A 71,864-nucleotide genomic window follows, 5' to 3' on the forward strand; every position below is an offset into this window, starting at 1 on the left:
GAAAAAGGCAAGGCAGAAAAAATAAGCATATGGCCCAGCTCAACAATGTCTAGAAATTTGTTTCAGCCAAAGGCAAAGGGCCTAAATATTGATCTTCTCTCTCTCTCTCTCTCTCTCTCTCTCTCTCTCTCTCTCTCTTTCTCTTATGTATGCTCATTATTAATAATTTGGGTGTCAGTCTCTCAATTTCTAAGATCCATTAGAGAGGAAATGGGAAAAATAGGTACCAAATTGCCAAGTTTCTGTCTTAACAGGATTAGACCTCATGTTCGAGTTCGTTCTCCACCAATACAAGCCAAATTTGATCCAAATTCCTCTCAAACTGACCAAAAAACCCAGATTTCTAACGTTGTGAAGGAAGAGAAAGCTGGTGGTGGTGATCATGGAGAAACTAAACCTTTTGCAATTGGAAGGAAAATCATGATCGTTGTTGATTCAAGCTTTGAAGCTAAAGGAGCTATTCAATGGGCACTCTCTCATACTGTTCAGAGCCAAGACAAACTTATTCTTCTACATGTAACTAGAACTACTTCTAAACAAGGTTAGAATAGTTTTTTCATAGTTCTTATTTTTTACATTTTTTCTAAACCAGACCTTCAAAACAGAGAAAAACAGAGCTTATGTATAGCTTAAACCATTCGTAAAAAAAACACAGGTGAAGAAGAGCTTAGCAAAGAAACGGCTCCAAGAGCTTATGAAATTGTTCACTCTCTGCGGAATATGTGTCAGACAAAGAGACCAGAGGTGGGTAATAATTCTCCATTAAATCCAATCAAAGTTTCAATCTTTAAATTACCAGTACTGCCATTCTTTTTTCCTTTTTGGCATTCTAACAAATCCAATTATCCAAATCCAAAGCTTTTTCTCTTTGATCATGTAATTTTTTTCTTTTCTATTCGTTACAATTGTGGTCTTGCTTTGTGGTATAGGTAGAGACTGAGGTTTCAGTGGTGGATGGGAAAGAAAAAGGACCAAGAATAGTAGAAGAAGCAAGAAAGCAAGGGGTTTCATTGCTGGTTTTGGGTCAGAAAAAACGATCCACAACTTGGCGGCTTCTGATGATTTGGGCAGGAAATAGGGCTGCTGCTGGTGGAATGGTGGAGTATTGTATACAGAATGCAAGCTGCATGGCAATTGCAGTGAGGAGGAAAAGCAAGAAACTAGGAGGATATTTGATCACCACAAAACGACAGAAAGATTTCTGGCTCTTGGCCTAAAAATAAAAATAATAATAGGGTAATTTTGATTTTTATATATTTATATAAATTTAATTTTATGGGATGGGGCTTTGTGAAAATGGGAGAGAAAGGGAGTCTAACCAGCTTACTATGTTTAAAAAAACAAATTAAAAAAAAAAAGTGTAATGTGGTGTTCTTTATTTTTTCTTTTTTTGTGTATTGTCCTGTAAATTAATAAAGCATATTGAAGAATGAGTAGGGGTTTTTATGAATGATAAAAAGTGCTTTAATGTCATTATTTGGGCCGTAGGGTATTTGTTTGCTAGGGGAGACAATGGAGGGGTCAGTCAAGAGGAGGACCCCTAATTGAAGGGTATTTTTTTTCCTTTGTGGACAATGGCTCAAGGAGGGCACATGGTCCTTGAAAACTTTTCTATTTTTTGTGGGAATACAACCTAGTTTAGGACATGGTGAGGGACACATAATAAATAAAAGCCTACCTGAAACAGTCACACTATGGAAATGTCTCTTTAGAGACACCCCAAACATACTTTCAGATGACTCTAACTTCTAGTTTTTGGGTTTTCACCCCCAATTATACGATTAAAAAAATGGATACAACACATATACAATATATATATTGTTAATAAATATAAATATTTGATATGTTAATTTTGTTTGTAAAAGCAAAAAAAAAAAAAAAGAAAAACCCCGAAATCTAAAGTGCAGGTAAAAGCCAAGGGTTAAAGTCTAGTTAAAGAAAGTATATCTATCTTTATTTTTGTCTTGTTGGTTATCCAAATGGTAAAAATTAGTTGGTATCATGGCCTGGTCTACCCATCTTATCTTTTTGCCCCTTCTTTATCTTTGTATCTTTATCAAAAGCAAAGAAGGGAAAAAAAAATATTATCACAGAACCTTCATATACATCATATATTTCTCTTCATTTAATTATTAGTTTCCAAAATAAACAGGTTGGTACTGATTTAAATAGGGAATCAACTTTTTCAAGCCAATAATGACACTAAAAAGAAATAAACAATAAACAACAATAATAATAAGAATTATAAAAACTCTCACAAGGAGTAAGCATTTCAGCAAAAGGAGGGAAATAAGAATATAAAGCCATCCAAAAACATTACAAGAGAAGGTAGCAGGTTGTTTGAATTCTGACTTGCGAGATTGTTTGATTGAGATTCTTCGGTTAGATTAGACAGATTATGCTAGTTAGGTTTTTGTGGGGCTGTTTTGGATAGAAAGTGGAAAACACATAGTGTTTGGTTGTTAGGACATTATTTAGAGCAAGAGAGGTTATTATCTTTCAAGGACAATCCAATAGTAAAGTGGTGAAATTCATTATTTTTTTTAAATAGAAGTTTAAAGATTTGTTTAGAATGTTGGACTGTATTAGATTGTATCCGACTATTTTAAATTTAATTTAACAAAAAATAATTCAGTCTAATAAGATATAATTTGAATCTCTGTATAAGATTTGAAATACAAAACAAAATGTAACTATCTTTTCTTTGTTGATTGATGGGGCAAAAAAAAAAAAAAAAAAGTCCAAAATGAAGGAAGAAGCTGCACAAAACAGAGTGTTTGGATTCGTGTTTAAAAGAGATCATTTTTACAAGTGCATGCGGCACACCCAAGATTAATTTTGTGCATAATCTTTTCATACTACTTCCCCTTATGGAATTCTGATGATGTGACTATAAAATGAAAAAACAAAGCCATCAAATCTTCATTCAGTGTTTAATATACACTTATCAAGGTGCTAACAAATAGATGGGATTGTAGCGTCTTTGAAATTCTAATCAAGAAGGCAGAAATTCAAATATCATCGTTATCTGAGTTGGAAACTTGGCCATATATATATATATATGGAATTATAAACATAAATCTGCTTAGGTTATCTGGTAGATCACCTTGGAGTGGGGCATAGGAGAGACTCACTGAATCCCAAGCAAATTTTAAAGTTTGATCATGCTTTATGCAAAGAAAGTATTTTAGGTAGCAGCTTTTTGGCAGAGTAAGGGGGTGATGTTGGAGTGGTCTGGTATGCTAGCGGATGTTCTGTCAACTTCTTTGGGTCCAATACTTGTCGTTGTGTTGCTGAAACTGAAAAAGGAAAAGAAGTACTTGTCTTAGACTTATATATATAGTTCATCTATTCATCCAAATATACATTTATATATATATATATTTATATATTTTACCATTTACTATTATTTAGTTCACAAACATTGCAGTAGGCAATAAATAATAGTGGTGCAACAAGTCAAAGTTCACAAATATAAACAGCCATATCTCCATGGCAAAGTTATTATTTTTAGGAGCAACAATTTCGAGTTTGAATTTCCAATTGATACAATAATAAAGATTTATAAAGATTTTTTCCCCCCCTAAAGATTAGATAGAAGAATCAATATGTATAGGTGAGAGCAGAACAGGATGAACTATTATTTTACCATTTATTATTATTTAGTTCCCAAATATTGTAGTAGGCAATAAATAATAGTGTTGCAACAAGTCAAAGTTCACAAATACAAACAGCCATATCTCCATGGCAAAGTTATTATTTTTTGGAGCAACAATTTCGAGTTTGAATTTCCACTTGATACAATAATAAAGATTTATAAAGATTTTTTTTCCCCTTAAAGATTAGAGAGGAATCAATATTTATAGGTGAGAGCAGAACAAGATAAACTATTATATATATATATATATATATACATATATAAAAAAATTATTGTTATCTGAGATAATGATTTTGAATTCGAATCTTTTCACATTCAATATTGATAAAAGAAAAAAACGGCTCATATAGAAGGTAAACTTCATTAATTGTGATTGAATATATTTTTAAGGATACACGTTTGGTTTATTTCAATACAAATAAAAAATGATTTATTTATTTATTTTCTGCTCAGTAGTTTAAACATCAACCTGTAACAAAGGAAATAAGCAGGTTGACAGTTTGCTACCATATAGTTAGGTTTTTAACAATGAGATTAACAATGTTGAGTTACAAATTGAAAGAAATTTGGGTTGTGCCATTAAAGGCTCTCAAATATTTGAAATAAATTGATTCATAATGGGATTAAAAAAACCGTAACAAAATTTTGTATGTAACCTAAATTTCTCTACATTACAAGAAGAATGAAAAACATTTTTGTTGGTTTATTGTTTATTCGTAATTTTTTCTTTCCTCTTTTTTTTTTTTTTTTTTTTTTTTTTTAATAAAAAAAACAAGGGTTTTAACGCCAATATTCTCTAGAAGTTTCATTATTTTTTGCACTTTTATGTTTGTAATATCAAATTAGCATTAACTCTTTTAAAAATTTATATAATGATGCAACATTAGTCCAAACTTTTCAATTATGACTACTTAACTGTTATTAACTTAGAATAAAATTTTCAATTCGTTTATACTTTTGCTCACTTAACCTAAGGTCCCATGTGAATTTAACTTTTTTTTTTTTAAAAACTGATGATTTTTTTCTATTTAAATATTTATTTTTAAATTGAAAAATATGTGTTGACAAATTAAATTTTTATTTATATAAAAAAATATATAGAAAAGTGTTCGTAAAGTATCATTTTAAGAATTTCAAATGATTTAATTTTATAATTTTTTATTTTAAATTAAAATTTATTTTTACTTTATTATAAATATTAAATTTAAATTCTAATTTCTTTTTTTTTTTTTTTTCTTATCAAACATAACATTAAAAAATTTAATTTTTTAAACGGACCTGAAGAATCTCCTTAAACGTGTGAAAATAATGGATTGGAACAGCACCGTTTATAAACTCCTGGGTCATTAGTGGTAATTTTGATACTATAGGGGGTTAAATGCAAAAATATCATAAGTAAAGAGACACTGGTGCCCCAAAAAAAAAAAAAAAAAAGGAAAAAAAAAAAAAAAAAAAAACCACTGGTGAAAAAATGATCATAATAACGGTTAGGCAACCAAACGAATCGCGGTTCGGATCCAACTCGGGTCTCTACTCTTAAGTGTTTGCAGCAAGTTGCAAACGAACCGGGCTGGAAGAACCTCAGTAAAACCCTAACTCCGTCTTCTTCTCCACGCTGATACACACAGACAAAACCCCAGCTCTTCTTCTCTGTTTTTCTCTTGCTCTGCGAAAACCATGGCCAAGACATCAAAGTCCTCCGAAGCCGGCGACAAGAACAGGAACAAGAACAAGAAGAATAAGAATGTCGGTCCGAACGCCAAAGCCATGAAACAGCAAGCCCCTAAACCAAATCCTTTCGAGAACATTTGGTCGCGTAGAAAATTCGATATTCTCGGAAAGAAACGCAAAGGCGAAGAGCGACGCTTGGGCGTAGCTCGCTCTCGTGCCATTGACAAGGTACTATTTATTCAATACCTCTTGCAATCGTCCTTCAAATTCCATCAAAATTTTCTTCTTCTTTTTTCTTTTTTTTCAATCTTCGTTATTTTTGGTGGATTTTTATTTTTTTTAATTTTTTAATTTTTTTGGTTTTTGTGTGGGACAACAGAGGAAGAAGACGCTGCTTAAGGAATACGAGCAGAGCGGGAAGGCTTCTGTGTTCGTGGATAAACGTATAGGAGAGCAAAACGATGGCCTCGGCGAGTTCGATAAAGCCATTCTTCGTTCCCAACGTCAACATCGGGTACAGCTTGTATTTTTTATTTTTATTTTTTTTTTTTGGTTTATGATTTTTTCTTCCTGATCATATTGAAACCCATTTTTAGCTATGTTTCTGATTTTTTTTTTTTTAATTCCAATAGGTGAAACTAAGCAAGAAGAGCAAGTATAATTTATCGGATGGAGAAGAAGATGATGATTATGAATTCGAAGGTTTCGGTGCATTGTCAGAGAGAGATGATTTCGAAGATGAAATGCCGCCTGATGAAGATGATGATGGTTTTGAAGCGAGTATGTATCAATTTGAAATAAATTTTTTTAATATTAAATCACAGTGCTAGGTGCCAAAGAAATTGCTTTCCCTTTTAGCTTCTTGTTATTAAGTGTTAGGAAGGTAACTATAACGGTTGGTGCATCATTTTAGATCCTGTTTTTGATGTCGTAAACCGCCATTACAAATTGAACTTTTGTTGTCTCAGTGGTGCTGTGGTCTTTGGTGTAGTCTTTCGCTCATAGATATATATATATATACATCTATATATATATATATATATAAACAACTACAACAACAACAAGATGATAATTAGCAGATTAATCTTTAATTTATGAAGTAAATGATTATGCTTTGCTCGTTCAATTGTTATCGGCCAAAGAAATTGTCTTCTGGTGTAATTTGGGTCGATGGATGGATGTTAGGCTGCTGCGGTATCTTTGAATCCCTATGCATGAAAACCCACTAAACATTTGAACTAAATTCCTTATTTATCATTTGTCTTCCATGAATTATACTTTTTTATTTTGTTTTATTTTATTTTATTTTATTTTATTTTTTTAATGAATTGGCTTGTTTTAGAGGATGTTGCCACTTGCCTTGATTTCATCATAGGTTCTTTCTTACAAGCTTCTATGCAATTCTTGTCTCTTTGGCACTGTGCTATTGAGATTGACTGATGCATTCCTTTCTCTCTGCAGAAAAGACAGCCACATTACAGCAGAAATTTCTGGACAGGGGTGAAAGTGAAATAGAGGAAAATGTGAGGTCTTCTTTGCCATCTCGGTTTTGGTCCCTTTTTTAAATCCCATTTCTGGGATGGTGTATTTGTATCTCATAGGAACTTGTTTGTGAATCGTATTACTCTGTTTTGCATGCTACCGCCATAGATTTTTTGCTGTTTAATTACTTGTCCTTTCTGATAGATTCTTACTCCTATTTCTTTGTGAGCAATAGCAGTTTAATCCTTTGCATCTCCTAAAATTACTTTGTTCAATTCATATACTTCTTAAAAGCTGTCCTGTTAGTGTTTGTCCTATTTTAATGAAAATATATTGTGGCTATGCTAGTTAATCATTCATGAAGTGAACTGTTATGTAGTCATAGTTGATTGTCTTCACCCACTTTCTCCCTCTCTCATTGTTCTTCCTCTTTGTGTTTTGGGGGATGGGCTGATTCTTTGAACCTGATTGACACAATGTCTTCTATGCTGCAGAAGCACAAAACAAAGAAGGAAGTGATGGAGGAGATAATATCAAAAAGCAAGTATTTCAAGGTTGGATATATCATATGTGTTATTTAAATGGCTTTGTAAATGCAGCTACATTTACTTCCTGACTTCAATTAATAATTTGGTAACTTGGTTTTCCACTTACTTTTAACAGGCTCAAAAAGCCAAAGATAAGGAAGAAAACGAACAGTTGATGGAGGAGTTGGACAATAATTTTTCATCCTTAGTGCAGTCCAAGGCAGTGATATCTTTGACCGAACCAGGGAAGATGAATGCTTTAAAGGCTCTTCTGAACAAGAACATTCCAAAAGAGAATATTAAGAAGGATGAGTTTTCTGATGTTCAAAATTTACAAACTTCAAATCAGGTATGCTTTTGTTTCTTGTTGGTCCTGTCAATGTTAGTTCTAACTTATTACGTTTGGTGCTAATGGTTTTCAAGGGACCATTGACTTCCCAGTTTACACTGTATGTTGAAGTATTTAATTTTTATTTCGTTTCTTATGAACTTCATCTTTTCAACTCATGTTTGATAAGCAAACTTACCCAAGGACTTTTATATACCTCTTTTTATGTTTTTGTTCATTTTTTTATAGTCTAGAATCTGTTGCTTTAGCTGTAACTGCCTAGTGGTTGATGTAAATATTTTGGAGACTTGAAGAGTGATATATTTTCTGTATTTTTAAGGATAAACCTGATTCATATGACAAACTGGTTAAAGCGATGTCACTGGAAATGCGTGCTCGTCCTTCAGATAGGACAAAGACACCTGAAGAGATAGCCCAAGAGGAGAGAGAACGACTGGAGCATTTGGAGGTATTTCACTAATCTTTTAGCGTGCATTAGTTCATCCTTGTGCATGTAATGCTATTATGATGTGAAGTTTCTATCATTTTTTTATGATTATATTTAATGTACATATTCGCCCATTGAAGCATTTTAACTTATACCTGCAAGACCTACCAAATATTGTTTAAAGTTAAGAAGCATCAAGGCTCGTTTTGGCAAAGAACCAGTCTATTGACTGTACCAATTCTGAATTATCTATCAGATAGTTGTAATTTTGTCTATCCATTAAAGATATAGTCCATGAAAGTATTGCTCAATTCTGCTATGCTGCAGATTACCATGATGTTCTTCTTTGAAAGGGAAAAACAGAGGAAATAATAATGTTTTCCAGCTATTTATTGCAGTAAGAGAGAGAATTATAATTCTGAGAAATTGATTTTTTGTTTGAATTGTACTACATTTCAGGAAGAGAGACAGAAGAGGATGCTTGCCACAGATGACCTCAGTGATGAAGAGAACGAGGATACTGAGAGATCATCTTCCCAGAGGCCAAGATCAATATCTGGTGATGATCTTGGCGATTCCTTTATGCTTGATGAAGAGCCCAGGACTAAAAGGGGTTGGGTTGATGAGATCCTTGAAAGAAGAGATGCAGAGGACAATGAGAGTGGAGAGGATGATTTTTCCGAGGATGAAAGTGCTGAAGATGGAAGTGATGAAGAAGAATCTGATGAAGATAGCGATGAGAAGGATCTATCTGTGAAGGACTGGGAACAGAGTGATGATGACAACGTTGAAACAGATTTGGGTGCAGAAGAAGAAGATATTGAGGAGAATGATGATGCTGATGAGAACAAGATGGGGCAAAGAGAGCCAAAAAAGTCTCAGAATATTGATGCTGTTGAAAGTAGTAAAAGTCTTAAAAATTCTTCTGGTTCCAAGAAAATAAATGCAGATGGAAAACTGACTTCAGCTAGATTAGAGCTCCCCTACCTTATTGAAGCTCCAAAAAACTTGGAAGAGTTGTGTGTATTGTTGGATAATTGTTCTAATACGGACATTGTCTTGATAATCAATCGAATCAGGGCAAGCAATGCAATCAAGCTTGCAGCAGAAAATAGGAAGAAAATGCAAGTATGAGATGTTAACCGCTTTTTTGAATATAAGATTGCATACTTTACTGCATTATGAAAACTGGTCTTGATTAAGTTTCTGTACTTTCCAAGCTGTGAGAGATTTCAGTTTGAATTAAAATATATTGGGAGAAGAGTCAGCTGACAAGTGAATTTTTGTTTTTTGTTTTTTTATTTTAGGTAACAAGTGAACTTTTGTTATCATTGTATTTGATTAGCACTTATATAGGTTTTCTGCTTTCTTTAGGTATTTTATGGAGTCCTTCTGCAGTACTTTGCTGTCTTAGCAAATAAAAAGCCATTGAACATTGGGTTATTAGATTTGCTGGTGAAGCCATTGATGGAAATGAGCACTGAGATTCCTTACTTTGCTGCAATTTGTGCTCGTCAGAGAATATTACGAACTCGAACACAGTTGTGTGAGATCATCAAGAATCCAGGTTAGCAATGGTGAAACTAGCAATTTTTTGTTTAATCCAAATTTACTTTCTTACTCTTTTCTTTGAAATTTTTCTTGCAGAAACTAGTTGCTGGCCTTCTGCGAAGACATTATTTCTCTTGAGGCTTTGGTCCCTTATATTTCCATGCTCTGATTTTCGTCATGCAGTCATGACTCCGGCAATACTGTTGATGTGTGAATATCTGATGCGTTGTCCCATTGTGTCGGGTCGTGATATCGCCGTTGGCTCTTTCTTATGCGCAATGATTCTCTCTGTATGTATATTTGGGAATGTCTACAATGTTCTTTCCAGATAGTTTATGCAATTTTCAAATGAGACGTTCATTGACTAGGTTCTAATGAAGCATTTATTAGGCTCACTTTAGATTCTATTATATTATTACAACATTCCAGTTGAGTTCTTTGCTTATCCTAGTTGGTATTCTTTATATATTCCTATTGCACAGATTGCAGTGATGTTGGAGGTATATAAGCCTTTTTCATTTAAGAGTTCCATTTCTAGGTTTTTCAATTGATTGATTTACAATGCAGGTTGCTAAACAATCTCAGAAATTCTGTCCTGAAGCAATTATTTTTCTCCGAATGATGCTGATGGCCGCTAAAGAAGGAAATAATATATCAAATCATGATTCTCAGGTATGACTGTTATTTTACACAATTCAAAATAATATAATGCACAAAACCATGTATTTTTTTACAGCAAGTAATCAGTCAATATATGCTTATGAATTGTAGCTCGTGAGTGGAACACTTTAGTTCGTAGTTTTAAGAAAATATAATTGAGAAAAGCACCAAGAGGGATGCAATAATGTAGCACTCTAGTTAATAATAGCTTCTTATTCTTTTGGCAGTTTTATCATCTTATGGAACTGAAGGTACTAAGACCCCTGCTATGTATACGTGAATGTGTGAATGAAATTGCTCCGTTGAATTTCCTGAAGATAATGGACCTGCCAGAGGATTCATCATTTTTCTGCTCTGACAATTTCAGGTTTGTAGTTGATGGTTTTTGTCCCAACTACTAATAGTATATTGCGTTATTGTTTTTTCTCTTTGGACTTCTGCCTACCGTGCGCTTTTTGATAGAAATTCAAGGGGTCATTAGGTTTAGTACTCTTTTTTTCGGGTAATAATCATTAGGCTTAGTTTTCTTGACCATTGAAAGTGTCCTCTTTTCACCTGTAAGCCTCTTTCTTTTTCTCCATGGCCCGAGCAAGAGTCGCACAAGGTTCATGGCTGGTTTCCATTACCCAACATCCCCCTTACCTCTTACTCAATGGTAATCACAGCCACATTAACCAAAACCCTAGCATTTCTTCCTGTGAAAACCTCCCTGAACTGAAGAGCTGAAAATTCCAACATCTGCACATCCAAATTCATTTTTGCCTTTGTTAGAATTTGATTAAACTCTTACCTTTTTTTTATTGGCAGGGCTAGTATATTGATGACTTTGGTTGAAACTCTGAAGGGATATGCGGATGTTTATGGACGATTGAGTTCATTTCCTGAAATATTCTTACCAATTTCAACATTGTTACTTGAAGTTGCAGAACAAGAAAACTTTCCAGGTGCCTTACAAGAAAAATTTAAAGATGTAGCTCAGCTCATTGAGACAAAAATAGATAATCATCACACGTTGCGACAACCTCTTCAAATGCGGAAACAAAAACCAGTACCCATCAAAATGCTTACTCCAAAGTTTGAGGAGAAGTAATACTTAATTACCCTCGTCATTGCCTTCTGTTATGATTAAAGCTTCTTATAATAGGTGGTTTGGAATTCAGCATTTAACAATAAATTGTTGTTTCTGCAGCTTTGTTAAGGGTAGAGACTATGATCCAGATCGTGAACGAGCAGAGATGAGAAAGTTGAAGAAACGTTTGAAAGAAGAAAGAAAAGGGGCTGTTCGTGAGTTGCGTAAAGATAATCATTTCTTGTATGAGGTGAAGGCAATGGACAAAGCGCAGATGGAAGCAGAACGAGCAGAGAATTTTGGAAAAGTGACACAGTTCCTCCAAGAACAAGAACATGCATTCAGGTCTGGGCAATTAGGAAAAGGCAGGAAAAGAAGAAGGTAAAACTGACTTTTGTTCTGTCACTTGCATGTTCTCTTTGAGCACTATCCAGCCAGAATCAGGTAATGCTAGTGTAGTCTGCCATTTTTATGTTACTTTGCTAATTTGAGCAGTTCTTAATCGGGCTCATTTTCCGTCTCGCAAATGACTAGCTGTTGATTCTGTGTTGTACCTACCATTCATAACTGCAGAGGAGATCGTTCATAGAAAGACAACAATGTAAGAGTCATAGAGTTGAAACCCTATTCCTCAAATGGAAATTTTGCGTGATTTTCATATATACTTTGTATATTTTATATGGTACATATATTATCCAGCTCGGATGGAAAAAGAGCTGATGTTTGTTGCATTATCTCCCATTTTGCTGTTAATTACAGTAGTATTAATTTCATCTATTTTTCTCCCAACTGCAGACATTTTTTAAATTGTTTTTTATTTATTTTATTTTATCCAACTTATGAACTAAAGATCTAAATGCTAGCATTTTATTGGGTTAATTGGTCTTTAATATATTATAGATTTGGATTTTTGCAATTTAAACTTTCAATTTGAGCCTGTATTTGATCCAATCTACATTATATTAAATATGAGATTAACATGATATTAATGGTTTAATATTTTATATTACATTTTGTATTTTAGAACCTGTAAATTATGTTCATTGTTATTAATATATATATATATATATATAAAAAAAAAAAAAAACTAAAGGTAATAACTAAAGTGGTGGGTTATGATTAGATACAATTAGATCAATATGCACGAAGTTGAAAGTAGAGGATGAATATTAAAATCTCGAAGTTTCCTTGGATGTAAATCCAGAGTTTGACTCGGCACTACATGTACCTTTTGCAAGTATTAAATTAATTCATTAATATCCTACTTTATAACTGAAAATGTTTTTGACTTGTATGATTCTTACAAATTTTAAATATTCAAAGAAGATTATAAATAAATGAAAATGTAATTGTGGAAGAAATAGTTTACCATTTTATGTGTCATAGCTATCAGATTGCGTAGATTGTAAAAATCTAATGGGTGTTGTCAGATTGCATAGATTGTATAAATTTAAGGGATGTAGATTTTATTGGGCATAACCATCAGATTGCATAGATTGTATAAATTTGACAGATGTAAATGGTTATCGATCTTCATTTCATCCATAATAGCATTCCTATATAAATAAAATATGACAAATGGTAATACCTTTCATCACCTAAATACTAAAAATTAAGATAGCAAGCCATTAACTTCGGACTGCATATGTATAGTTGACTTCCAATGCACAGGGTGCAAGTATCCTCACTCACATAGGATGTGAAATCCATATATGGACCCTACATTCTATGCGAGTGTGGACCCTACACCCTTTGTAAGTGATGGAATATGTGCATTCATATATTAAAGTTTTTTTGCCCAAAAGAGTGATGTACTGTCATAAACGATGGGAATGATTAAAAAGATTTACTTTCAAGTAGCAAATAATATAATAGTATTACCAAAGTTCAAGTAAAAATAAATAAATAAATAAATAAATAATAGTATTACCAAAAAATGAAAAATAGCGCAAATAACATAAGAGGTATTATATAATTCAAGATATCAATAAAGTACATATTAATTAACAAATTAATATAATTTATAGTGAATTTTTTGAAAAAATAAGTATAATTAAATATAAAGCAATCATATAATAACACGTATATATTTAGTTAATATTCTGCTAAACTGGATGAAACCTAGCCAAAATACAATTCAAAAAATTTATGGGTTAAATGATGTGAGAGATGATATATCAATATTTAATTGATTTTTTTTTTTTTTTTCAATTCGCTTACCCATTCGAAGGCCTATTTGGTAGCCGTGTATTAGGGGCTGCATTCGCTTATATTGTATTATTATTAGCTTATATTGTGTTATAATTATACAATATTTCGTACATGATAGTACTATATTGTAAATTTTTGTAAAAAAATTAATTTTATCAAGACAAAATTGGTTATGATTATTATTATTATTATTATTATTATTCATCTATTTTTAAAATAATGTCATTACAAATTTATACAATATTAATTATTTAAAAAATTAAACATTAAAAAAAATTAAATAAATGTCTTAATTATTGAATGGATTTTTATTATACTAAGCAAGAAAAGTTAGACAAAATTGATTTTGTATTATCGTTTACCATCATTTAAATAATTATATTATTCATAATATTTTCAATTTGATTATTATTACTATTATTATTATTATTATTATTATGAATAATAAAAACGTTACCTAAAAATATATAATATCAATTTTTTAAAAAAATTAACTTTTTAACAAAATTATCATACACATTATAGTTATCTCATACATATAACCAAAAAAAAAAAAAAAAAAAGGAACAAGAGAAAAAAAAAAAAAAAAAAACCAAAAAGCTTTCCCAGTATAAAATGTATATAATATTAAAGTTAAAACAAAATGTATATACATATAACAATAAACAAAAGCAACCCAAAAAAAAAAAAAAAAAGGTTGCATTAGTTAAAACAACACTAGCTAAAGAGTATGCCTGGTTAATGCCGAACATTTATCGTATTAGTTGGGGGTTCGAGCATTAAAGAGTATGCCTGGTTAATGTGCTTCCATCTACCAAACTTGTATAGTATCAAAATAATATTATATAGATACCAAATGAACTTTGAAGATGGTCTGTTTAGCATATTGTATTATATTAGCTTGTATTGTATTAATTAAAATGTATTAACCTGTACTGTATCATTATTATAATATGGTATTTAGATTATAGAATAAAACTGCATAATGTGTTTGATAAAGGATCGTATTATATTGTATTAATTTTTTATTTTTTAAATAAAATTGAATAAATTGATAATATTTTATTTATATAGTATTTTATCCATTAATTTTTATAACCAAGAGTAAGATGATAATATTTGAATTTTTTTTAATAGTTATTAAATTAATCTAATTATTCTAAGGAACCGACAAAAAAAACCGCTTTCTAAAATGTTCATGATTTTTACTCATGTAATTTTCAAAAAAAATTATATTACACATGACATATTTTTATGGCTTTTTCATTAATTTTTTATTTATTATTATTTGTGATAATTTTTATATTTTTGAAAAATGTTATATATATACAGTAGATAAGACAGCCAATGATATTTTCTAGCTTTTTCTTAATGTTTCTAAAAGGGCTTCAAACCTGGTAAAATAATAAAATAAGAGGGAAAAAAAAAAACATAAAAAGATAAGGGAAAAAAATAAAAATAAAAATAAAAAGAGTCATAAAATTAGAAAGGATACAAAAAAACTGAAAAGTTGCACAATAAAAGTAAAACCCGTATCTCCCCTCTGAACAAATCATGCAGCATTTGCCGTATTACAAGTGGACCTGCATAGTTTGATACATTTTGTTTTCGTTGCTTTTTAACCAAACATGGAAGAGTATTAAATTAATACTGTCCATTATTTAATGCGTGGAACCAAAGAAACCAGAATGTTTAGTGAATGTGATTGGCTGTGAACGATAATAATAAAGAATCATATATGATGAAATAATCAAAATTTCTTAATTAAAACAGAGATAGTTGTCTAGCATCCACTATTTAAGATTAAAATAAGTTGCTTGATTATCCACGATGCATGTCATTTCAATTATTAAATAAAAATAAATAAACACGTCGATTCGAGTGACGTGGGAAATATTTGTAACGAACTCTATCTGACATAAAAGAACATTGTTTATCATAAAATTTAATAACAAAAGTCAAACGTTTTAGGCTGTAATTTAATATTATCTTTAATATATTTCTCTATAAATCAAAACAGGCTCATTGATTGAAGTGTCATAAACAAGAAAATGTATTCTTTAAACAGACAAAATCATTAATTAAATTCAACCGAAAAGCTTATTTTATGAATTTCTTTGTAAATTATGCTCAAGTGGGGTTGTACTGGCAGAAATTTCTTATCTATTTAAAAACATAGACCAAGAAAACTGAAATCATTAAATATTATATGAATCCAATGTTCTTCTGCAAAGAGAAAAAGTAACAGAAAGATTAAGTAGAGAGAGAGAGAGAGAGACATTGCAATGCTTCTCTTAAGCTTTCTTTGTTTGTGCCTTTGTTTAGCTCTCATAAAGATCTTTCACAAACTATGGTGGACCCCGATTCGCATACAGCATATGATGGCCTTGCAAGGAATCAAAGGTCCTTCTTACAGATTCATTCATGGAAACAACAAAGAAATCTTGAGCATGAAAAAGGAGGCCATTGCTAAAGCAATTCGTCTATCACATGATATATTATATAAGCTTCAGCCTCATTGTCACTTATGGACTAATTTGTATGGTAATGATAACTTTTTATCCTACTTTGCCTTTCTAAATTTAATTTTCATTTCAAATGATTTTTTTTTTTTTTTTTTGTAGATATATATTAAAATGGGGGTGAGGGGTTTTATTTTTAGTTTTAAGATTGATCGAACCAAACATCTGCAGAATTATTAATGATTATTATCATCTTGACCGTTTCAAAAGGATTTCAAAAGACAAAATTTGATTAGACTGAGTTTTTTATATATGTTTGCCAGGAAAAAATTTTATTCAGTGGTATGGTTGTGAAGCTGAATTTGTCATTACAGAACCAGAGTTGATCAAGGAGATTTTGAATGATAGAGATGGTGCTTATCCAAAACAAGATATCAACGTCTACAATAAGAAGATATTTGGAGATGGTCTTGGGGCATCTAAAGGTGAAAAATGGGCAAAAATGAGGAAACTGGCTAATTATGCTTTTCATGCTGAAAGCTTGCGAGTAAGGCTCTTGATATTAATTTCTATTGAAAAGATTACGACATTCTTGGTAATGAGATGATGAATTTGTATGATTGTACTAGGATATGGTTCCAGCGATGGTAGCTAGCACAGAGACGATGTTAGAACGATGGAAATACCAAGAAGGGAAAGAGATTGATGTTTTCGAAGAATTTAGATTGTTGACTTCAGAAATTATTTCCAAGACAGCCTTTGGAAGCAGTTATCAAGAAGGGAAACATATTTTTGAGATGATATCGAAGTTGTCAATTTTTATACCTAGAAATTTGCACAAATTGAGGGTTCCTGGAATCAGGTAATTCTCTTTGATCTAAAATCACTAAGTTGTAGAATAAAAGTTAATGGTTTATCAAAGTTTGTCCCCTTTTTTTTTTTTTTTTTGGGACCATAAGTGCTCAAGTTAGTTCGATATATATATATGTATATATTATAGAAAAAAATATCATATATTATCAGTAGTGATGAACACAAATAAATCCAATATACTCATATGATGACAATTTAATTAGTTAAATACTATGAGTCTACTTCTTTTACTAGGTTTTTAATTTTAAAAAAGTCAAAAAAAAATTTAATTAATTAATTAATAATTATCATGTCAGTAATAAATCATAATTGTTAACTAGTATATCATAATTGTTAACGGTAACATATTTCACTATTTTATCACTTATTCATAAATTTTTGCAGTAAATTTATTAAAACAACCGACCAAATAGAATCAGAGAAGCTCGAGAAGGAAATACACCATTCCATAAAACAAATAATTAAAAAGAGGGAAGACAAAGTAATGAAAGGAGAGGAACAAAGCTTTGGGAATGATTTTCTTGGAATACTACTTCAGGCTCACCATGATGCAAATGAAGACCAGAGAATTTCAGTTGAAAATGTGATTGATGAATGCAAAACATTTTACTTTACAGGCCAAGAAACCACCAATACTTTGCTTGCGTGGACAGTGTTGCTTCTTGCAATCCATTCTGATTGGCAAGAAGAAGCAAGAAAAGAGGTACTCAATTTATTTGGCCAACAAATTCCGAACCAAGACGACATAACAAAGCTCAAAACGGTAAATCAGCAACGTCAATTAATAAAACAAAAACATGATTTTGTTTAGAAATTTTGTATTAAGCTTGTTCGTTTCTAACTCAATTATCTTGCCCATTTTAATGCAGATGAACATGATCATCAATGAGACTCTAAGATTATACCCTCCTGTGACTGCCATTTCGAGAAAAGTCAAAAATAAGGAAGTTAGATTGGGGAAGCTCATTCTTCCACCTAATATGCTCTTGTACATGTCAACTCTTGCAATCCACCATGACACACAAATATGGGGAGAAGATGTTCATCTTTTTAAACCTGAGAGATTCTCTGAAGGAGTTGCTAAGGCTACCAAGAACAATATTGGTGCATTTTTTCCTTTTGGAATTGGACCAAGAACTTGTGTGGGATTTAACTTTGCATTCACCGAAGCAAAGATTGCTCTCTCAATGATTCTACAGCGCTATTCGTTCTCCCTTTCGCCTGCCTATGTCCACTCGCCGTTTCAGCTTATCACACTTCGTCCACAACATGGAGTTCAAGTAATATTGCACTCCATTTGAACCAACTGTATGTATATAGGATTGTTAAATTCCTATAAATTATGCTTGAAGGTTGCTAAAGTACTCAAGAAAATTGTTATGGGATTCGTGTGTATATATATATATAGATTGGTGATTGGCCTAAAATTCCAAAGGTTAAGTTTGTGTTGAAGATGTGCAAATAATGAAAAAAGGTTAAGTTGGATGAATGCCTTCTATTTGCGTGTTGAATTTGTGTCTTTCGCTTTTAGAATGCTGTAACTTTGAATAGAATTATTAATTATCAAAATGCTATAGATTTATGTTTCTCTATTTAATAGAATTTAGTTTTAAAATTCCATTTGCACATTAAAAAAAAAAAAAAAAAAAAAAAAGAAGATAGTTTTAAACATTTCAATTTTGTATGCACTAGACTGACAACTAATATATATATATTAAAGATATAACAATTCATATTTGAATCATCACATGAGAAAACGATAGTTTTACTATTAGACTATTATCATTAGAATTTAAATACTAATATGGTCGGTTACAAATAATTTTAAGTTAATTTCATAAATAATGATTAATTGCTAGGACAAAGAGCTACATAACAAACAAATATAATTAATTGTTGATAACCAATTTATAATAATTATTATCATTAGAATTTAAAAATTAAAATTGTAGGTTACAAATAATTCAAAGTTAATTTCATGAAAACTTAATAGCAATGTCCATATTTTTCCATATACAGTAAAACCTCTATAAATGAATATCTATGGCACTATGAAAATTTATTTATTTAAAGAAGTTATTAATTTATTGATAAATAAATAATTTATTATTTTATCAATAAATAAATATTTATTTGTAGCTAGTGGCCATTGACACCGGTAAAACCTGTACTGAAATATATATATATATATATATATATATATATATAACAAATTATTAGTTATCAAAATGCTATAAATTTACGTTTCTCTATTTAATATAATTTAATTTTAAGAATCCATTTGAAAAAAAAAAAAAGAAAAAGGAAAAAAAAAGGAGAAGATAGTTTTAAACATTCCAATCTTGTATGCACAAGACCGACAAAGAATATATATATATATATATATTATATTAAAGATATAGGGAATCAGACTTGAATATTTATTTGAAAAAACAATAGTTTTTATCATTAGATTATTATCATTAAAATTTGAAAACTAGTAGGGGTTACAAATAATTCTAAGTTAATTTCATAAATAATGATTAATTGCTAGAACAAGAGCTACATAACAAATAAATATACTTAATTGTTGAAGACCAATATAATAATTATTATCATTAGAATTTAAAAATTAATATTGTTGATTACAAATAATTCAGAGTTAATTTTATGACAATGAGTAGCAATGTCCACAAATATCTCCATATATGTGGTTCTAGGTTTGAGTAGCCATAATAATTAAAAAAAAAAAAATTCTAGTACCAAAGCAAGATGCTATACCAAAAAATTAATGTGATATGAAAAAAATGAATGTGATTGGCTGTTAATGAAAATGTTATCATTTTGTTAATTCTACCATTCTTTCTATTCTGTTTCATTCCATTTCATTGCTTCCTTCATTCTACCAACCAAAGACCAACTTAAAGTTAAAAAATAATGTATACAGGAAGACAAAAATACCCTTACTGAAAATCTATAAAGTTTAAAAATTTTAAATTACTTAATATTTTCCATCATGGACAGACCTATACTTAGGCCCCATGGCCCCCATCCTCTCCCATTTCCTTTTAATTTTCCTTTTACTGTTTTTTATAGCCTATTTAAAATGAGTGGAAAAAAGAGATTTGGCCCCCCATTAATAATATACCAAATAGATTTTCCTACAATCAATTGCTACTTTAAAAGTTTCTAATTTAAATATTGTTTATATTAAAAATGGAAGGAATTTAGTTTACATCTAAATATATGATCAATTCTATTAATAATTTTATGTATTTTTTTTTTTAATAGTATAGAATGATAAACCAACGTAAAATATATTTTATATATCCTTTAAGTTTTAGTATTAGTTTTTTAGTTAATGTTTTGTTTTTTATTTTTACTTAATATGCCTTTTCTTTTATGTGCTTTTACATACATTTAGAAATGCTTTTTTTATTTTTTGGAAAAATACCTTTATATATGCTTCTAGTTAAATATGTTAATCTAATAGTTAGTCTGAATATTAAATTTACTCAAAAAAATAATTCCCTAAAAATTTTGTTTAAAAATATTAAAATAGAACAAACTTGTCTAGAATTTAGTGTTTTTTTTTTCTTTTTTTACCTATTTTCTATATATCATTTTTTTTCTTCATATTTATATGGTTTCTTTTAGCTTTTTTGTCCTTTATTAAAATATATTATTATTTATTTTGTATGTTGAATTATTGTATATTATAAATGAAAACAAGTACATCTATACATTTTTTTTTATTTGCATTGTGGGCCCCCAAGCCGATTATCCTACTGTTTTCCATGGTGAAAGTTTTTGATTAATTAATACTAATATTATTTTTAATATTTTTTGAAGAAAATATTATTTTTCATATTTTATTTTTTGAAGAAAATATAATGTTTATTATGTTATTTTTTAGAAAAAATATTATTTTTAACTTTTTTTGAAGAAATTATCATTTTTAATACTTTTTTTTTTTTAGAAAACATTACTTTTAATATTTTTTGAAGGAATTATCATTTTTAGATTTTTGAAGAAAATATCATTTTTTTTCATAATTTTTGGAAGATTATATTATTTTTGATAATTTTTTTAAAAAACACTGATTTTAATAATTTTTGAAGAAAATATTATTTTTCTTGTTGGCAGAAGTTTTCATCTTCTCCATATCCAAGAGGTGAGCTCCTCATAGCCTCCTAAATCTTTAGGTTAATAATTAAAAAAGAAAGAAAAACAGGGTCAGAAGGACGTCAGTGTGCATCCTCTAATGCCAAATCGGCCTCCATCCTTAAGAGCTTTCCCTCCTTCATCCAGTGGTTTTTAAATGATGATTTTTCGATAAAAAAAAAAGTTATGTGGCTGCTGTAATTTTTGTGGGAAGAAGAAAAAGAACCAAAGGGAGAGAGAAGTAAGATGGCGTAGGATTTGTGTGATGTAATTTACCTTGATGAGAAAAGATGATATATATTTATGTATTGATGGGAGAGTTTAGATTTAATTGATTTAACTCTACTTCATGGATTTATGACATATGTCATAGGGTCCAAAACTATGGGAATAAAGATAAAAGTAGATATTACAATGAGTCATATTCAATCGTATTTGTGTCGTATAGTATTGTATTTGTATTAAATTTAGTAAATTTGAAAATGAGTAGTTAAACTTTTATGTGGAAATAAATAATTTAAAATTTATTTATTAAATTATCATATAATTTGTTATTGATTTCGTTAGTCCGTTGAGAATATATACAACTTTAAAAATTTATATTTAATTTAGATTTCAATTGATAAAATAATTTTTACTTTTAAAATTTTACAAATATATTGGTTTGTTTTTAGATTTTTAAAAAATTAAATCAAAAAGTAACAAATCAATATATGTTTAAATAATAAATTAAATATTTTTAATATTATAAAATTTACAAAATTATAAAATTATACCTTTTTAATGGGTTTAATAAATCTATCATATATTATCTTATTTTATCTACTAAAATTTATTAAATACGATATTATCAACCAAAATTAATAAAAATAAGAGAGGTAAAACCCATATGCGATATTTCTCCTCCCACCTCAAGTGACCAATGAGTAAAACATGGAATGGTTCTTCATAGATGACAATTGGGCTTGGATTAGTGTCATACTTGGGTCATTACTGATTTGAGCTCTTGGTCGTCCCTACATGATGGGCTTAATTAAGTAAAAAATATATTCTCATAACAATTTTTAATATTTTTTGAAAAATTTTTATTTTTTATATTTTGAAGAAAATATTATTTTTAATAATTTTTTGAGCAAAATATTATTTTCAATATTTGTTTTGAATAAATATTATATCTAATATTTAGAAAATAAAAAATAAAATAAAAAACCTTTGGATTACCTTATTTGGAAAATAGAATAATGGATTATCAAATTAAAATAATTTTTGCATTTAATTGGTTCAAAGGGATAATGCATAATATATGACTGTAATTCAAAATGCTGGATTTATACCATGGAGCAAACTTCTAGTACTCTTGGAATTTTGGCACTCCCTATTGACATTCAAAATGAGACTCGCATGTTAGGTCGGCTTCAAGTCTTTTAGATATTTTATATGCATTTGCATACAAAATTATAGTCTTTGCATCTAGATCTGTGACATGTGTAATGACTGGTAAATACACTAATCTTGACTTCCAGGGGTTTCAAAAATCAGCTTTCTATAAAGATTTGTAATTTTCCAGAGAAAATTATAATAGAAAAACGAGTGAGAAAATTATAATAAAGAAAACGATCAAGTGGGGTCAGAGAAAGAAGAACGAATTCTTTTTATTTATTTATTTTAATGAAACCTTGTCATTCCAGAAAATCTCAGGTTTTCCACCACATTCAACGCAGGAAAATATGAAATATCATCGTGTCAGCAGAGACCAAAACCAGCGTAAAAACTTGGACTTTATTCGAAATCATGCAAAATGTTTTTCTTTCTTTTTTTTTTAAAAAATTTTTCAAAGCTCTGTGTTCTTTTTTTCCAAAGCTCTGTGTTTTTTAATCATGTAAAATCTTTTTTTAAAAAAAAAAGAAAATCTTGTAAGTGTGAAAAATCTTATTTAATTTTTCAAAGCTCTGGGTTTAATATTCTATGTTGTTGTTCTTTCAACATGAAACTTAAAACCCACATCAATTTTCTTTTAAAAATGTATTCTTTCTGTTTGAATCAAATACCATGAAGAACTTCTTATTTCTCGAAATTACAACAACAAAAGGTGGTTGAAAAATCCACATAGTTTGAAATATAAAATACCCACATCGGTCACTTTCTTCCTACTCTGCCTCCAATAATTCATATGCTCTGTGTCTAATATCTATTAGTTTTTAATAATATAAATTTTAGAAAATCTCGAATCTTTTTTTTTTTAAAAAAAGATTTGGTTGGCTTGCAAATTTTGAAATGTAAAAGGTAGCCTGGTCATGTTTTCCAATGCAGAAGAAACCAAATACACTGTTTTCTCTTTTCCATGTGTTTGCTGACGTGGCTTGAAATGATACGAGGTATAAGCAAAGAATTAGAAGAGAAGGGAAAAAAATAAATAAATAAAAAATAACCCAGTAAAAGATTTTTCTATATATATGCCAAAAAACACAAGTTCGTTATGTGAATAGAAAAAAAGTTTACAGAAAGATGAATACAATGAGAGACATTGTCATTCTTTTCTCAAGCTTTCTTTGTCTGTGTTTCTCTTTAGCTCTCATCAAGATCTTTCATAGACTGTGGTGGAGCCCAGTTCGTTTACAGTATTTGATGGGTTTGCAAGGAATCAAAGGACCTTCTTACAGATTCATCCATGGAAACAACCAAGAAATGTTGAGCATAAAAAAGGAAGCCATGGCTAAACCTATGCTGGGTTTATCACATGATATATATCATAAGGTTCAGCCTCATATTCACTTATGGACCAATTTGTATGGTAATGATCAACTCTTTCTACTCTCTGGTTCCTTAGTTTTGATTTTACTTATAGTGTATATAAATCATTTTAGGTGTACCTAGTATAAGTTTAAGCCTTTAGGAAAAGCAGTCCTTTAATGTCAAAATACATGTTTGCTATGGGTCTACCTTCTATAAAATCTGAAACTTTTAAGAAAAGTAATAGTTCAATATATTATCATAATTGTAGGTCCTGATGTCATTTAAAAATGGTTGCTTTACCACAGTTTTTCCAAAAATTATTCACTTTCATGAGTTCCATATTGGGCCCTGTTTCTTGTTCAAATTTTGGATTTAAAAGTAAGCAACCTAAAAACATAGCAGGCAATTTTACATTTTGGTTCCAATATGCGGACTGTATGGTATGCCCTACATGTTGAGGTCTTCACATGCAGAGAAAGTGGATGGCCCATAATTTTATGTTTGGGATTCCAAATCCAATATGCAGCCTACAAATATAAAAAGTAGTACTTTAACATATTTTGATGTTCTACATTACAGGAAAGAACTTCATTCAATGGTATGGTCCCCAAGCTCAATTCATCATTACAGAACCAGAGTTGATCAAGGAGATATTGAATGACAGAGATGGTGTTTATCCAAAAACAGAGATCAATGCTCACTATAAGAAGAAGATATTTGGAGATGGACTTGGTACATCTAAAGGTGAAAAATGGGTCAAAATGAGAAAACTGGCCAATCATGCCTTTCATGCAGAAAGCTTGAAAGTAAGCGCTCTCTGTTTTTACTACATAATATTGCTAAAAGACTAGCAGATTCTTGGTAAGTAAATGATTTTTCAAACATGTATAGGGTATGATTCCGGCGATGGTAGCTAGCATGGAGCCGATGCTAGAGAAATGGAAAAATCATGAAGGCAAAGAGATTGAGGTTTTTGAAGAATTCAGGTTGTTGACTTCAGAAATTATTTCCAGGACTGCATTTGGTAGCAGTTACTTAGAAGGAAAGAACATTTTTGAGATGTTGAAGAAGTTGACATTTTTAGTATCCAAAAATGTATACAAACTAAGTTTTCCGGGAATCGAGTAAGCTTCTCTAAGAATTTTGTTTATTTAAGTTTCTTTCTCTTAGTCTTGATATGCACAATAAGCTGGTTTTCTATAAAAAAAAAAAATCTATCTATATTTTATTTGCAGTAAACTGATTAAATCTGAAGACCAGATAGAATTAGAGAAGCTCGAGAAGGATATACGTCATTCCATTATACAAATAATAAAGAAAAGAGAAGAGAAAGCAATGGAAGAAGATCAAAAAGACAGTTTTGGAAATGATTTTCTCGGAATATTGCTTAAGGCTCACCATGATGCTAATGAAAAGCAGCGGATTTCAGTGGACAATGTGGTAGACGAGTGCAAGACATTTTATTTTGCTGGCCAAGAAACCTCCAATACTTTGCTCACTTGGGCTGTGTTTCTTCTAGCAGTCCACACTGATTGGCAAGAAGAAGCAAGAAAGGAGGTAGTCAGTTTGTTTGGCCAACAAATTCCAACCCCGGATGGAATCACAAAGCTCAAAATTGTAAGAATTTCACACATGAATTATTCTAACATGGCATAAATTAGTACTCATTTCAATTCAGTACAAGATTAAATAAGCAAAACAAAAAACATCAACACCAAATTAAAAACCATTTCAAATTGTTTATAAAATGAGGTTCATTTTGATTAATATTTTTCTTTTTGTCATGCATGTTACTTAATCCATTTGTTGTTCTAACTTTTGTTTATGTTATGTTCTCAACCTTCCATTTCATATTCCATTAATATATATATATATATATATATATATATATGTATGTGTGTTTCATTTGTTGCAGATGAGCATGATCATCAATGAGACACTAAGATTATACCCTCCTGTGATTGGAATTTTAAGAAAAGTTGAAAAGGGAGTTAAATTGGGGAAGCTCATTCTTCCACCTAACATGCTCTTGTACATGTCAAATCTTGCAATCCACCATGACCCAAAGATATGGGGAGAAGATGTTCATCTTTTTAAACCAGAGAGATTCTCTGAAGGAATTGCTAAGGCTACTAAGAACAACATTGCTGCATACTTTCCTTTCGGAATTGGACCAAGAACTTGTGTGGGATTTAACTTTTCATTCACCGAAGCAAAGATTGCACTCGCGATGATTCTACAGCGATATTCCTTCACCCTTTCCCCTACCTATATTCACTCGCCGTCTCAGCTTATTACACTTCGTCCACAGCATGGACTTCAAGTAATGCTACACTCGGTTTGAAGACTATTGAGAATTGAATACCTGTAAATTAGACTAATAAACAAAGTTTCTAGCTACAAGCCAATAGAATTATTGCTCATCAATGGGATTTGTACTTATTAATTGGTTTAAATAATTTATCTCCATTTTTTGTATGGTATTTATACAATATTTGTCCGGCTGAATGCTTTCCATTTTCATGTTTACGTGTGTTTTTCTTGTCTTGTCCCTTTTTGAATGTCTTGGCCAACATTTATAGCACTACAGTAATTTAGGTGGGGGAATATAACAACTCTTTGGAATATAACATCTTAGTTTCTGTTTAATCTTTTATCTTTCATATCCTGATCCTATCAGTCAATCAAAGTAATTTATATTAGTATTGGAAGGACAAGTTTATATAAATAAATTACTTATACAGTTTTATTACAATTTCAACTTTAAAGAAAGAAAAAAAAAATTAAGATGATTTTGTAATATTGAATCGACAGGAACACGAAAACATGCAATGGCTAAAAGAAGGGAAAAAAAAAATAATAATAATAATCTCTGCTCTCTATAACATAATGATTATTCGTAGAAGCCTTGAGACACTTAGGTTCTGTTTGGTAGGATTTTTTTTTTTTTTTTTTTTTGTTTAAAAGCTTTACTAGAAGGTTAAAAAAATTTTTATCAAAAAATTAAAATATTTGGCAACTATCAATAAGTACTTATTGACCAAAAAATAAAATTTTTTAAATTATTTTAAAAAAGTCTAAATTTTAAGCTTTTCTAGAAAAGTTCTTTTTTTTTTTATCTTATATGGAAATTTAATAAACATTTAATATAATTTAATGAGCATTTAATACAGTTTTTTTTATTTACAACCAAACAATTATTAGTTTTTTAATAAAAATTTTTTTTCAAAAAGATCTATTATACAAAACTCTATAGACTAAAACTCTATTTTCATCAGCTATACCAAACGGATCTTTAATCAGCCAAAAAAAAAAATGCAAAAGAATATTTTAATGCAGCGAAAAGCCAATTTATGCCCAATATGATTGGCATGGTTTGCCTATTTTATTGTTTTTCATACCCGCCTGGAGTCACATGGTTCAGAAGGTAGAAAATGTTGTCAAACTCTGGTTTCTTTGAAGCTTCTAGTAATTGACCATTGGATAGGAAAATTTAATACATAGGATGATTTGTCAAAAATGCTCGTCTCCTTGGTATATGGAATACTCTCCATATATATATATATATATATATACATAGATATACATATATATATATATATATATAAAAACCAATAACATTGGTGTGACGTGTTCCCAGAAGCTTGGGGAGAGATGAGTACAAAAAAGAGAGATGAGTGCCTGGGTAGACCTCGTAAAAGTTCTTTTAATCTTTCTTAACCTGTTTTCCTGTTAGCTTTCACTAATATATTTCACAAAGTTTGGTGGATTCCTACTATATACAGAATTTGATGGGTTCCCAGTGAATCAAAGGCCCTTCGTGCAGATTCATTCATGGAAGCACAAAAGAAATCTTGAAAATGAAAAGAAAGCCATGGACAGACCTATCAGCATGTCACATGCTACATTTTCTGAAGTCCAACCTCATATTGACTCCTGGATCAAACTTTATGGTGAAAAACTCTTCTTACTATATAAATTTTACATCCTTACAAGATGAAATTTAGACCGAATCACTAGTACTACTTTCATGATCTTTTCGTTTTAATGCAGGGAAGAATTTTCTTCAATGGTATGGTGCACAAGCTTAGCTGGTCATATCTGAACAAAAATTGATATAGGAAATACTTAAATGACAAAGATAAGAGTTTATTCCAAAGCCAACCCACAAGCCTTTGTCAAGAAAGATAGTAGGCATAGCATTGTGAATTCCAAAGGTGAAAAATGGGTAAAATTGCACAAACTCTCCAATTATGCCTTCCATGCAGAGATCTTGTAAGTAAGCTACCTCCCTAGCTTTAATTTGAACAAAATTCAAGTGAATAAGAAAAGGAAATGAAAGAATAATCAGAGACATTGTTGTTGAGAACAAAATTTGGCTATATATTTTTGAATCTTCACAACTTACCAATCACTAAAAAATCGTGGTAAATTCAATGTTGAGATGATGCTGGGAAGATGGAAATTATATGATGAAGAGAAACAGATAGAAGTGTTTGAATAATTTAGGTTGTTAAACTTCAGAAGTGATTCCGAAGCAGCATTCAGGAGCAGCTACATAGAAGGTCAGCACATTTTTGAAATGTTGATGGTGCTGGTCAAGATAGCATCCAGAAATACCTATAAACTCAGGTTTCCTGGAATCAGGTATAAATTACTTTTCAACTATATATATATACACAGCTAGAGTTGGAGAATAATCCTTTGATCAAAATCGCAGCAAGTTATTTAGAAGCAACGACGAAATTGAATCAGAGAAAATCGAGAAAGAAATGCACAGCTGCTTAATAGAGATGATTAAGAAAAGTGAAGCCAAATGGAAAAGATGATGAAAGCTTTGGGAGTGATTTTGTTGGATTACTTATAAAAGCTCACCATGATGATGCCAACCAAAACCATGAATGACATTTCATATTGCCGGACAAGAAACTGCTAGAACTTTACTTGCTTGGACCATTTTTCTCCTAGCAATCCATGGGGAATGGCAGGAAGAAGCAAGAAAGGAGGCGCTCAATTTATTTGGTCAAAAACATCCAAATCCAGTAGGATTGCCAAGCTGAAAGTAGTAAGTCACAAATTCATTATAAAAAAAGTGAAATTAGTAACCGGCAAGAAATTCATATGAAGATTTTTAAAGAATCTAACTAAATGTTTTGTTTAGGTTTTATTTGTGTTGATCATGCAGATGAGAATGGCAATCATTGAGACTCTGAGATTAAATCCTCCGGTACCTGGTGTTACAAGAAAAGTATAAAGGGAAGTTAAACTGGGGAAGCTTCGTCTCCCTGCAAACCTCGAGTTTTACCTTCCCAATACAGCACTTCACCACGACCCTCAAATATGGGGAATAGATGTTGATCATTTCAAACCAGAAAGATTCTCCCAAGGTGTTTGCTTAAGCAACTAACAACAATGCAGCTGAATTTTACCCCTTTGGAATGGGACCTTGGAATTGTGTACGAGCCAACGTTGTGACCACAGAAGCAAAAATTGCTCCTTCCATGATTCTGCAACGCCACAGCTTCACCCTCTCCCCACCCATGTCCACTCTCCCTCCGAGTTTCTCACACTTTGCCCACAACATAGAGTTGAAGTTCTGATGAAATCACTAGAAATTAAGCTTAATCTTGGTGCACACCATGAAAGGGATCACAAAGACAGAAAAGGAAAATCTAGTGTAAGAAATGGTTATGAAAAGTAAAACCACGAAGGGGTAAATTATTACCAAAAATAAAATAAGAGAAAAATCACTGTCCCACAAGTTCTCCCTGCTTCTCATGGATAATGACTCCGTGCTTCTTATATATATATATATATATATATATATATATAAAGAATTAAATACCCTCTTACAAAAGAATTTTCTTCATCGAATTAAATCTAGGAAAAAGAAAAGGGCAAACTTAAAACAAGGGCTGTGGGACCCGTTATGAAGATGGTAAAGAGACAAAAAGACAGCCAGAAAGAAAAATATACATTATGTATATATATATATATGTATCCATCACAAGCCATCATCTTCAAAAACCCTATTGTTATTGTTCCTTGTAAGACTTAAATAGTAAGGAAAAGAGAATTTTCTTCACTAAGTACAGGGAATTACAAATGCTCTATAGTATAAACTGTTTATGTTGCTCAAAAAATTGTTAACCGGATACAGTAAACGAACTTGAAGCTCTAGGGGAATAGCAGTCGCACAAAACATTATATATCAGTACTAACAGGAAAATCAGTGAATTCGAAAGAATTAAGTCTCTGTTAGCGATCAACAACATGAAGAAGATAAAAATTTCTCCCTCATGCGAGAAATAAGCTTAAATTTTTCCTCAGCTTCAACCTGCTGGCGAATATCACTTCTTGATGCCCGGTCTGGGTGAAATTTAAGCACAGCTCGTTTATAAGCTGCACGGACCTGCAGAGGCCATTATTAAGGAAATTACAAAAAGGAACCAAAATATTATTATATTGCATACTGAAATTTAGACAACCCCCAAAACCAACCAACCAGCTCAACTATGAGAATTTTAACATGTGTTGCTGCCAGTACCCAAAAAGACATGAGACCCACATGCTTCTTTATTTTTATTATGTCCATTTTTAGTTAGGAATAACTTACCTCATGTGACTTAGGCAGAAAGCTACTCCCGACTTGGATTCCTAAGCCACGAAGCAAGGATGTCATATCAATGCATGTCATTTCCAATCTGTCAAGCTCCTTCCTTATTTCTCCACGAAGTTGCTCTTTCAGATTCAAATTTTCTTCATCCTGAATATCCCATCAATTTAACAAATAATCAATACCTGATAGTTACGTTAATTTCACAACAGAAATTTATTTCATGCTAAATGGGAAAGAAGCAAAAGATTAAAACCCAACCTTCTTTTGAGTCTCTCTGACTTCTTCCACACGTTGCTTTTGCCTTCTCTGCATGTCTTCTAAACGCAATAAATCAGCTTTTTTTCTCTTGCGCAATCTCTTTGCCTCTTCTGACTGCAAAAGAGCAGCGTACTTAGTGTCAGGTAAAATGTTCACTTGCTCAAGTATTAGTCAAAATCAATTCAAACCAGTATCAGGCCATCCCCAATAGCATTCATATGCATGAAACACTGTTACAATATGTTTTACATGACACATGTAGGCATGTTACAACAAAAATGTTAAGAGACTGATAGATGCATACATGTGACGCTAATATAAGCTAACCATGTTTTGCATTTCACAGACAACATAGAAGTGTGAAGAAAGTTAACATGTCATAATAACCTAAAATACATAATCGATAAATTTCATGTCAGTAAATTCGCACAAATAAATATGACCTTCGCGCTAAAATGTTCAAAAAGAGAGGATTAAGATCATGTTGGTGAATCTAATTAGACAGCATTCCAGCTGTCAATTTCACTTTTTAAATGCCCGTGTTTTCACTTAAATTCCCCACATTAATTACACATTCATAGAAACAGAAACAAGCTTTTTGAAAAGTTACATTAAGAATATGTGGCTGCAGAGCTGTTTCCTCAGAAAAACAAGGTTACAATCTACAATTAAAAATCAAATTGCACACAGGGTATAAGAAAACATTAATATCAATAAGAAACAGATATATATTTACATATGTATATATAGTTACACATACATATATATATATATATACACATATATGAAAACCTGAATTCGCAACTCTCGCTGCCTGGATGCCCATTCTTCTTCTGTTGCTCGCTTGTATTCATCAGTCTCCTTGAGCTTTTCCCGTGAACTAACAAGGGTTGCATGACCATCTTGAGCGTGTCCAGAATCCCCTATGTCACATGATTCCCTAGCTTCAACCCTACATGGTTCCTCATTAAGCAGTGTCTCATTGCATGTATTATTGCAGGAAGTTACTTCCTTAGAATCCTGTCTCACTTCTCCTTGATAACAAGCTTTTTCACTACTGACTTCTGACTTGCCTTCAGATAAGGAGCTGTGGAGAAAAACTTCTTCAGGAACACCTACTCTATCATCAGAACAAGATACATCATCAACCTGTGCTTCATACAGTTGCCCATCATCTAGTTTCTCCTTACCCATTGCACTAGTTCGATTTTCCTTTTCATTTGCTGAAGATATATCACCAAACTGCGCTTCATACAGTTGTCCATTATCTAGTTTCTCCTTATCCATTGCAACAGTTTGGTGTTCATTTTCATTTGGTGAAAATATATTACCAACCTGGGCGTCATCAGATGTTCTAGAGTTTGACATAAATGGTTGTCCATGATCTAGTTTCTCCTTATCCACTGAACTAGCTTGTTTTTCATTTTCAATTGGAGAAGATATGTTAAAAGTAGGTACCTCAAAAGATTCATCATCATCCCCTTCATCCTGAAAGCTAGTGTTTCTCTTATCAAAGTTGTTAGATCTAGGATACGAATCACAAGAGTGCAGTCCTTTCCCAAAGTTCTGCTCATTATCTTCCTTTTCCTTTGCTGACCTGTGATTTACATGCGTAAAAGTTTCCTGCTCAAATTTCTGATTGGAATCAACAAAAAAATTGTCCATTCGAGGACTGTGAGGAGTACTCTTCATGTAAACTGGATCAGTTTCCATATACTCAGACAAGTTTTCCTTTCCATAGTCCACACTACTTGAGGTAGAACAGACAGGGGCCTCCCCATGTTGTCCTCTCCTATTCTCTTCCTCACCACTTGCAGGAGACTCACTATTGGACCCAGAAGCACTAGCCTGATCCTCTAAACCAGATTGGCAATTTACAACATGTTTTTTCTTTTGGTAAGCTTTTTCCCACTGTTCACGAAACTTCCCAAGAGAATCTTCAATTATCTCACAATCAGAAAAATCACTATCTGATGAACCACTATCGGATGTAGGGTCCAAACCATAACGATTTCTGCTAGGAGATTTAACAAAGAAGGTTCCCTTGTGCTTTGAGAACTGGAATGCAGAGGTTTTTTCCTGCACAACCTGACAGTCATCACAATCTAAGCATACAGAATTCTGCCTGTGGTTAAACACAGAACAAGGGCTTTTACTTGAGGTTGCATCACTATCCAAATCTCCACCATCTTCAGCACGGACTGGAGGATCCACATCATTTTCATCATCATCATCAACGTAAATTACGCCCTCAAATGAAAATTTCTTGCCTTCTCTCAGTGAACTGGAACCTCGAAATTTCTCTTGTAAACTGTCTGTTCCATCGATGGTAAAAACATTATCACTGTCAAGATCAATGACAATGGCATTCCCAGAATTTCCGTTAACCTGACCACTTTTTACTGTTTTCTTCCCAGAACAAGTTCTTAGTTTAGAATTTTCTTTTAACACACCTTTACCCCTCATCTACTTCTGCATTACAAGAATAAATTTAAGGTTAGGAACTAGAGATACCCCAAAATCTACAAATGATAAATTGTTTGCAATACATATTAAATACTAAACTAGTTAAATCAAAATATAAGATGAAACAACTACTACAGTATGAAAACAGTCTAATACTCATCAAAATATCATGTTGTTAGCATGGCACTTTCTTGCAATAATTCCTAGAAAGCTAAATACAAAAACATCATATACCTACCAACAAAGATAAAGTAGGTCCAAGTACAGGGTCACTGGCTGCAAAAGTACAGACCTGACTACTTACACTCATGGAGGTAAACAGTACATACAACAATAACTACCTCAAATCAACCCCTAAAACAAATTCATGTTTATTTCAAGAAAAAACCGAAAATACACACACACAAACACACACACACACACACACATATATATATATATAATCTAGGACCCTAGAAAGCAATCATTTCCAAAGCCTCAACTGAAGCAAAACAAAACAAAGATTAAAAATGAAAACAAATTCGATTCCAAACAACCACAAAAGAAAAACTCAAAGCATAATTAATCTCTACAATTTACCACAACATAAATACCAAACCCAGGCAACAATAAAAACCCTAATTCGAATCAGAAACACAAAGAGCAACAACCCAAAAATCAACCTCCAGCATAAATTTATCGATTCGTCAAGGAAAAAAAAAAAATTGAGGAGGAAAAAAAATAAATCGAAATTGAAAACGTATATTCAGCTGCGGATTATCAAAAAACAATAACAATTAGAAACCAACCTTACCATTCAAGAAGAAAAATAAAATAAAATAAAACCCTAATCTCCTCGTCCACGAACCAAGGCAGTTACAGAGAAATTAGGGAGTTCTAGGAAGAGAGAGAGAGATTTTAGAGAGAGAAAGAGGTATCGAAACTACGTGAGAAAATGAAAACCTCAAGCTTTTTTTTCTTCTTTTTTTTTTTTTTGGTACCAAAAATGAGAGCAGCAATTAGAAAACATGTACTTTCCAATAAAAAATATTATTTTAAAAATTAAAAATAAATAAATAAAATATTTATAGTTAATAAGCCTGGTGTTTATTTATGGTGTGCGTGGTACGCTTCATATTTTAAGAGGTTTATGATTACCCGCTGTGACGTCAATGACTCTCAAAGGCCTATGGTATGAACACATGTTGATAATTGACTGGTCTGTGAGTTATTAATCTCTTACAGTCGAGGCAGCTGAAATTTCTGTGCAGAAGATGTTAGTAAAATTGTGGTTAGTGCGGGGGTAGATTAGGAAAGGAAAAACTTGACAGAATCGTGATTCGTGCAGTTGTTAACATATGCGGAATAATCATGTCTCTATGTTTGGGCGTCAACGGTCAATAAAAAATAAAAAAAATGTCGTTGGTTTCGAATTTTCAACTTCAATAATTAATATCCTCAATCAATACTTCTTTTCTTTATACCAAAAATCATCAGAAATAACACAATTAAAATTCTCTATGAAAACGGGCTTTTTTGTACTTTCTCATTTTATAGGAAAAAAAAAAGAACCATGAAGTCAGAGACCAAAATCTTTCTCTTATTTAGCAAAACAAAACTATTAGGTCAGGAACCAAAAATCCATTTCAGTAACAGCAAAATGAAAGTATAAAATCAAACTGAAATTTAACAGAAAATGAAAAACAAAAATAACTGAAAATGAAAAAAATGATGGAAGTTGCAAAATCTCCACAACTAATGATCAATATTTTGATTTTATTTAAATAATTCAAAAATTAAGTTTCTTTTTATTAAAATACAATCAACATATATTAAACAAAACGAAGCGGATAGCTTACATGGTTGAACATTTTTATTTTTATTTGTGTACATGAACGTACAAATTCAAACCATTCGAAAGACAAAAAATTTAAATAATTTATAATTTAGATAATGTATTAAAAAAAAAAAACATATATTGAGCAAGGAGAGAACAATCTTGATGAATTGATGGGTCATTGTTATATCTTTTCTTTTTTCCTTTTTTTTTGGTGGGAGAGAAGGAGTACAGGGTTTGTTTTGGTTGCAGAAGAGAGAGGGAGAGGAGGGAAGGTGTCTGGGAGAGAAAAGAACTGTTTTTGGAGGGAATACGGTGTTATCTGATGCCCCAAAGTAGTCCACATGTTATTAAATCATATGAAGGAGTACTAATAGGATGGTTACTCCGGAAGTACTAGAATTTTTTCCCACCTGGGAATGGAGGGCATGGATAAAAAAGAAGGCCAATGCGTCCATATAGTATGGTTTTGCAATTTTTATTTTTTGAAGAAAATGTTATTTACAAACTCTATTTGCTAATTAATGTGTCAACTAATTTAGCCAAAAAAAAAATTATTTACATTGTTAATTCCTAAATTATATCAGGATTTTTACTTTAGTGCCCAAACTATTTTTTTTACAGCATCTAATTTTATTTTATTGGTTTTATAATTAATAATTTTTATTTATTTACTAAATTTTTTTGTTCATAATTAGTTTATATTAATTTCTAACAAGTAGATTAATATCAAATTCATTTTTTATATCAATATGTATGTAAATCGATAAATAAGGTTAATGTTTGTAAAATTACTCATTAGTCTTGAATTATTAGATAAAATGGTTCTAAAGGCATCAAGTTCGTTTAGTTTTACCAATTGATATTGTATTATTTATTGGTTGAAAAATTAGAATAAAATAAGCATATATAAGTGAACGATCGATTAATAAGTAAAACTCGATATAAATCAAAAAAATAATATTTTATTTTTTATAATTTGCTATACTAGTTTATAGATAGAATTGGTAAATATTTTGGTGATCCATGAATGTAACTTGGAAAATATCATAAATAAAAAAAAGTGAAAAACTTGGTAAATGTCTGTCCAAAGAAAATTGTTTTTATCAAAATTACAAAGACCACCTTTAGTTTGAAATAATTACATTGACTTTCTCACTTACCAACCAATGGCATCATCCATTTACCATCTAAAAATTAACACTTTTTCTATTCTCACATACTAATTTACACGTTGGCCTCTTGATCTTGCTAAAATTCCAAAGATCTCTTCTACCATAAATAATAGGGATATTATCAGCATTAGTCCCTAAACTATATCAACTTTTACACTTAAGTCCCTAAATTTTTTTTCCAGACAAATTAGTCCCTCAACTAATTAAAAGGCTGCACCATACATCCTTAACTCTTTTTTCATCCGTTTGAGATTGTTAAAATCACATGCTTTCCACGTGAGTGAATAGTAAGAGGGTATTTGACGTCTTTTTATGCACTTTTTTTTCTTTTTTTTTTTTTTTTTTTTTTCACTCTCCTCCTCCTCCGCAAATCGGCAAAATGAAGGAAATAAAATGGAAATTTTTTTCTTCTAATCACCTCATGCCCAGAAGTAAGTTGTCAAAAGCAAAACCACCAAAGAGAGAGAGAAAGAGGGCAAGAAGGAAAAAGAATTATTTTGGGGTTTGGAGGATTTGAAAACGATGAGAGAGTAATTTTCTTCGAATGGTGGTCATGTATGAATGGATTTGGCACCGGGAAGTGCAATTTCATGGACCAAATTTTGGGATAAATGGCAGTCTTTTGAATACTATAGATAAGATAACCCCTACATGAATAATAAAAACCATAATAAATATGGCTTCTAGCTATTGTCTGATCACTCAAGTTATTTCCATTCTTATATTCTTTCTTTTGTTTGTTTTTTCTTCTTTCTTTTTGTCCCGAGAACATCAAAGCCCAATACTTTTGCTTTTTCCTTCTTCTTCTTTTTTCCTGTGGTTGAAAACATAATTGTTTCATCAAAATAAAATAAAATAAAATAAAACAAAACAAAACAAAAAAACATGATTGCAACTTTCATATTCGGTTTTGAAAAGCAGGTAAAATTCATATTTCAAGCTGATTGTTTGCAATAGATCTCTTTCTCTAGTTTTAATCAATTTATATAATTTGAGCCTTCTTTAAAATTCAAAAAAATCCTACTTTGATTGGAAATATGAAGTGTTAGTGAATTTCAGAGAAAGGGAAAAAAAAAATTGTGTCAGATATTTTACCACGATGTCTGATGGATTTGGTCAAGGTTTTAAGGTATTGATTCAAACTCGAATCTTTCCTATTATCCCCAACCCACAATTTTGTCAAGATGGATTTTGGATTGGTGTTGAAAATTTTTGAAATTAGCAGGGTATTGACAATTTTTGACATCGTGATAGGATTGGGCAAAGCTTGGCAGATTTTGGGGCGTGCTTGAGTGATAATAGTTTACTAGTTCAGCAAATTCTCAGGCAACCTCAAATATGCATTTAGACCAGATAAAACATGGGAGAGAAGTGGCTTAGATGAATAGGTGTGAAACAATAGATACCCTTAATTTGATTCACATGTGCCAAACAGGTCCTTTTAATGGTAGAAAATAAACAGTCAGCAAGGGAAGGACGAACGATGCAACTATTAAATCAGTTTAGGAATTAGTTTGTCAAGAAAAAAAAATTGGGGACTTAAGTGTAACAGTTGATATAGTTTAGGAACTAATGTTGATAATATCCCTAAATAATAATAATAATAATAGGGACCCGCTTGGCATACATGCCACGTCTATTGTCGGATATAGTCTTACAACCATATATACCATTATTGTATGGTTGCTATTTTCTAGCTGCCATTTTCTAAGAACATGGATATTAATGCCTTTAAATATGTGAGGAATTTATCAGTTATATTTATGAATGAAAGAAGTATTCTCCTCCACGTTCTTTGTTCTTCTCTTCTTCCTTTTTTGTTGTTTTCTCTCTTGAATATACCCTAAGCAATTAAGATCTTATCAATTGATATCAGAATGAAGAACCATGGAGACCTATGGGAAAACTAATACCAAATTTTGAACGGAGATTCAAGAAATTTTGGCCCATCATGACAGCAACTTTGAGCAACTCCACTTGACCTTACAAACAATCTTGACTGAGCTTCAATCTCAATGTGTTCAAAAGGTGCAACAGGCTATAGAATGCGATGCCCATTCCTTACACCATGGTTGTACCTCACTCAATAGACCTATCCATATTATGGGAATACATCTGTGAATATAAAGATTGATAATGCCACAACCTAACTAAAGTTGCACTTCCTAAAATTTGATGGGGAGGACCCCATGGATGGATTTATAAATGGGAATAATATTTCGCATTTAAGAATGTGGAACCCCATCAACAAGTCTAACTAGCTTCTTTCCACCTAGAAGGTGCTGCGATACTTTGTTATGTTAGTTCAAAAGACCTCTTTTATGGGCTAAGTTTACCAGAGCCATCTTACATAGGTTAAGTCCGACTGCTCACAGGAACCCATTGGAAGCCCTCACTCGATTGAAGCAAAATAACACGATGACTCAATATCAATCAAACTTTGAAAGATTGTCTTAGAGGATTGACAAGTCACCAGAGGCCTGTTTAGTTGGCCATTTTATTATGAGGCTAAAGAACATAGTCTACTTGGATGTGAAATTAAGAAACCATAAACCTTATTTGACATAATTAAGGTTGCTAGGTTTATCAATGAGCGCAATTAGCTACAAAAAAAGAGTTTTAACTATTCATGGCCAACTTTAATAACATCGTAGTAGGCTCACAATAAATTGTGGTGGATGTGTCTACGAGTATTTTAGGTCCTCCTCCAAATTATATCCTCAACCTCCTATTTCTTTCAAGAAAATCACCGAATAAGAAACGGGAAAGCTCCAAGCCAAAGGTCTTTGCTAATACTATGATGAAAAATTCATTCGAGGTCACCATTGCCAACGACCACAATTCTATATAATCGAAGAACAAACTCCTTTGGAATGTAGAGAAACTATAGAATAATATGTGGAAAAACATGTGGTTTTCTTAGACATAAGCTACTTGGCATACATGCTATGTCCATTACCGAACCTATTTTATGAAGCAGTTGTAGAACCATGTTTACCCTTATTGAACAGTTACTATTTCCTAGTTGCCACTTTCTAGGAGTATGGACATTAATACCTCTAAATATGTGTGGGATGTGTCAGCTATGGTTTTAAATGAGATAAGTATGCTCCTTCACATCCTTTAAACTTCTTCTTCTTCTTCCCTTTTGACTACACCCTAAGCAGTTAAAGTTGCATTAAATAATAATATTAGTTTAAAAAATTACTTGTTTTATTTAATCTAAATATTTTTTTTTAATTGACAGACAGATTTCTGTGTAGGAAATAATGGATTGTACTATTTTTTTTATTACTACAAGGGAAAATAGAGAAACAAACTACATCATAAGAATACCATAGGAAAGGACATTCCCTCTGCCATCTAAAGAAATTAGATAAGAGATTTATGTGGGAAAAGCTTCAAGATAATAAAATCCAAGATCATAACTAAAACTAAGATTGACCAGACCATCAAGCACCTAGTTACACTCACAGAAAATATGAGAAATGGAAAAATTACCCTTTTACTTAAGAATGTTTTGGCAATTACTAATGATTTCTGAACAAGGATGATTACTATCCAAGCCTTTTTTATCCAAAAGACCACAAATATAGAATCCAACTCAATAGCCACTATATGAATATGCATAGCTTGAGCAAGCTTTAAACCATAAAAGAGGCTTCACACTTCAGCAAGGACACAACTTGCGCTTCACAGATTGCTGATGAATCTAGCCAGCCAAGTTCTTTAACAGTTTCTGATGACACCACCAATACCAACTTGACGAGAACTAGCTTTATAGCTACTATCTATATTAAGTTTACAGCATCCCTCAACAGGAAGTGATGAGAATCCATCTGAGCCCGCACAACTGACAACCCGCTAAGGTGCTGACTCACTACAGATGAAGACCGGACCGATCACTAGGGCTCAAGCTAAGAGATTTAAGGACAACATGGCTACTTTTATTCAGGAAGTAATTAATTCTCAAAGGGACTTGTCAATATTCAAAGATACAAGATCTTTTTTAAGCATCCAAGTGGTGGAGGTCGATACAGATCATGTTAGCTGTTTTCGTGCAAATATGAACTCGGGACAGCAAGAAATGGCTCCAATACTTCATGGATTTAATGAATATCATTAAGAGGATATGGAATCCAGTCAAGGCAGAATCAAAAGCATCTAAAATGAGCTTGTATAGACAGCGAGTCAATTTGGCCGAAAATGTGTTGTTTAGCCGCTGACTTTTATTGTTTTTCTTGTTCAAGCAAGTTTGACAAATTCCAATCAAGGGGCAACATATGGGAATCATTATTAATCATATTTTGCATCCTAAATGGTATATGGAAGCTGATTTGGAGCCCAAATAATAAAATATTAACTTTCCTAAATCACTTTGTCCAGGAAATAAATAAATAAAAACCAAAAGTAAAGTAATTTCCTAAAACAAAAAGTAGAAATCAAATTAGGAAACTAAAATACTAACTTTTTGACTAAGTTGAATTTGACCAATTTTTGACCAATTTGAGCTCCAAATCAGCTTCTATATGCTTTTTAGGATGCCAAATAAGATTATTATGGAGTTCCACACGTTACCCTTACTTGGAGGAAAGAGAAAAAGTCAACTCAACAAAATACAGTAAAGCACACTTAAATGACTAGCTTAGCTTCGGCCTTGACCAGTTCCCATGACTTCTTGCATAGGTCGTCCTAGGTTTGTATCAGAAGGCTTCCAACTTAGCCAAATAGTTTTATAAATGTCGTGCCTTTAATTTAATTTCGAACTATAGCAGTAAGCATATCAACATTATAGCACGTAATAATGTTATGAGGTTTAGTAGGTCAAGCAGAAAAGCTATCAAAGACTTCTTTACATCTCCACTTCCAAATTAGTTCACAACCTATAACAAAAATATTATTCCATTTAATTTGGTAAGAAGTAACAAAAAATTAGACTTACTTTTTAAGTTTAATTCTAAGGCAATACGACTAATCATGAAGAAAAAAACTAGGATCTTTATCCAGGACACTAGCTGCACAACAATCTCGAATAGCATGAATTAAAGTTTCATTTATTATCATTACAAAGAGAACATATGGTAGAAGTACACAATCTCTTTTTAAATTTACTCTCATTCGTAAAAAGCTTGCCATGAGCCAAAAATCGACAAAAGAAAAGAACTATTGGGATGACTTACACCTTCCAAATACAATTCCATTTTCAATTTTTATCAGCATCCTTAATACCTTCAATAAGACAATAAGAAGATTTAAGGCTAAACCCATGTTAGGTCTAAAATATTGATGATTTTATGCCATATTTATAGCTTAATATTTGTTAGTTTGTGTTAATTTGTTATGGAAAGATACTTAATTATGTATTTTTCTTAATCTAGGTGAAGGAGGAAGAACTTCAAGAAAACAACCAAAAAATGGATTCCTTGGATCAAATTATGGTGGGAAGCAAGATTTAAGCTTGAACGGACTCAGTATTAAAAAGATTCCAAAAAGATACTTTGAAGATTCTATAAAAATTCTACTGGGAATTTCATGATGGAAGTAGATGTCATATGAATCACCACGATTTGAGGATTTTAAATATCATATTATTTTTTCATTTTGAGGTGCAACCAAAGAGTTATTATCATTTAAATTTTAGAATTTATAAAAAGGAATATTTTAGTTATATCTTCACCATTGATCAAAAGAGAGAATCAAGGCAATTTGAGGGCCAAAATAAAGACAAATGGCAATAATTAGTTAATTTATCATTAATGAGGCACATATCATGTCATATGCTTCATTAAGGGTAAACTAGACTAATTAACTATTTTTTTTAGAAAGAATTAAAGAAAAAGAAAGCATTGGAGAACAAGTCATATCAAGTTTCCTTTTTACATATGAAATTCGTTTAACCCTCTTGATGGCCTAAAAAAAGTATCTTCCAAGACTCGCACATTGAAAATAAAGAGAGAAAAAGGTTCCCAAGTGTCTATATATGTAGCCCCCACCACATTGATAGAAAAGATACAAGTTTAGAGAGTTATTTAAAGCTTTTAGGAGGCTTAAATAGAAACAAACCAAATTTTGGGAGTTTCTAATATTCTCTTAAGGGTTCTAGGGTTTTAAAGTTTTAGAGTTTTAGAAAATCAATTGGAGAGTTTGGAGGGGGCATAGAGACGTGGGCTTGCTTGGAGAAGAAGGCTACGACTTGGAAAGCTTTTGGAGGAGGATTTCTTCAATAGTTTTTATTCTCTTCTCTTTCTCTTTAATTGTGAACATTATTGTTTTTTTTTTTTTTTTATAATTATGGATGTTGAAATTATTTTTGCATTGAACTAATTTCATAGCTAGGGTTATGATGTAGCCCTAACTATGAAGGTTTAATTATTTTAATATAGGTTGAGTTTTATTTAATTAGTAATATGTTTTGTTAATAAATCATTGGTATGCTTAATGCTTTCATAGGCCGGAAGGAATTAATGATTTTAATAATATTTGAGCTTGGAAAATGATAATATTATGGATCTCCAATGATTTACATGAATGCATAAATGATTGGAAAATAGTTATGTCTCATGCCATATTATTTGCTTAATCTATACTTAATGAATTTGCATGATTTAATTTATAGACTGGAAGGAATAAATTAGGTTATGTGAATATTATCAATTGTGAGTGGAAACTATTTTTGATTAATTTTGTGATTAAGTGTGGTTAACAAAACAAAATTACTAGTTAATTAAATTCACATATTTAAGTAATTAAATTGGAGTAGTTAGTGGTGAAATCAAATGCCTTAGTATTCATAATTATTAAACCCACTCTCTTACTTGAAATTGATCTAATTTTAATTGATTGCTTTTGTTTAATTTAGTTTATTTAATTTTCAATTGTCATCTTAATTGCTAGTTCAAATATTACCAAAACCTAATTATCTTTGTACTTAATTCTTAATCCCTTGCGTAAAATCCTATTTTTCCACTTTATTACTTGAAAACGATTTGTGCACTTGCAAGTTGATTTTACACATCAACCCACAATTGGAGGAGGAATTCTGAGTAATACTATCCAGAGAGACAAAGTTAGCAGAAATAAGAATGCTCATAATATCCTTCTTTAAATCCAAAAAAACAAACAAGTCCAGTTTATCAAGTTGCTATAACCTCAGAGACTTTTAAGTTCTAGTGTATATTGAAGTTGTTAAGATCAAAGTCTTTGAGACAGCTACCATGAAATCATTTATCAACCCAAAAAAGAGGGCTCTCACCATTTTCAATTTTCCAAGAGAGACCTTTCTGAAAAAGATTGAAACCCCTCATAATTCCCTTCCATTGAACAGAAGATAAATTGTAGTTAAGGTTATAACTGAAGCTTTCAGCATAAAAAATATACATTTTTGTTTTTTAATCATGGTGGCCCAAGGACTATCAGAATCAGTGAAAAATCTTCAAGCAATTTTTATCATGTAAGCTTTCTTAAAGCTGTAAGCCTTTCTAATACCCAGACTTTCATGATATTTGTGCATACATATAGTCCCAGTTAACCAAGTGAAGCTTTCTAGTATTCATAGCTCCATGTCAAATGAAATTCCTACTCATCTCATTGATATTGTCACAGATATACTTAAAAAAATTCAACAGTTGCATTTGATAAGTAGGCGTAGAGCATAACATAGATTTAGCTAAAGTCATTCTACAAGCAAAGGAGAGGACTTTAGCTTTCCAACTACTAAGTCTAGAACTCAATTTATTAATAATAGATTTATAATTTCCAATGCCTTTACCATCCAAAGAAACATGAAAACCAAATATTTCCCTATGTCATCAATTGCTACAATATTGGTCATATGACAGACTTTCCTTTTAATATCACTGGAAGTATTTTTAGAGAAATTTTTTTTTTTGACTTTTGAGTATTCACCTTTTGGCCAGAAACCTAACAAAAATCCTCCAAACAATTGAGAACCAGCCTTACTTGGTCAATAGAAGCTTCAGAGAAAATGATTAGATCATCAGCAAATATTAAATGAGAGATATTAGGCCCATTCCAAGAAGCTTCAAGGCATTTCCATTTACCAAGGAGAATCTGATGGAGAATTGCATGGGAAAGCTTTTCGATATAGATAGTAAAAATAAAAAGGGACAGAGGTCCCCTTGTCTAATTTCACTGTTAAGGGTGAAGATAGAGGTGAACTCACCATTCCATAGAAGTTGCATACTATCCACAGAGATGCACTGAAAGATCAGATGAATCCAATGAGTAGGTAGTCTAGCTTCCTTGTGTGTGCTCTCAATAATCCTCAATTGATCGCCTTTTCCAAATCAATTTTCCAAAAAATCATATCTGATTTTTTCCTAGACTTATTAAACAAATGTAGCATTTATTGAAGGATAACAATATTATTTATAATTTGCTTCCCACGAATGAAGCTAGATTGGTTAAGGCATATAATTTTCCTCATAATAGGCTTAAGTCTTGAAACAATCACCTTACGAATTACTTTATACAAAGTATTGAACAATCTTTTAGGTCTAAAATGCATCATAGATTGAGGATAGTAAATTTTAGGAATAATAGAAATGAAGGTATCATTAATACCTTTAGGAAGAATGCCAAAGATTAAATCTTTGACCAAGTGACAAATACTACTTCCCATGAGATTTCAATATTTTTGGAAAAAGCCAGCAGGAAATCCATCAACACCTAGATCTTCCAAGGTTTGATATTAAAGAGACCAAACTTGATTTCCTAACCTTCAATATTAAGATTGAGGGCACCTAAATCAGCTTCTTCAATATTAGGAAAAAGATTAAGAATAGAGGAACATTTCTAAAAGAATTGAATAGCCAAGTCTTTTAAAACTTGCTTATCAAAAACCCAGTAACCAACCTCATTTTTCAAAAACTCCTCCCTATTTTTTCTTCTGCAAATTAAGGTAGACAGGTGGAAGTAAGTGATATTCCTATCACCATGTTGAAGCCACTCACATCTAGACTTTTGTTTCCATAAGGATTTTTCTTGCTCCAAAACCATATTTAAGCTAGAAATTAGTTGCGGCTCCAACTTTAAAAGAAATTGGTTGTTTTCCATGCATAGTTTTTGTTGGATGCCATTAAGTCTAGCTAACAGCCTTTTCTTTTTATAAAAGATTTTGTCAAAGACCTCTCTATTCCACACCTTTAATTTAATTTTAAAATCAGCAACTTTCTGAAGAATGTTATCATTGAAAGAAGGAAATAAAGAATTCACAAAGAGATTGAACTAATCACGATGCAACTAGGCCATTTCAAAACAAAATGGCTTAAAAGAATGGTCAATCGTACAGCTCTAATCTAAAATAACCAAAATAGTGTGATGATCATATCTTGAATGAGGAAGATTTTGAACGATTGCTTTAGGAAAAAGACCCCTCCAGTCAGAACTACAAAAGAATTTATCAAGTCTTTCTCGGATAAGTTGAATGCCCTGTATTGCTCCAAGTATATTTAAGACCTATGGCTACAATCAATAAAACAGTAATCTTCAACAAGGCTATTAATTCCAGAGTGCAAAGGAATATGGTAAGCCATTCCTCCCTTCTTCTCTTGTCTACTAGAAAGCTCATTAAAATCAGAAACAATGGGAAAGCATTAATATTGTGAATTTCCTTTATAGAAGATCATAACTTGTATCTAATAATAGTGATAGGACTAGCATACAGGGTAGTAAACAACCAAATGACATTAATCATTTGATTGGAAAGGGAGATCAATTCAACATTAACTAGCTCATTTTCCCATTAAACTAATAACCCTAAAAGAAACCAATATGATCAACCTTGATAACCCTATTCCATCCAATTCTAGAGATGCATTTATTAGCTTGAGAACTATTAATTTACCATAAGGACAAGAAAATCAGCATTGTACTAACTAATGTATCCTTAAAGAACAAATAAAGTTCTAGTTACCAACACCTTTAACATTCTAAATGAAAATGTTCATAAAGAGATATAGTAGAATTATGAAAGAAATATCAAACCTATATAGGTAAACAAGATCACTTGGTAGAGTCAAAACCACCTAGCTCAACCAGAGTACCTGCAATAGCATCCAGGTGATCCATAACTTGATGACCTTTAGCTAAAGGACCATCTAGAGGATCAGGTACAATGAATTTCCCCAAGCTAGAAAAATTAGATTTCTGTTTAGAACTAAGATCCTTCTCAGCTGAATACCTCAGATCGTTTGCAATTTTCCCCATATTTTCTTTGAAAACAACAAGCTCATTGTCTCTAAGACAGCTCATCAAATTTTGAGAATTTGGTTTTCGCAAATTAAAATGCCTACGATCCCTCTTTCATTTGAAATTCAAAGTACCCTGTTAGAGTTGGAACCTGTATGAGCTTAGTATTAGTGAGTTTTCCTTTCCCATAATAGAAGCTAACTTTAGCATTCAAACCTAAGGAACCTTGGAAGTCAGTGACATCAACTAGAATCTCATCGGATTGAAAATTCTTCATGAGAGAAACCATAGGCTTCTCTTGCAAATGCTAATAACTTTGTAAAGAATTATCCATGTTCAAATTCAAGTTGTCAACACTAGCCTAATAGTTATCTATAACATCTTCAAATTAATCCAGTGCCTGAAAAGCATTTCTTTAAGTAGGCATTCTTCCTTGGGACTTGTTGTTATTATGATTAAAATTCCTAGGAGCAAATTTTTTATTTTGAACTAAGAGCTAAGGACCAGATTGATTTTCTTTTTGCACATTTTCCATCAGATTAGGAGGAACTTCCTGTTTATCAGTTGAAGAGCTATATGTGGCCATATTAGTATAGTTCCCTTCCTTTTTATCACAGACAAATTCACGATAGCCAATACAACCATAATGGAAACAGATGGTACCTAAACCCTCATATTCAACAGGTTGCGTAGAGCTTCCAATAATCAATTTAGGAACCAAAGGCTTCAAAATATCCATCTCAACACATAATCGAGCAAACTTATCCCAATTAGCCATTTCAACGGTGCAATCAATCTTGAATGTTTTACCCAATAAATTTCCAAATCGAGTAAGAATTGCACAATTATAGTATATAAAGGGAAGATAAGGCAATCTAACCCAAACAACCTTTTTATGAGATTTGTTTTTCCTCAACCTCTCGCATCTTCTCTATTCTAAACGGATTTTGTCAAAACCCAAATCTCTTAATCTCTCACACCCTCTCTTTTCAATCGCTAGTCGTTTTAATAAATTGATTTGGCATCGTTTTGATTCTAATTGGAAAGCAATTGTTTTGGTCCGTGAAATAATTATTTTTTTGGCTCTGAATCCAATACATGCCTATGATTGGGAATGCAATATGAAATCAGTTTTTTTTTTTTTTTGAATTTCCATTTGCAAATCAATCTATTATTTGTTCTTTTAAATTTTTCTTCGCTTTTCCAATCAGTAAAAATGGATTTATGCGAGGTTGAATCGAGGAGACAGAGAAGAAGCAATGAGGCTCATCTGCATTTTTCCTTCTTTCTTTTGCTATGCAATTTTTGTATAATATTTTATATGTAACACATTTTAGTCATAAATCAATAAAAAATATTTTTTTTTTTAGTATATAGAAACAATAGTTAAAAGAATAAAAAAGTTGTGTTACAAATATATATATATATATACACGACAAAGAGGATAGCTTCAGTGGTTGAGTATCTTTACCTATGTAAATGAAATTTAGGATAATTTGTAATTTTCAAAAAAAAAAAAATATATATATATATATATATAAACATATAATATATAGATTTATAGATCTTTACAAAAATTTAAAATTTATAAATATATAGATATATATAATAGAAAATAAAAAAATATTTATCCAAAATATTTAATCAAATTTTGTTATGGTAAAGTAACACAATTAATTTATATTTTTAGTTATTTGCCAAATTTGATATGTCTAAATTTATCTATATACATAATAAAACAAAAGAAATATAACAAAATATGTAATAAAAAAATGAGAATAGAAATGTGATAAAATTAAATAAGTAATTTTTTTATTACAATGATATTTTCTAAAATTGTGACAAATGTAAGTGTGTATATATAAATATATTTTATCATGAATATGAGTGCGTATATCTAATTATTAAGTTATATTTTAAATGCGAAGGTATTTAAGTCATTTCTTAATGTGACATAAGAGGGATAAAAATTTTTGGGTAGAAATTAACTGTATAAAAGGTATTTTTAAATTATTTTAAACAACATGATACTTTTAATAGTAGGGGAAAACACAAAAAGTTTATATAACACCAACTTTATATTTAAATATAGATTTATTATTCTATGCTTAAAATGCATAAATAATTATAAAATTTAACTTTTAATTAACTTTCATCAAATTTAATATTTTTATTAAATAAAAAGTATTTGTAAATGTTAAACAGTAAATCTTGTTTAATATAATAACCAAACATATCAAAAAATATATTTATTATTATTATTTTAATTCTTACAAATAAATATTTTTATTTTATACAGAATTAGTGTATATAAAATGTTTCCATAAGATTTTATCCTGATTCAGAAGTCACGATCCACTTTAATTGGAACGCAAAGAGCAATAAGTATAATTGGGCTTATTTTTAAAAATAAATAGAGTTGGGCTTAAATATCGTGTAGCCTGCTAATGAATGGGCCTAGGTTTTGTGACTCAAAGTCCAACAGCATATTTGATCCACTTGAATCTTCAAATCCCAGTATGGAAGCTTAAAATGTCATTTCTCAGCAAAGTGATGTTATAGTAACCATTCTCACTTATCAAACTCCAACATTTATTTATTTAGTTAGTTATTTGTTTAGCTTTTACAATAAAATCGACTGCCTTTTATACTATATATACAAAAAGCATTTAATAAAACAATTGAATAAATCACAATTGATTTTTGATAATTGATATTAATATTAAACCACAACCAGATATTACTGTTGTCAAATGTTACAAACTTGTGAAAGTTGAAAAGGAATTGAGTTGTATACTTTGTTAGATGATTGAATAAACCATAATAGTAATGTACATTCCAAATAGCAATGACCTCTAGTGTTTAATTAAGTGCTACCATAGTCGATCTACTTTAACACCTCCTGCAACCAAATTAGTACATAGCATTCAAATGTATATGGCAGTCAATGGTTTACACCCAAATATATATATATATATATATATATATGAACACTATCTCAAAAAATAAAAAAGAAAGTTCTGAATTTACAAAAGTTCTGAATTTACATACAAAAACAAAGTACATATTTGAACATAAAAGAAAGTTCTGAATTTACATACAAAAACAAAGTACATATTTGAACATAATATTATATGGACTTTTATTTATGCAAACAGATTCAATGGGATTTGGTAGCATTTTCTTGTTGAATACAGGCAGATTCCAGGAGAGAAGGCAAAACTAGAGGAGAAAGCAATGGAATTGGATCTTTGCTGTGATAGAATGAATTCAATGACGACGAAGAAGATGAAGAAGAAGACGACGATGAATTTGTACCGCTCGTCCCCAATGATTTTTGTCCACCATGGAAGCTAGCAGAGGAAACATTAGGCTTCATCACTTGAAGAGGACAAGGAGCTCTTCTTTGCAATCTATGACTCAAACATCTTCTGAAAACAATGTCATCTTTGTGAGCACATGTTTGGAAACCAGGAAACTGCTCACCACCATTTTCCTCCATTTTCTTTCTTCTCACATTTATCTTTCCTTTTTAAGATCTCCTTATGTACTGATCTAGTAGATAAAACTCTTTGGGAGAGATCTTAATGCATTGTTTATTAGAATTCCACAATAATTAAAAAAAAAAAAAAGGATAAATAAAAATAGCAAATTTGTGGAGTTATTTTTTAGTGCATTTTCTGACTGGTTTCGGAAAATTTTGATTAAATATTGGACACGTTTAGGTATCATGTGAGGGGATCGAGATTGCTGGGTTTGCTGTTTGTGTAAGAAAACTGTTAGATTAGTGAGTACCAAGTTTCCATCATGTGAGGGAAGAATCAGTGCACACATTCAAAATATAAAAATAAAAATAAAAATAAAAAGGCCAAACTTTTCAGTGACAAAAAATTCAGAAGCACATGAGACTTTAACAGAGACAAAATTAATAAATGAGATAGACTCAGTTCCCATTAATTTTTTTGATATTGGCTTTTGTGACAGCAGAGCTTTTTTGAATTTTATTTTTCCAAGACGTGCAGAAAAATCATGGCTATCCATTAAAAAAAAATTATGAATAAATAATATAGTATCAAAAAATTTTCATAATTGAATTTGAAAATTCATAACCATTTTATAGTGTCTACATGTTTTATTTCAACTATAAATAAAACCATAGGTTGTTCGGTCTATGTCAGAAAACATAACAATTACATGTAATATTTTTTGGATGCATTCATCCATATGCATGATTTAGCTTTGAATCATGGTGATATTTTGGATGTGAAAACTATATTTTTTTTGTTTTGATGTCAATGGTCATGATTCGATAATGATTGTGATGCCAACTTGACAATGTAATAAATTAAGTTGGAGTTTTCGGTTAATAAAGAATAGGGAAGATAAACATGAAACATGAAACAGGCACACACCCCACACAATACTCGACATGTTAGAACCATTGACTCTTGACTTGTCCAACCAAAACACATACACAGAAGCTATATAGCGCATCACTGCTCTGCATTTCTCTATTATCTCTGCCGTGTCTTTCTGGCAAGATACATGTATATATAGACAAACTTTAGGCAGAAAAAAAGGGGCAAAGTACATGGGCTTTTTATGAAAAAAAGTTTGCAGATGATCTTAATTGCATACGGCAATTCGTATGTATAAATGCTATTGATTTGCTGTGGTTAATTCTTTTAAGTAAGGATTTTCTAACTTCTTCTTATTATTATGTTTCCATTCATGTTTGACTAATGATATAATCTCACTCCATTTTATATCTGCTTAATTTATTTTATCTTTTTGCTCTAATTTTTTAAATGAGAAGATAGGAACAGAGATATGAAATATTATTGATAAACAAAATTGAAAACATAAAATGGAATGGAAGTTCTCCAAACAATTTTACTTTTTGTATGATGTCCTTACATTATAATTTTTTTAAAACGGTGTTTTTGTTATTTCTCTAAACTAGTGTGGTCTACAGCTAATTTTCAACCAGTAATAGGAAACCCATACCAAAAAAATAGAAAAAGCAACAACTATTTCAGAGAGCTTGTTTTATTTTAGCATGAAAACTTATGTCTTTAATATCGATTCATAAAAGTAAACCGTTAGGAAGGAGATTTTTTCCGTTGGCAATTTCATATTTCCTTTTTCATAATAATAAGGTAAAGCATAAAAACTTCAATATTAATGATGATATTTTAGACCTTTCGTCAGAATAAAGATTAGAACAAAAATTTTATTTCTAGATACATTTCATTTCAACCCAAGTTTACCGTAACCAATATTTAGTTTCCTAAATTTCAATAATTTTACAAAGCACATTTATAGTGGTGTGAATTGTTCATGAAAAATGTACTAGTGAAGAAAAATAGTATCATTTTGAGACCATAATAAAATTTAAATAGAGGTGTGATATGTTTTAATAAAAAAAATGTACAAATAAAACAAGGAAAATAATATATTTTTTGAGATCAAAATAGAAGTGAATAATATTTACTCATTTAATCATGTTGTCTCTAAATCTTTCTTGGTCTATCCCATACCTATATCTAAAAAGGTCAAAAAATAATATTGCCCCTAAAACACCACATTGAATGACAAAAGCATGATAGAAGGTGACCACTATTGATCATCTGTAATATGCCAATTAAATTGGCAACTTTATGGCTTTATTTTATTATTATTATTATTATTATTATTATTATTTTTCGCCATATCCATCCTCATTTCTCATTGCGATGTCACCCCTTAAACTGAGTAGAGAAGCCAAGTGGCAGCACCCCCAATGACCATTTCACACAACCAATAATGATAGTATCAATCATATCGGTGGAGGGGTGAATATTCAATTATTATTATTATTAATGTGGAGTACCAAAAATTCAAAAGACAGACCCATTTTCTTTGGTTTTTTTTTCCTTTATTTTATTTTCTTTTCCGTATATGTTGTTGGCCTTTCTGCTTTTTAGGTTTCATACCACACCCACCTTTCAATGTTTTGGTCAAAAAGAATGTTCAAGATGATTTGGATTGGACTAGAAGGATCCATGAAAAATGGACCATTTCAATTGGTGGTAAAAGAAATCATAATCAATTGGAAGAAAAGAATTTGGTTTTCTTGATTAGATCCAAAAACCAGGAAAAAAGAAGAAAGATTCGCAAATTCTTGCATAGCCACCAGTTGGACTGCAAGAAAATAACATATAGATCCCACATGATGACCAACCAAAAAGTGTTTCCAAGTGTGGAAAAGACATTATAAGAAAATACAACAGCCGTGTTGAAAACAGCAAATGGATTCATCACAAAACCAATCCAAACCTACAAGTTCCTGTCTTTTTCCGAGTGATGTTACGAGATTTCAATCCAAATGTTTGCCTAAAACCTACAAATATGTTTTTAAAACTATTGACTTAGTATTGGGAAGCCGCCAAACACTATAGACTGTAATGGTCAATGTCGGTAGCTTCACCCACCAAGAAAAGAAACAATAATTTCAATGGCAGTTTCTTGCTCATAAAATAGGAACTTACTTTGAATTTTCCCATTCAAATAAAACTATTTTCTATGCAAAGAATCTTAAATTGTGTTCAAAAACTAAATCTACGAGTCAACAAATACAAACTGCTTCAAGGAAGGAAAACAAAATTTTGCAGGATCATAGTCAATACAATGATGCCAATGAATTTAGTAGACAGTTGTTCCAAATAAAAAAATGACTAAATATTGAACGGAGACCAAAGAAAAGCTATGTACAATGCTTCAAATTGATTCCTTTTTTTTCTTTTTTTTTTATATTTAATATTTTCAATTACCACAACATAATTGACGTATCTCTTCTGGCTCTAATGACTCCAACTTCATGTTGGATCACAACAATTTAAGGATCAAACTAGGTGCAAATAGGTAGGCGGTATGTACAAGCTCTTCATTTTGTTGTTTTCCTTTCTAAGAGATGATAGTGTACCTAAAGTCTCTCTAAAATCCCACTAAAAGGGTCTAAATTTATGGTGGATTTTTGAAGCTAGGGTAGGAAAGATTCAATGTACAAGGGAAGTGAAACTATGATCATTTTTATCCTTTTCTTCTCAAGAATAGGATCTAACCAAACCGAAATTAACAAACGATCTAGACTTGAAGAGACCGCCGAAGAGGAACCTGGTTGGAGATTCTTGAGAAACAGGTTTTAGTTCATCAGGGTTGCCTTTCACCTTCAGTATAGTCTGACCAATTACTTGCCGGATTGAATCAATGGTCTTGGAATCAACTGGATAACCAGATGCATCGCGAACGTAGAACGTATTAACAGCTTTCCCCCCTTTGGTTGTCACTTCTGCTCGGGTTACAGTGAGGCTATTTTCTCTAAAGATACGAGTGACATCGGATAGCAGCCCAACTCTGTCAGTGGTACAGAGTTCTAGTTTCAATCCCTATTGAGTAAGAATCAAATTAGTATCATAAGAAATGAAATTAGACCGATTATACAACAAATGCACAACTTATTTTTTCAGTAGCATATTTGTCATAGAACAAATCTTCTATGTTCTAACCTGTATGAATTATATAGCCAACTCTATGCTAAAATGCAAACTATTGGAAAATCTCTGAAAACACAAAACAGACAGTCATATGCGACACATAAATAGTATGCTTAATTGCTTACCTCTGACACTCTTCTCTCAATGGCTGCTTCCAGACATTGTATTACTCTTTGTCTTTCTGCATCTGATTTTACAGGGGACCCATCTATATGCCTGATGTAGTATTCCTACAGATCCACAAACAATTCATTCAAATATATATATATATTACTCAAAATAAGGCCATCCCAAAAGAAGAAGAACCATAAGAAATATGGCAATACCTGATAAGATTGAGGACCCTCAGTATCAATATTTGCATGAAAAACCACATACTGCATATCTGTCAAAGTGCAAACCGTATCGAAGAGAAGCTTGGGCCTATCTTTGCATCTAATAGTAACAACTGAGTAATCTTTGTCAAACCAATTAACAACACTGACATTTGGTCTTTGCTTCTCATCCAAAATATCATCACCGGAACGTTCATAGTCCCTATCAGCAAACATCATCTGGTGAAGCCGTCTCTCGGTGTGTGTAACTCCATGTGAGACAACAGTCTTAGCTCCCCGGTATTTATTGCTGCTTTTAAGTACATTGCATAGTAATTCCTTGATCCTGGATAGCCTTTCGGGGTCAGTAATCGCTGACCCCGTTTCCTCATCTGTCACTTGCATAACAGCTGCAGCCCTTGTGTTGTGTGTCCAAACTTCAGCACTCACTACATTGCATTTAAGATTGGTTAGTACAGCACTTACTTCGGAAAGTAGTCCTGGCCTATCACTTCCGGTGAGCTCGATTGCGGTGTGGTCCATTGATTGTTTAACACCAACAGATCTCATTGAAGATGTGAAAAACAAAGATTCAGGTCCAAGAGACTGAAAAAAATAAATTAAATCAAAGTATAAGTGAGTTTATATATTATGTCAGAAACATAAATGGTTTCAAAGACCCAAAAAAATAGTAATAATAATAATAATAAAACATGACTCACTTTTTGAAGGTATTTCAAAAGCCCTTCATCAGTGACCTTGTTTCCATCTTGATCAGTGACATTAAAAACTGTTTCCCAAAAAACAAATCAATTTCAATTCCAAAAAAAAAAAAAAAAAAAAAAGCAAAAAGCATCAAAACCCAACCATCAGAAAAGAAGAACAGTTTAAGAATCTAACCGTCCATGAACCAACCCCCATCAGAACATATGTAAGCTTTAGTTATGATAAGGTTAAGATCAGTAAGTACTTGTACAACTTCAAGAAGTATTCCTTGTTTGTTTAGACTATCAACCTGCATCACACAAAGGAATAAGTACACAAGATAAAAAATTAAAAAAATAAATTAAGGCAAAAGAGCTCCACCCAATGAAACCAAGACATACTCTTATCACTGTAGCATTCTTGCAGGATTCATTATCAATCACAACTCTGCCAAGGAAAAAAAAAAAAATGGAATTAGAGGTCTAAAACTCGAAACTGGTCATGGGTATTTTAAGAATATAAGTACCTTGGTGCATTCATTCTCCGGATGAATTTGTCATACTCATCATCCATATCATGCGAGAAGCTCATGTTTGCCTCTGAAAAAAACCAAAACAAAAAATTTAAAAAAATAAATAAAAATAATTCAAGAATAAAAGCAGCCAATCAGAGAATAAAGGCCATTCGTACAGGAAAAAGAAAGATATCTCCCAAAATATAAAAAGGAAAAGAATAAAAGGCTATCAAGTAAAATCCATTTTGGGTTCCAAAGCATATCACAGTATGAAAGGGGAAGAAAAATGAGGGGAAAAAAAAAGTGTGATTTTAGAGAGAGAACCGACCAGCCGAAAAGAGATTGAAAACGTAGGCAACCAGGAAACGAATTATGGCATACAAACCAACAGAAAAAGAGGTTGCTTCTTGTTTATGTGTAAGAGTGGCGTCCATGAACTTTTGGTGTGAATAAAACACAAAAAGAGTAAACTCTGGACGATACAAAGAGAGGATAATGAAAAACCCAATTCATGGGGGGAAACAAATAACGAAACCAGAATGCCAATCAAAACAAAACAAACTAAAACACCAAACTTTTAACCAACACTAATGAATCCCCATGACCCAAAATTCATAATTACAAAACAAATATCCACATAAAACAGGATTGAAGAAGACCAAGCACATAAAAATTAAAACATAAAATTTCCTTTTCACCCGGATGGATAAACAAATAGAAAACAAACACACTGAAAATCATACACAACCCCCGCCCCCAAAAACAAAAAAAAAAAAAAAAAAAAAAAAAAAAAAAGCCATGAAACACAATCGAAAGAACAGAGCACGAGGATTAAGAATGAAAACTATCACCCACCCATTTCAATTTCTGAGGATTCGTGAGGATCTGCTATGTCAAAAAGCTCTTTTGGTTTCTCTCAAGTAGGCTGTTCCTATATATATACAACAGAGCTTTCGAAGTGTGTGTGTGAATATATATATATAATATATGTAAAGGAAATCTTAACCTTCACCCTTTTGATCCCTCTCAGTCAGGAAACATTTAATTATACAATTCTATACCTTGTAAAGATTAAAAACCCCAAAAAAGAAAAAAAAAAATTTGAATACAACTCCTTCCAAGAAAAATAAGACCCCCCCGACACAATACTCCAAAAAAAAAAAAACCTGCAAGTTTAAAAAGTACGACAAACTCTCTCTCTCTCTCTCTCTCACCCCGTTCCCTCTTACCACTTTCTCTCTCTTCACCGTGCTCTGTTTTTTCTTTTTTCTTTTTTTTTTTTCTCTTTTTTTTTTTCTTCTGTTTTTTCTTTCTCTGTGTTCGGCTTTCCAATTTCAGTTTCTTTCTTAAATCACCATATATAAATCACTACTTAAAAAGAAAGTTACCAAAACCAGAGAAAAGAGAACTACAGAGAGAGAAACAGGGCAGGCAATGAATATTTAACTATCTCGGCGCACTTTAGCAACGACCCGAAATTTTTGGAATGAACTTCATTTTGCTGTGCTAAAATGCGCCTATCGTGTTGTCGACAAATGAATAAAATAAAATAACTCCTTTTTTTTTCTTTTTTTTTGTTTTTTGGGTAAAAATAACTAAAACATGGTTAAACGGGGAATGACTAAATAGTCTCCATGGCTTGTGGAGGGGACCAAACTGGACCACGGACCAGGCCCCATGGCCCAGCTTATTTTTTTCCTTTTATATTTATTTTAACTAAAATAGTTATTTAAATTAATTCCCAATATTTTCTTTTATTGGTTAAGAAAAAAATAATATTTATTTAATTAAGGAAACTTTTTATAAATAGCGAAGATAAAATTTTACAAGCATATATATTTTCCATTTCTATAACATATTCAATGGTTATATATATATATATATCATAATTGTGCTGCCCTAGTATGCCTATAAATTTCACAAATAAAATCTCCCATACTTTTATGAGATTCCCTACCCAAATTGTAAAGTTGAGAAATGACCCCCAAAAATATATATCCAATATATATTTATCTGTTAGATTTAAATTAATTTTAAATATCAAAATTAACATCAAAATTTTAATTTTCAATTTAAAAACTATTAAAAATAAAGATTAAAAATTATATTTATTAATTATGAATTTTAACCGAATTTATTTTTTAATAAAATTTTAATATCATTAAATATATATATTTAATTACTAAAATTTTAATTTTTAATATAATTTAAAAATTAATTAAAAATATATGATATTAAAATTATTAAATTGTTCTCACGTGGATTTAATTCTTGAAAATGAAATACTGTTTCTTAAAGAAAGTGAAAACAAATCAAATAGTTAAAAAAGTTTTTAAAAAAAAAATCCAAACGTTTTAAACGTTGTAAAAAGAATTTTAACTTCGTTCATATTTTTTTTTTATTTTTTATTTTCGAAACATAGAAATCTTAAATCGTGAAATTTAAGTACAGGTAAGCAAATTGGGATGGTGCACTTGTACCCTTTGTCATGTCGTAAGCTATTTTCCTTTTATTTATTTATTTATTTTGGTTAAAAAAATATGTTATTTTATTTTGTCCTTTGCATGTGAAAAGACACTTGGTGATATTGGTTTTTTTCCCCTCAATGTCTACATATTTTTTATTTAATTAATAAATAATTATGCTTGGAATATTGGTTATACTTGAAAATCGTTTTCATTATGTAAATTGAGTTTTTTTTAATAAATTAATACATTTATGAAATATTTTTAATAATTTTTAAGTACTCAATGATGACTCACACATAAATATAATTAAAATGTAAACTAATAAAGCAGCTATACTTGTTTTCCCATATTATAAAATAAATATATTAAAAATACCTGATATTGTTTTCCCCAAAAAAAACAAAATGTAATACTACTATTTTCAAAAACAGCATTTAAATTCAAAATGGAAACCCTTTATTGAAGAAGAAAAGCTATTAAACTGGATATACTTTATTGATTTTAGTTATAATGTGAAGCTTTTTTTTTAATTTTTTGAGCTGTCTTAGACTTTTTTTTTTTTAAATTTTTGTAATTGGCAATAGGATAGTTCAAATTCATAATTTATTAATCAACCAAAAATTTAGCTGCTTTTGCTGTTAAATTGTCTCCATAAATATATGTTTTTGAACCTTAGAAGCTAAAATCAAAATAACAATTTATTAAACAATGAGAAACTATATCCATTATCCATATTGTAATTGAGTAATCCAAACATAACATATCAGCCATGACTCATTTCTTGGTCATATTAATATAGAAAATGATTTTTTTTATTTATTTATTTTTTTCAATCCAAAGAGTGAAGTAGGGATAGAATATTTAGAATATTAGTATTGGTGGATAGAAGTGGCTACACAATCACATGGTTAGGGTTAGCTGCCTCAGTCAATATTTGGTGCGCGAGCACACACGCGTGTCTTACGCTACATGCCGGGCTTGTGTCTCTCTCACGTGGCCCCATATACAACTGTTTTTCCCTAATTGAAGGGTTTCTATTTTTTAATTCTTCTAAACTCTTGCCTTAAACTTTAGCATTTAATGAAAGATTAATACTTTAGATTTTTCTCAAAAAATAAAAAAGTTTTTAACACACTTTTATTGTTATTATTATTATGATTATTATTGATCGAGGTTGGCTCACTTAGTGTTTGTTATGCTGATCTCGTAATTCAAAAAACATCTTCTTCTTCTTCTTTTTTTTTTTTTTTTTTTTTTTTTTTTTTTTTTTTTTGGGGCTATGTCCCATATAATGATTTGTCAATATTTAAATTCAAATTCAATAATTAATTTGTGTTAAAATTAGAAACATATTGTTGATGGTGATAAGTAACAGTAGTCATACTCTTAATTTCACTTAATGTAGTATTGCTTCATTAACTTATATTATCTTGAATTTTATTTGTCTTAAATCATAATTTTTTCCCTTAGAATACATGCCTCTTTTAAGTTTATAAAATAATGAAAAAATAAAAGGTTATATAATATTACTATAAGAATAAAACTAAAATCCGGTGAATGTGATAATATATATCTATTTCTCGAATGTTCTTTTTTAAACACACACACACACACACACATACACACATATACACATAATGATTTCATCAAAATATCCATTGGGATCGAATAAATTCCAGAATATATTATGATTTGGTCATGCATCTTCCACATTATAATCCAACATGGTCTTAAACCATAACCTGTGCATTTTTTTTGTTGTGTTTTTTCCATTTAGTTGTTTGAAATTTTCAACAATAGAATGTGAAGACTTGCATTTCATAATGGAATTGGGTGGCATCCACCTAAGAGTGGCCCTGAAATTGTCGATCCAAGTGTGACTAATTGCTAAAGATCAAGATGGGGACAAAGGTGGTGCTACATCTATGTGTCCGACCACTTGAACATTTGCAATTTTTGCTACGCAAAAGGCCAACCACCGGGGCCTAATTAAAATGGGGAGGTAAAGCAATAGAGCTACCATTTTTGTTTTTAAGCCACATCCAATCCACATACCCATAGCTATATAACAAGGACAAAAGCCATAGTCCGCCTTTCTGTCATTGACATTTTATATTTTGGTTTAATTTCCATCCTCATAGGGCAAACATCCATGAAGAAACTCCATCCCAAGTGGTGTCCTAATCAGACTCTTTCAAGGAATTCTGAGACATGCATTTCCTAGGAGGAAAGAAATGTTTGGGGAAAAAAAACAATTACTTTCCCAAGTTTTTTTTTTTTTTTTTTTGTTTTTTCTTTGTATATTTTTCCAATATGAATTATGACTGGATTTGATTGGTTTGCACTTTATCTAAACAGAGACTTGGGAAAATGTGTTTGGTATTGTGGTTGCGTAAGTAGTTGTCTTTTATATGTAGAATAAATGTGTAAAAGGTACATGATAAATAGGTATTTCAAAATCAAAAGCATTTATTTGTTAGTTTTTTGGTAAATAGATAGTTGGTTGTGTTTTGTTCTATGAATGTATCCAAATTTTTTGGAAGAGAAACCACAAATTATAGTTAATCTTTATTTATATATTTTCGAGAATGCCAAGAGATAAAATTGATGCTCAAACATGAAAATATATATATATATATATATATATATATATATATATATATATATATATAATTATTTTTAAATGAATGCAAGGAAAAAAAGTTTATCATTATATAAATTAACTATAAAGTTAAGAAAGAAAATATAAATATATATATATATACACACAAATATAAAATTTAACACAAATTTAAATTCTGTTGGTTTTTATTTTATTTTATTTTATTTTTATCAAGTTCATAATTATTTAAAATGAATATTAAATGAGGTTGACTCAATTAACATATTATTTACACCCATATATAAGATATTGTGGATATATTAGATTAAAATGGGAGAGAAACTGTTAGAAAAAATGTTTAATAAACTATAACTACCATTAATTAATATTTAAATAAATAAATTATATATAATTAAATAAAAATTAAAAAACTAACCATGATATTAAATAAAACAAGATAACTAAACAAAACTACAAAACAATAAAACAAAGCCACTATATTTACAAAAATGAATAACAAATTGATTTATATGAGGATTATTATTATTATTAGGTAAATATACCCGTAATATTATTAAATCTAAACAAAAAGACACCAAACATTGGGATTGCACTATAATAATATTTGAAATTTATAGGAAGTTGTGTTCCCCACTAAATGCAAAAAAACAAAATAATAATAACAATAATAATATTATAAAAAATAATGGTTAAACAAGACGAATAATAGAGGAACCAAATAGGCAAATGGGTGTGATAGAATAACTGTACAAGCTATAAAACCTACCATATTAATACCCTATCTTGTATATGGTCCCTACTTCTACAAACCTATCACATCTCAAGGCCAAGGATTCTTCAAGATTCACACAAAATTGTTCTATTAATTTTGTGATTCCTCCTCTACTTTTTAGAAAAAAATAAAATAAAATAAATTAAATAGTTAAAATAATAATAATAATAATAATAAAAGATAATGATTCCTCCTCTTCCACAATCTTTTCTTTTCAGACGTGCGCAAAAGTGAATGATCATAATCATTTTGAGGGTTGCTTACCCCTAATCAAAATTTTTCAACATTGGACCCATATGCTTATCCTTCAATCAAACTCAATGTGACGTAGTGTTTTTTTTTTTTTTTTAATTTTTTGGGTATTTTAATTTCCTTGTCGTTAACCTCGATTAAACCCACGTGCAGTTATTTAACCTTTACACAAAATTAAACAATAATTAAATAATAATAATAATAATTACTGTTAACTAATAACTACCATTCTAACTAACTGTGTCACATTTAATCTTTTATTAATTAAGAGCTAACCATGGTTAATTAGATATTTTGCTTTCTTAATCCCCAGCTAATCAGTCAAAGGTCAAATGTGCCAATCTCGCACACCGACCAAATTACTTTAATAATAAACTTTTTTTAAAATTTAAAATTTTTATTTTTGGGCGTTTTGATTTACTTTTTTATAGGGAGTAGCAGAAGTGCACGTGATTAGCGGCAGACCCGTGAGCAGATCTACGTATGGGGCTAGCATGGTGGTCACGCACGTAACACGTGCAAGTCATTATCTTCATCTTTTCCTTTCCTTTTCTTTTTCTTTTTTCTTTTTTTTTTTTTGATTTTTTTTTAAAATGTAGAAAAAGCTTTTCGAGGGTACGAAGAGTCACCGCCAGCTCATCTTCCACGTCAGAAAGCTAAAAGCTACATTGTGTGCGATTCCGACGCAAGCAAAACGTCTCTTTTTCTCTCTTTATTTATTTCTTTATTTTTTTAAAAAAAAAAAGAATAAAAATAGTTTTCCTTCTTTCATGAGTCTTTGGCACGTTGTTACCTAGTAGATAAGTTGAGACTATTTTTTTCTTTTTTCTTTTTTGTTTTTTTTTTGTTTTACCATCATTTAATATTTTTTAGATGTAAATATAAATAATTTATTAATTAAATTAGTTTTATTTAATATAATCAAATCGAAATTTAAAAAATGAGTCGGCGTTTAAAAAAAGGTTATTATATGGTATAATGAATATTTATAATCATATATTAAATAAATATTTTATAAATTTTATATGTTTTTATTTTGATATTATATGACATTTATCTTTATATATCATTTAATTTACATTACAAATGATAATTAAAAATAGCATGGAGCACCTAATCATGCAACCCTGTATGCAAATTGAAGGTTAATTTTTAAGGGATGGATCTTTGGCATGACCTGAATTTTATTTTTATTTTTTTAAATTATTTGGACATTAAAAAACTTTTTCTTTAGAATTAATTATATCTTAAAACGTGGATTAATGCGCAAATATGAGAGCAATTTTGGCATATATAATAATTTTATTTTCTCAAGTAGTTGGTGTGTTGGTGGTGTTGGCCAACATGGACAATTCGGAGTGGCGTGGGACCAACCATATTGCTGGATATGCTTATAATTTAAACAAAAATAATTAGTGTTTGTAATAATCATTGCGAACGATCTCTACCAAATGTTACCAAATTAAGCAAAATCATTACCAAACAAAGGCAGCCAACAGAAAATTAATGACCAAATTTATTTTCAATAAATTTCTGAATTTAATGGTATTATTTAAATAATTCTCAGTTTAAAGCGTTAAAGATTAGATGACTGTCCTTTATGTATGATTACATGACAATGTCAAATCCAATCGTAAGCAGTACTCATGAGTTCTAAAATATAAAGAAATTTTTTTATTTTTATTTAAAAATTATGTTACTAAAAAGAAGAATAAAGGAAAACATTCAGTATTTTTTTATTTTGATCAAATTATAAATTGGGTTATTGATTTTAAAACATTATAATCAGGTTTTTAATTAAAATTTATTTTATATTAGTTAAATTTTTAGATTAACTGATAAAATGTTTAAAAATCGATAAAATCGACTACTTTTCTCATTAATTTATTAACCAATTTTTTATTTTTATATCATTTTGTTTGAGAAAATTAATTAATTTTTTAATTTTTTAATTTTTTTATTAATTAATTTGAAAATAAATTTTAAAAATTGGACTAATATAAAATAAATTGTAAATTGAAGATGTAATATGAAAAATAATGCTTCAGATACATTTAGTATAATTGTAAATTGAAGATGTAATATGAAAAATAATGTTATAGATACATTTAGTATACCAACATATTGATATACCATGAGTATATATATATCACTATTTGATTGGTTAACATATTAATTGATTTTTTATTTATATCATTTTGTTTATAAATTGAGAAAATTAGTTAATTTTTTTTCAATCCTTAAACTTTTTTATTAGTTAATTTGGAAATTAATTTGAAAATTGAGCTAATATAAAACAAATTATAAATTGAGAGTATAATATTAAAAATAATGCTATAGGTACCATTTAGCCTGCCAACATGTTTATCATGAGTATACATATTATTTTTTGATTTGTTAACATATTAATATAATTTAAAATAAGATTATTGAACTCTTGAAGTGATAAGTGGTACTAAATTAAGGATGTAATATGGAAAATAATGCTATAGATACATTTAGTCCACCAATAGATTTACAATGAGTATAAATTAGTTTTTTTTTTTTCAATCTTTATACTTTTTTATTAGTTAATTTCGAGATTAATTTGAAAATTAAACTAGTATAAAATAATTTGTAAATTAAGGGTGTAATTTGAAAAATAATGCTATAAATACTATTTAGTCTACCAATATATTTACCATAAATATCCATATTACTATTTAATTTGTTAACATATTAGATCAATGAACTTTTGAAGTGCTAAGTGTTATTAAATATGAACAATTAAATAATAACATATATACTGATAGCAAACATGTTGATAGATTAAGTTAAGATTCAATTTTATTGGGAACTTGAAAACTTGAAAAAATAAATAGATATTGATTTTTTATCCTGATCAAAAATTGAATTTTAAATCTAAAAATATATTTTTAATGGTACAACCACTACAAGACCAAATCTATGAATACAATAAAGTTATCAATTAAAAATATAACATGCCACGTTTAAAGTCAAAGATTCAATTTGCATGTGACCTTGCAAGGTAAACAAAATTAATATATAATCATCACAACAAAAAGATATTTTCCTATAGACATTGAAATTCGGTGGTTATCTCAAAATTCAATGGATTGTTAGTTCTGTAAAAATATGAAGCACATTTGAATTTGAAATACAAAATTCTAAATAGCTCTATTTTTTTTTTAGGCCAAAAATATAAGCTTTGCATTTTAATATAAGTCATCAAATTTCAATCTTCTCTATTTTGGTCAAATCCAACTTTTTTAAGTCACATGAAATGCAGTAGTTAACCATCATTACATACAAAGTTGGAAAAAAAAAATACTTGATTAGACCATAATATAATGGATTAAAATTTAAAAGTTTAAATTGTAATGTTTTATTCAAGCAAAAAAAATAAAAATAAAAATTGTAATGTTTTATTCAAGCAAAAAAAATAAAAATAAAAATTGTAATGTTTTAAATTGAAAAGCTAAATCCTCAACTTCTGTACAATGCAAATATAATTAATCTGAAATGATATATATAATATAATATGAAAAAACTTATCAACCTTTTTTCTAAAACAACTTTCATCGAAAACAATTCAGAAAACATATTTCACTTAAAAAAATAAAACCTGAATTTGTATACCATCACCATTCACCATCAACTAGAAATGATATTTCACTGTATAATTTGGTACAAATGGAAGAACATAAACAGAAAACAATTACCGATAAAACAGAAAGGGAAGGTGACCTCCATGTCTAAAATTTGAACACGTTTCGAATAGGTAGAGCCCCACGTTGGTACTGAAGGACAACTAGGCCAACTTGTCCTAAATCAAGTTGCTCGCTTTAGCTGTAGACTTCCCCCACTTTCCCTCCATTACAATTTTTGGACTACAAATTAGAAAATAAAAATAAAAAATCCCTTTCATAAAGATTTTTACAAGATTTCTTATCATCTTAGGGATTATGTATCTGTATATTATATATATTTTTTATGTGATTTTCTAGCAATTTTCAATATTTAAATGAGGATATGGTATGCAAAATTAGTGGATATTGGCTTTGTGGATGTGAAAGATAACAATTTTTTTTTTTTTTTTGAAAATCTTTGAAAGAAAGTTTGTTTTTGATGGGTATTTCTGATAAAAGTGTTTTCTGGGGGTGTCAGTCCCATTATATTTTCTGTGAAGCATGGAAGTAGATCTTTAGCCTGACACACAACATTGGCAATTTGCATTCGCGCACATAAACACTAGCTAGGGTTTTCTGGTCGTGGTCCAGCTTTTTGGGATTCAATTAAGTTGGGAAAAATAATGAAGATAATTATATTTGAGATTTCCGCATGAAAAATGGGACAGATCAATGATGATATTTTGTTATTTTTTGACTAAGATTTATTTTCTTAATTTTTTTAAATTTTAAATTTTTTATCATTTATAATAATTTATTCACTTTGGTATTTTAAATTTGCGGCCTTTTAAATATATTATTAACTGTATCCATTTCATTTGACTTTTAAATTTTAGTTAACTAAGTATAAGTCATAACCATTATAAATTACAGATTTACAATTCAAGCAAAAAAAAAAAAAAAAAAAAAAAAACCATTACAAATTACAAAAGGTAAGAAATAATTTCCAAACCTTACATACCAAAAAAAGGCATCCCATTGAGGCAAATTTGATATAAATCTAGTTTTTCTTAGCATAAGCAAAACCTTCTTAATATCATGACTTTAGTATTTAATTTTAATTAAGGGAAACTATTTACTTATCTATGGGCTGCTATTATAGGAGAAATCCAACATTATATGGAAAGCAATAAACATTCACAATCATTAAATTTCAATTTACATGATTTAATAATTATAAATAACTATTTTTCATCTATTGGTGGAGCACTTTTCCACAACGGCATTTTCCTATTTATCCATATTATATATATATAAAAATAGAAAAGTTGTTGATGAACAAGCTTGGAGTCAAAAGGTTTTGGCAAACTTTGAAGCGGTTAATATTTGGTTATACATTACAAAAGGTGTTTTTGAAGTTTTTGATATTTCCATTAATGTATGGGGTACTAATTTTTTTTCACTCATCCTGCAACACTTTATTGAAAAAAAATATAGACCATGGTATTTCACTTAGCAGCACCTTTAGTACTTATATATACATATATATACATATTATATGAAAAAAAGCACTTTCTACTTTTTTCACCAAACATGTAGTCAAGTCTTTGTTTTTTTTTTTTTTTTAAGCATTTATTGGAGCTCAAAAAATACTTTCAAACACACTTTTACTGTAAAATTAGTAAAAGAACTCTATGATGAGTGAGTAAACTAATTACTTATATAGAATGTTAATGGATTATTGACATGATTTTAAGATGATTTTGTTTTATTCTCTAGCTAATCTTTTTCACTTATCTCAAATTATCAATGTAATCCTTTGGATACGACAAATTAAGAATGCCATTATATTTTTAGATAATAATTCTAAATTTAAATTCTTACACTTTTAAATTGAAAATATAAAAAGAAAATTATTAAAGTATGTATATAACCGAATTTCTTGTCAATTCTTATAAGTTTGAGTTTTTAATAATAGTGTTATTTGATTTTAACATAAAAATAAGAAAGGGAAAAAAAATAAAAAATCATGTGTACATGTTTGAAAGAAGATGGGTTTGTAAAAACCTTTGTTGCCTAGTAGTAGTCAGTTTTGTTGATGGATCAATATATATGGCCAGCTTGCTACGTGGGGTTGAAAAACTTTTAAGTATCTGGGCTAGCTTGCTACCTTCGATGGTGAAGGCAATCACACCTAAAACATGCAAATTTTGGACAATATCCTATACAATTAATGAAAGCAAAGCTTTTTACATATTAATTTTTTGGTTTTCAACTCTACAACTTGAGTCATTAATAAATGCTGTTTATGTCAATCCGAAAATAGAAAAAGAAAAAAAAAGAAAAAGAAAGAAGAAGCTATGTAATATTCATTCTTTAAATTACACTTGCCACTTGCTAGTCTTTAAAAGCCTTTTAAATATCCTAAAAAACAAACATAAATTGCCTCTTTGTCGTTGGAAAAGGTTTTAGTTTTTCAAGCTCTTCCTTATCTTATATTCTACCAATTTTGTGAAATGGGTTCTGGTAATTAACCACCCACAATTTTTTAAAGACTGATAAAATTTACCTTTTAGAGTTACATTTTGATGAACTTTAGTTAATATAACTAAATTCTCTTTCGACCTAAATTAATTTAAGATATTAAACATATATTCATATAGGAGTTATCAACCTCTTTACCAATTTTTAAACTATTTCAATGATAGAGATTTGGAGATATATTAGTGATTTATATGGGTGTATAAAGAATTTAAGTAAGATATTAATATTTCATTATATTTATATAATATTCTACAGATACTTAGATATTTATTAAATTCAAACCAAAAACTTCTTATTATATAAAATTTAATAAATACTTTAGTAAATTTGACATTATCAATGCTTGTATAATCCACAAATATATTTTTAATTTCAGCAATTGAAATAACATAAGAATTGATCAAGAGGATTCTTGGTAAATGTGTTCTCATATAAATATGTTCCTTTATCGGTATATCCATCATATGAAAGTGGCAAAAGCTCCATCAATTAGTGAACATGTAAAAAGCAAGTAGCAATTGTATAAACCACATTCTCAATCTTTCTTTGATTAATTTTTTTTAATTTATTTATGGCTTAATTATTCGTTTTCCTTACTTTTTTAATGGCTTTGACTCAACTAATGCACTTAACCTAAGACCATTATATTTATGGCTTGCCTATTGGAATTAATCAGCTCACTTGGATGAGAAATTATTTGGTAGAACGGTTTTATAGCTAAGGTGAAAGACCTATTCAATTAGATATTGCCAATTTATTAAGATTTAACACATTATCTATATATATATATATATATCTACTTGATCAATTTAAAATTGGTGATTTTTTACTAACAAATCAGTTTGCTTAATTCTACCACGTTTAACATATTATATTTCCTTATTAAGAATTTTCATCAAAAAAATATTTTCTTATAAAGAATATGTTTATTTTGATTCAAACATTTTGTTGGAAAAAAAAAACCTTAAAATTTAACAACAAACCAAAAAAGAAAAGTTAAAATATATATATATATATATATATATATATCAAATTGTATTTTGCATCGTAAAATTAATTTATTATTTTTTTTTTACAATACTTGTGTATGATATATAATACCTATGTGTAATACATATATATATATATATATATATATATATATATATATATATATATATATATATATATATATATTAACGCACATATATATAAAACACACACACACACGCGCACACACACACACACACACACACATATACAATGCCCAAGTTAATTTTATTTTGCATAAGCAGGTATCATACAAAATACATATGTATATTAGTTTCTGTTATGCGAAATAAATTTTCTAGTATATGTTTATCTGTTTTTTATTTTAATTTTTGTTTTTTTTTTTTTTTGGGCATATGTATGCTTTCAATGTAATTGTCTTTGAAAATTATTTAAATTGAAGTAAGAGTATTCCTTAAAAGGAAATTGAATATCTTAAGCATGCCAGAAATAGCAAATTGATTTTTTAGTTAAAAAAATGATCAATTTTAGATTGACTATGTGAATGTACGTTCGTGATGTGTTAAATCTTAATGAGCTTGTAATATTTAATTAGATTGAATTAATAGTTAGACGGTAAACTGGTCCTACCAAATAATTTCTCCCCAATTATATGTACGAAACATTAATTAATTATTTTTTATTTGCCGTTGCTATTGGACTGCTTTCTAAAGGATAATTCATTTTTTTAAAAAATAATCGGTAAATTTTATGGCAATATTGATTTTTTGAAAAACCCATATGGGATTATATTTCTATAATAATAATATATAGTAAAACCTCTATAAATGAACATTTATAGAACTATAAAAATTATTTATTTAAATAAGTTATTTATTTATTAATTGATAAAAATGAATTTTTATTAATTTAAAAAGAATTTTGTACTAAATAATTTAACGAATTATATAACGTATATTAATAAAGAAAAAAGATCAATCATGTTTGATCAAATATACAATTATAGAAATTGATCAACACTCAATCAATAAATAAGAAAAAAATAATTAATAGAGAATTTAACATACAGATAAGTCTAATAATGGAAGGAATTCTATTAATAAAATGCAAAGAAGATCATTATTAAGTTGGCTAATTAGTTGACCTCTTGCTTATGAAAAATTGTGCATAAATGATGTATTATTATTTCCTTGTATATATTAGAAAAAGCAAAAAATTTAGATGCATTTTTTGAAAAAAAAAAAAGTTAAATTTAAAAAACAGAACTATTAAGTAAAATATTAAGTAAAGTTTTCTTATTATGCATGGTAAATATGTTTGTATATATATTTTATTTTTTACAAATTTACTTAATTATTAGTTTATATATTCAATGGGTCCTAAAAGATTTTGAAAAAAATATTATTTTATGTATTTACCAAATTTATTCATTCAATTTTATTTATTTAGTAAATTATTCATTTATCGAACATTTGTTTATAGAGGTTTTACTATAATTATAAAACCATTATTTTCTCTAATAGAAATACTAAATTTGAATTGCCCATTTCAATGTTTTAAAAAAAAAAAAAAATCCCTTTTTTCAATAAAAAAAAAAAAAATAAAGCTTATGGATTATATATATATATATAGCTAGAAGCAAATTTCAAGTGTGCTTCCAGACTATTTAGTCCTCTCTTATAAAATCTATTACATCATATGGGGTTCAAAAATTTGTAAAAAGAGACCATAGAGTTTCAAATCCATCCGATTATTTATTTATATTTTATTGGTGTAGCTAGGGTTTGGCCTAAAATTAATTTCGGTTGGCAACAGTTCATAGGGTGTATGTAATCATGTAGAATAAAGTGCCAACATTAGTTAGTTAATAATAATAATAATAATAATAAATGAAACGATTCTCGTATACTATGTATTTGGTTACACCTAACCGATCACTACCTACTAATTATTTCCAATTAAACTATCATCCAATTAGAAGGGTATGCTTGCTAACCAAGCCATGCATATATATATATATATTGTCCACAACAAAAGCAATCCCTCTGACCTTTCCTATATATTTACATTTTAAATGAAATCTTTCTTCTAAGATTTGTTGGTTGAAAGGTCGTTACGATATATAATATATATTAATTGACTACATATTGATGAATTAATTTAACTTATCAGATTTTAATGTAATTTTTTTTTAAGGAAATTAATAACAAGTTGGAAAGAGGAGGACAGAAATATGGGATGTCACTTAATTGGTCCTCTTGATATATGGATCTATATTATTATTAATTTCTTCTCCATGTGTTCCAAATTATGTTATTAATTACCATTTTATCATGTAGTTATTAGTTACCATAAAAGCTCTTGTGTGTATATATATATATATATATATCTATTGTTCTGATCAATTAAAAATATATTGATTTTATAAAGTCGAATACAATTTAAATCATTAAAGAAAAATCAACCATTTTCATTTCACTCTATTTTTTTATATTAAAATCAGGATATTATAATTAGATAATTATTATATATATATATATATTTCATCTGTTTAAGCATTTTCTTTCTCATTTTTAATCCCAAATTTCTGTGCTTAATTAATTATTAAATAAATCATGAGGGGTAGATGTAGACTACCCATTTGATAAGGTGTTTTCTCTTCCAGGCAAACCTAACAAGCATCAATTAAATTGAGTGTGGAAATTGAAACGTGGTAAACATGTTGTGCGTGTGCATCTAATATGCAATGGTTTCCATCCAAGTTGGTATGATTATGTTTTATGTAGAGCAGAATCTTAGCAATTCAACCTCCCAAATCCAGCCCCATCAAATTAAAAATAAAAAATCTACTTGTACTGATATTAACTGGCAAAGGATCAGGATACAAGTTTGTTCTTACCAAAAAAGTATGGCCAAGAAATTTGGCCATTTAGGATTCAAATTAGGTTCTATACGTATCTAATTTAATGTGAAATAGTAGAATTCAAATTAATGACCTTATAATTTATGCAGGCTGCAGACTTCTATTTGAGAGAACTTTTATTTTTTATTTTTATTTTAGACTTTTCAAAAAAACATCAATTTCTTTCATCATACCAAATATGTCTGAAAAAAGAGATGAGTTTTCTAAGAAGATAGATTTCATTGGGTTCAAAAACT

General features: G+C 29.9%; 7 protein-coding genes across 11 annotated transcripts in view; 4 read left to right on the top strand and 3 right to left on the bottom strand.

The window, feature by feature from the left end:
• Nucleotides 1-1,459, top strand: part of LOC107429078 (universal stress protein PHOS32) — a 1,472-nt gene extending 13 nt beyond the window's left edge. Inside the window, exons 1-3 of one of the 2 annotated variants that reach the window (XM_060813609.1) lie at nucleotides 1-541; nucleotides 656-748; nucleotides 930-1,072. The exon at nucleotides 1-541 is cut by the window's left edge and continues 13 nt beyond it. In XM_060813609.1, the coding sequence (XP_060669592.1) occupies nucleotides 46-541; nucleotides 656-748; nucleotides 930-940 (600 nt within the window). In that variant the 5' untranslated portion in view covers nucleotides 1-45 and the 3' untranslated portion in view covers nucleotides 941-1,072. Of the gene's footprint in view, nucleotides 542-655; nucleotides 749-929 lie in introns of both variants that reach the window. The other variant, XM_016039728.4, reaches the window with a different exon arrangement.
• A 3,686-nt stretch (nucleotides 1,460-5,145) lies between these two features.
• On the top strand, nucleotides 5,146-12,183 carry LOC107429082 (uncharacterized). 2 transcript variants are annotated; one of them, XM_048462669.2, is made up of 15 exons: nucleotides 5,146-5,557; nucleotides 5,709-5,843; nucleotides 5,962-6,109; nucleotides 6,791-6,852; nucleotides 7,306-7,365; nucleotides 7,475-7,687; nucleotides 8,007-8,135; nucleotides 8,574-9,242; nucleotides 9,489-9,681; nucleotides 9,762-9,955; nucleotides 10,233-10,337; nucleotides 10,553-10,692; nucleotides 11,133-11,411; nucleotides 11,515-11,775; nucleotides 11,890-12,183. In XM_048462669.2, exons 1-15 carry the CDS (start codon nucleotides 5,336-5,338, stop codon nucleotides 11,894-11,896), a joined length of 2,817 nt encoding a protein of 938 aa, XP_048318626.2. In that variant the 5' UTR covers nucleotides 5,146-5,335; the 3' UTR covers nucleotides 11,897-12,183. The 2 variants fall into 2 exon arrangements, with proteins under 2 accessions (XP_048318626.2, XP_015895219.3); XM_016039733.4 differs by having other exon boundaries at nucleotides 5,147-5,557; nucleotides 11,515-12,183.
• Nucleotides 12,184-15,852: 3,669 nt separating this feature from the next.
• Nucleotides 15,853-18,347, top strand: LOC107429080 (cytochrome P450 CYP749A22-like). Its single transcript, XM_016039730.3, has 5 exons — nucleotides 15,853-16,149; nucleotides 16,391-16,614; nucleotides 16,697-16,929; nucleotides 17,325-17,703; nucleotides 17,810-18,347. The coding sequence occupies exons 1-5, from the start codon at nucleotides 15,891-15,893 to the stop codon at nucleotides 18,239-18,241; spliced, it is 1,527 nt and encodes a 508-aa protein (XP_015895216.3). The 5' UTR covers nucleotides 15,853-15,890; the 3' UTR covers nucleotides 18,242-18,347.
• A 4,761-nt stretch (nucleotides 18,348-23,108) lies between these two features.
• On the top strand, nucleotides 23,109-26,366 carry LOC125418695 (cytochrome P450 CYP749A22-like). The gene is made up of 5 exons (XM_048462912.2): nucleotides 23,109-23,874; nucleotides 24,396-24,622; nucleotides 24,708-24,940; nucleotides 25,052-25,433; nucleotides 25,732-26,366. The coding sequence occupies exons 1-5, from the start codon at nucleotides 23,589-23,591 to the stop codon at nucleotides 26,158-26,160; spliced, it is 1,557 nt and encodes a 518-aa protein (XP_048318869.2). The 5' UTR covers nucleotides 23,109-23,588; the 3' UTR covers nucleotides 26,161-26,366.
• Nucleotides 26,367-29,777: 3,411 nt separating this feature from the next.
• Nucleotides 29,778-34,168, bottom strand: LOC107409393 (UBA domain-containing protein 7). 3 transcript variants are annotated; one of them, XM_048462581.2, is made up of 5 exons: nucleotides 33,953-34,162; nucleotides 31,486-33,165; nucleotides 30,694-30,807; nucleotides 30,433-30,582; nucleotides 29,778-30,228 (listed from the first exon to the last, which is right to left on the bottom strand). In XM_048462581.2, the coding sequence occupies exons 2-5, from the start codon at nucleotides 33,157-33,159 to the stop codon at nucleotides 30,082-30,084; spliced, it is 2,085 nt and encodes a 694-aa protein (XP_048318538.2). In that variant the 5' UTR covers nucleotides 33,160-33,165; nucleotides 33,953-34,162; the 3' UTR covers nucleotides 29,778-30,081. The 3 variants fall into 3 exon arrangements, with proteins under 3 accessions (XP_048318538.2, XP_048318539.2, XP_048318540.2); XM_048462582.2 differs by having other exon boundaries at nucleotides 33,948-34,162; XM_048462583.2 differs by lacking the exons at nucleotides 29,778-30,228; nucleotides 30,433-30,582 and adding an exon at nucleotides 31,304-31,355 and having other exon boundaries at nucleotides 30,690-30,807; nucleotides 33,953-34,168.
• A 15,345-nt stretch (nucleotides 34,169-49,513) lies between these two features.
• LOC107429071 (uncharacterized) lies at nucleotides 49,514-49,877 on the bottom strand. The gene has a single exon (XM_016039721.4). It carries the CDS (start codon nucleotides 49,859-49,861, stop codon nucleotides 49,520-49,522), a length of 342 nt encoding a protein of 113 aa, XP_015895207.1. The 5' UTR covers nucleotides 49,862-49,877; the 3' UTR covers nucleotides 49,514-49,519.
• Nucleotides 49,878-53,109: 3,232 nt separating this feature from the next.
• On the bottom strand, nucleotides 53,110-56,856 carry LOC125418710 (ACT domain-containing protein ACR4). Its single transcript, XM_048462962.2, has 8 exons — nucleotides 56,283-56,856; nucleotides 55,440-55,512; nucleotides 55,315-55,360; nucleotides 55,109-55,223; nucleotides 54,931-54,998; nucleotides 54,221-54,814; nucleotides 54,020-54,124; nucleotides 53,110-53,786 (listed from the first exon to the last, which is right to left on the bottom strand). Exons 1-8 carry the CDS (start codon nucleotides 56,284-56,286, stop codon nucleotides 53,445-53,447), a joined length of 1,347 nt encoding a protein of 448 aa, XP_048318919.2. The 5' UTR covers nucleotides 56,287-56,856; the 3' UTR covers nucleotides 53,110-53,444.
• Between the last annotated feature and the right edge of the window lie 15,008 nt (nucleotides 56,857-71,864).

Source organism: Ziziphus jujuba, chromosome 12 (genome assembly GCF_031755915.1).
Source record: "Ziziphus jujuba cultivar Dongzao chromosome 12, ASM3175591v1".
Lineage (NCBI taxonomy): Eukaryota > Viridiplantae > Streptophyta > Magnoliopsida > Rosales > Rhamnaceae > Ziziphus > Ziziphus jujuba.

Bases quoted from the DNA above. Each gene is read 5' to 3' on its own strand.
- LOC107429082 (XM_048462669.2), top strand. From the start codon at position 5,336: ATGGCCAAGACATCAAAGTCCTCCGAAGCCGGCGACAAGAACAGGAAC. The intron at 9,956-10,232 runs GTATGTATATTT...TTTACAATGCAG, and splicing joins TATGCGCAATGATTCTCTCT to GTTGCTAAACAATCTCAGAA. The intron at 10,693-11,132 runs GTTTGTAGTTGA...TTTTATTGGCAG, and splicing joins TTCTGCTCTGACAATTTCAG to GGCTAGTATATTGATGACTT.
- LOC107429080 (XM_016039730.3), top strand. From the start codon at position 15,891: ATGCTTCTCTTAAGCTTTCTTTGTTTGTGCCTTTGTTTAGCTCTCATA. The intron at 16,930-17,324 runs GTAATTCTCTTT...AAATTTTTGCAG, and splicing joins TTGAGGGTTCCTGGAATCAG to TAAATTTATTAAAACAACCG. The intron at 17,704-17,809 runs GTAAATCAGCAA...ATTTTAATGCAG, and splicing joins ACATAACAAAGCTCAAAACG to ATGAACATGATCATCAATGA.
- LOC125418695 (XM_048462912.2), top strand. From the start codon at position 23,589: ATGAATACAATGAGAGACATTGTCATTCTTTTCTCAAGCTTTCTTTGT. The intron at 23,875-24,395 runs GTAATGATCAAC...TCTACATTACAG, and splicing joins CTTATGGACCAATTTGTATG to GAAAGAACTTCATTCAATGG. The intron at 24,941-25,051 runs GTAAGCTTCTCT...TTTTATTTGCAG, and splicing joins CTAAGTTTTCCGGGAATCGA to TAAACTGATTAAATCTGAAG.
- LOC107409393 (XM_048462581.2), bottom strand. From the start codon at position 33,159: ATGAGGGGTAAAGGTGTGTTAAAAGAAAATTCTAAACTAAGAACTTGT. The intron at 30,583-30,693 runs GTTGGGTTTTAA...TGGGATATTCAG, and splicing joins TCAGAGAGACTCAAAAGAAG to GATGAAGAAAATTTGAATCT. The intron at 30,229-30,432 runs GTAAGTTATTCC...TGGCCTCTGCAG, and splicing joins TTCTGCCTAAGTCACATGAG to GTCCGTGCAGCTTATAAACG.
- LOC107429071 (XM_016039721.4), bottom strand. From the start codon at position 49,861: ATGGAGGAAAATGGTGGTGAGCAGTTTCCTGGTTTCCAAACATGTGCT.
- LOC125418710 (XM_048462962.2), bottom strand. The intron at 54,815-54,930 runs GTGAGTCATGTT...TATTTTTTTCAG, and splicing joins TTTTGAAATACCTTCAAAAA to TCTCTTGGACCTGAATCTTT. The intron at 54,125-54,220 runs GTATTGCCATAT...GTGGATCTGTAG, and splicing joins AGGGTCCTCAATCTTATCAG to GAATACTACATCAGGCATAT.